Genomic DNA, 68334 nt, shown 5'->3' with positions numbered 1-68334 from the left:
AAGGGTGTTAATCCTACCTTGACCGTAACCGACTCTCGAACCCGACACGTTTCTGGTACAACGTAGATCAGGTAAGATGGTGTCCGACCCACCTAAATTCGTTTGAAAATGGTCGGTGGCGACTCTCAACCCACTTATTTCAAGTCGAAACCCAATTCGGGGTCCATCCGAAAGACGGTCGCGACAAGGTTAATCCAAAAAAATAAAATAAAAAATTAGATTATATAAACAACCATTAAAATAGGTTAAAACAAATTTTTAATCATTTATAATTATAAAAATTATAAGATAATTAATTAAACTATTATAAAATAATAATTGAATAGTGTAAAATAATAAAAAATTCTAATAAGTCAAAGATAGTTTTATATCAATTTAATAAGTTAAATCAACATCTTAAAATAATTTGATAAAGTTCGGTGATTCTTCTGTAATAGTTTGAAAAGTTTGATTATTATGTTATAAATTTTAAAATTTTAGTAATTAAAGGTATTATTTTAATATAATTTAATGATTATTTGTGTATTTTATCTAAAATAAAAAACCATTTTAATATTGATTAAAAAAATGATTAAAAATTATAAACAAATATTAATTTATGATCATACGTACACATAAAAAATAAAAATATTCAAATATATTTATAAATGAAATGAATGAAACCTTGATTACTTGTTGGTAGGTTTAGGTGACTTTCCATGTTGTAATAAAGATGTGGTACCCCGTCGGATGTACATAACGTGGCCAATTAATTGCCACACAGATTAGAGAAAATCTGGGAATTCTTTCTACACGTGTCATCATGTAAATTGATCTTCTATATTATATTTAGGTTGGCATTCAATGTCTAATTTGATAGTGAATTGTTATTTAATATTTAAAAAAATTATAGTATATGTTCTGAATATTTTTAATCAATTAATAATGAATATTTAATATTTTTACAATTATTGGTGTTCAAATTCTAAATTTTTAAAAATAATAATGATTATTTTAACTACTGAAATAAGGTGGTTCGTACAAAATAATTATTATGTTGATTGATACAAGTTTATTTAAACATGATTTACAATATCAAATAATTTTAAAGTATTTTTATTGAGTTTTTCTTACAAAAATATAATATTCTGCTTTCTAATATTTATAAATATTTTTTACTTTTTTTTTATTTTTTTAATATAGTTTGAAAATAAAATTAGCTAATTAGAATGTTTCATGTACACTTTGTCGAAAGAAACGTTACCGAATTAAAAAATGTTAAATTACATTTTTTATTTTTAAATAGAGAGAAAAAATTATCTTTAATTTAATAGTTTTATTAAAATATAAAATATTCAAAATTATAATGAAGAGTTATAAATAAGAGAAAATACCTCAGTGACCGAAAATTCCTTATAATATACGATTTTGACCAACTTTTTTTCGATTTGCCAAAATGACCAACAAAATCGCAATGCGATCTCTAAATCGCAACGCGATCTCCAGTATCGCAAATCAGTTTCCAGATTCGCAACGCGATTTTGACTATCTCAATGCGATTTTGAGTATCGTAACGCGATTCTGACTATCGCAACGCGATTCTGACTGTCGCAACACTGAATTCCAAATTTGCAACATGTTTTAGTTTCGCAACACAAATATTTTGGGTATATAACTACGCAGCAACAACAACTCATAACCTAAATCCCTAAATCGCAACTCATTTCATCTCCATCTATCACTCTCTCCGGCGACATCCGTTCCTATATCCAACGAAATCCTTCCCCATCCGTTAACATGTTTTAGTTTCGCAACCCGTTTGTTTAGTAAATTAATTACAATAATGAAATCATCTAATGTGATCATGTTTGGATAGATTGTGTTTTGGAGGGTCATGGGAGAATGTTAATGGTGTTTTACAATATATGCCTTTACCCATGAATCTTCAACTAAAACTGTCATTAAAAAAGTTAACTTATGAAACTCTAATGTTACGTGTTGCAAATAAATTGAATTTAGAGTTCTTAAGTGGATTTAGGTTATCTTATCAGAGAAAAGGTAAAGTTTATTTGTTAACCGATAATGAAGATATTGAACGATTCATTGCTTACATTAGTGTTTCGCAAGATGATGTTACATTGTATGTTGTTGAACATAAAAGTAGTGAAGTTGGGTCAGTAGCGGGTAATAATCAACTAAGTTTTTCAATCCCAGTTTATGGTGCTCAAAATTTAATGGTTTCACCACAATTTCATCACCAAGCAAATTTTGTTTCACCACATTTCCAATACCAAACATAATCTCAAAACCCACAACCTTTCCCTAATCCAAATCCCAATCAACTTTCAGCACCAAATTTCGGTTTTCGTATTGACCAGTTAGACGATGATGAGCTAACAGAAAAAATTGTGAGTACTAGTCAGTATTCGAAATTTGATCTTGGTCAATACCCGGACTTTGATCTTGGTCAATACTCGAATTTTGATGATGTTTCAGAAGAAGAAACAGACCTTGCGTGTAATGATTTTGATATTGGTCAATACCCAAATTTTGATGATGAACAACCACTGCGAGGAAAATATTGTTGATGATAATGAGGAGGAAGTTATGACTGTGAATGAACATGTTGAACACCATTCTGTAATTCATATAACCCTGAAGAAGAAAAAGAATAAGAAGAAATCCCCGAAGAAAAGTCCCCGAAGAAAATGCCACGGGATTATAACTAGAAGATAGCTTTGTATACGAAATGTGTGAAAGATGGCTATCAACTAAAGGTTAACAAATCAAGTAAAGATCGTTTCGAAACAAGGTGTATGATTGAAAAAAACTGTACGTGGCTTATGATTGCAAAGAGGATAAAAGATTGTGACATGTTTCAAGTTAGGACTTTTATTGATAAACATACATGTTCAAGAACCCAAGTTTTTCCTCACCATAGACAGGCAAACAAAAAGGTTGGGTGGTTTTCTGGTGAGTTAATGTTTTTGAATGGCAGGGTATATCGGGGACATGAAATTATGATTGACATGAATGCTCGGTTCAGATTAGTATCTCATATTCTCAAGCTTGGAGAGCCAAATGTTATGCCTTGGAATTGTTGGGGTCGCCAGAAGCATTGTTTGCCCAACTGTCGGCTTATTGTCACAATTTAAAGCTGAAAAATCCTAGGTCGGTAACTCATATCAAAACAGATAGAGATGGACGCTTTGAGTTGTTGTTTATCGCCATTGGTGCTGCGGTTAGTAAATCAATATAATTTTGTTGACTCATTTTTGTTAGTTACATGCATTTCACATTTAATGATTATTTCTTGTGTATATGATTTTGTAGATTCGTTCGTTTATTACTTGCATGCGCCCAGTTATTATAGTTGACAGAGCACATTTAAAAGGTCGATACCTTGGAGTAAACTTATTAGCAGTAGTCATGGATGCTAACAATGGGATACTGCACACAGCTTACGGGGTTGGCAAATCTGAAACCTCTGATTCATGGACATGGTTTATGGGGCATCTTAGGGATTGCATAGGTCCTATTAGCAATCTGACAATCATATCCGATAGGGCAAAATCAACTGACAACGCTGTTAGAAGGTGTTTCCCAGATGTTTTTCGTGGACTTTGTGGTGTTCATTTGTATAGAAATCTAAAATCAAGGTCTGCTGGTATAAAAAATCACAAATGAACATACTGGATACTGTAAAGCTTATCGGGAAGTAGATTTTAATAAGCATATAAATTATTTAAGACGTGTTTTGCCTCAGTGTGCTCAAACACTAGAAGATGTCGGGTTTGAAAGATGGTCAAGAGTACATCAACTTAGAGCAAGATATGGTTTCATGATGTCTAATAGTGCAAAATCAATCAACGCTCTAAGTCATCATTCCCGAAAATTACCCATTACTATGTTAATGGAGTTTTTTCGAGCCTCTATTTAACAGTGGTACTACAAGAAAAGAAACCTCGTTACGATTTTCACGTTGCAATTTTTATTTCGCATTGCGATTATCCCGTTGCGATAGTCAAATTCGTGTTGCGATAGTCATTTCCGCGTTGCGATAGTCATTTTCGCGTTGCGATTTTTAAGTTTCGTGTTGCAACTATTCTTCTTCTGCAAATTGAAACTTGAATGGATTGCATTACTTCAACCAAAAGACAAAACAAAGACAAATACTAACTTCAGAGGGTTATTTTAGAACTGTTTAGCAGTATTGGCAGCAACCGAATGAATTTACTAAGCAATCTAAGTGAAATGGTTAATCTAAGTGAAATTACGAGTAAATCAAGTTAATATATATGAAAAATCTTAAACTTACCTCGTTGCGTAGAGTATGAATCTCATTCTGCAATGATGCTACCATCTCACGTAGAGCCGCTACCTCACCACGTAAAGTATATACCTCGTCACGCCATGCACCATTATCATCGCGTAAAGTACCGACCTCCTCACGCAAGGCATTGACCTCATCACGTAGCTCCCCTAACTCATCCTGTGGAGGTGGAGAACAGGAGATAAATGTCGTTGCATCTTTGTCGGTCGCCTATCATGAGGTGATGGTGAAGAAGAGGCTCGATGATGTGATGGAATAGGTGATGGCTCTCGTTGTAGAGGTATATAGTGGTCGATCAGGTGATATGGCTCTCGTTGTAGAGGTATAGTGTGGTCGATCAGGTGATGGCTCTGGGTGAGGTGATGGCTCTCGAAGTGGAGGTTGCTCATCATCCGTGCCATCAAAAAAACGCTTACTAGCTTGCCACCAATCAGTGGCAAGCTCAGCCTCCGTAGGTGTCAGCATCTGTAATGGAGTGTTGGTCTCCTAACAATATAAAAGCTCAAACAAAGTTACACGTGTACTAGTAATAACTTGTTTATATATGGTAGTATTTGTGTTAACTTACATCATTTATTGTCGTATACCGTAGTAACTCTTCCCAAATCAACAACTGTCGTTTCCTCTTGCAGGAAATAGCTCTAGGAATATCATTTGAAGTTTTTAATGCATATGTCTGCATGTCGGGAAAAGCCTCAAATATCAAAATCTACAAAAATAATATAATACACAAACATTAGTAATTGTTAAATAATTAATTATAATTTTGGAAACATTATATAGAAATTCTTACCTTAAAGGCCCAAATAAAGCCTGACAAAGTGTATTATCGCAACGCGATAGTCAGAATCGCGTTGCAATAGTCAGAATCGCGTTGCGATAGTCAGAATCGTGTTGCGATTATGTATTATCGCGTTGCGAATTTGGAAAATCGCAATGCGAATATGTAAATCGCAACGCGAATCTGGAAACTGATTTGCGATACTAGAGATCGCGTTGCGATTTAGAGATCGCATTGCGATTTAGAGATCGCATTGCGATTTTGTTGGTCATTTTGGCAAATCGAAAAAAAGTTGGTCAAAATCGTATATTATAAGGAATTTTCAGTCACTGAGGTTATTTTCTCTAAATATAATTCAAACGTAAATAAAATTGTAATTAGTATATTTTTCTATAAACATTAACACAAAAAATAATCACCTACATCACACAAGAACAAGGAAAAGATTAAAAAACCTAACAAAAAAGCTCGAACAAAATAAAAATACAAACAAATCCGAATGCATCGGCAAACGAATCACAAAAGGGAATGAAGCTACTGAAGGCCACCAACAAATCGCAAATCAGAGTCAAGTTACGTGAAAAAACTATCCACGAACGCATAACGTATTTCCAAATTAATCTGAGGGTCTAAAGCATGGAAGATCATCATGATAATAAATAAACATCATCTTGATCAGTCACGACGATGCTAAATCTAACCCTGAGAAAAAATATAAACGAAAATAATGGTAAAAAATCGTAACCTACCAAAAGACAGAAAAACGTGCTTTAACGACAGAGAATATGTCATAAAGACATAATTATTTTTATTAAAAAACCAAAAAAAAAAATATATATATAACCGGCGGTAATAATCAGCATCAAAACCGATATTGCAGCCAGTTAAACAAAATTAAAATAAAAAAAATAGATTGATCAATAAAATTAATATAAATTATAAATAAAAAAGAAAAAAAGGGAAGAGGAGGAAGAAAGCAGTTAGATAGTTATATAAGTTAAATAATAATTTAATAAAAAATAAATTATTGTCCAAACTTGATAATTAATCATTTGATTTTTTAAAACATATCATAGGTTTAGATCTTAAATCCAACAAAAAAAATTATTTATTTTGTGATAGTAATCTAATAATATCGATGATGAAAAAGAATATTATTATTTATAAAAATTTTAAAATCAAATAATTATATTTGTGTGTTGTTATAATTAAGAAAAAATTTAAACAATACTTATTTTTATTTTTCTTAACAGTTAATACTAAAGAAGTAGTTGAGCTAGAAAATAAACTTCTTATGAAAACATCACATCCTTTAAGGGACTGTTTGGTTCGGGGAATATGTGATTCCTATTGGAATGAAATCCATATTTTCTCGTTTGGTTGGTCGGGAATCTCATTCTCGGTAATATTTTATTATTAATAGTGGATTTTTTGGGTATATTACCGGGAATGTCATTACCCATTCCCTTAGGTATTGTTGTATTACCAGCGTTTTGGACTAAAATACCCTTAATTATTTTTCAAAAATATCCTTCTTCTGTAATTGAATAATAAAAATTATACGAAGGTTAAATTACAAATTTATCCTTAAACTATTTTAGATTTACAAAAAATGTCTATAATTAAAATTTTATATGAAGCTCAGGGGTTAAAATAAAATTTTACACTTTCATTAAACCTTTTTATATTTTCAATTTTGTAAAAAAAATTATATAAATTTTATGAATATAATTTTTTTTTCAAAGAAAATATATAAATATTTTCTAACTTGTTAAAAAAACAAATATATAATAAGGACAATTTGGTTAAATATACATTCTAATAATTTTTTATTCCTTTAACCAAACACGGTAATCTTACATTCCTGCTAAACCAACCAAATACAAAATACAATATTCCTGTAATCCCATTTCCTGGTAATCTTTTATTCCCACTGGTAATTACATTCCGTGAACCAAACGCACCATAAATGAGTAGTTTAGCTAGTAAATAAACTTCTTACGAAAACATCACATCCTTAAATTTACACTTTCAAAACCCAAAGCTTAAAAGGTAAATTACACAAATAGTCCCTAAACCCAATTCTACTGCTAATTTCATCAACTCTACTCATATCTCAAATATCTGAAGCACCATTTTTTCCCCAGCTCTTTAAGACCCCATTTATTTGTATACTTCAATTAGCTGTAAGCAAAATTTTAATATCGACAATTATTTTTTTAGTTTTTTAATACTTTTTATTAATTATCAAAATTTTATTTAATTTTTTTGAACAATGGCAATTGGATTTGTATTATTAGAATCAAAATTACAACGCATCAAAATATAAAGATAAATTTGGAGATAATAGTCACCACAATACTTGTACAAAAGTAAAATATTAAATCTAAAGATACAAAAAAAAACATTTTATTGAGAATGACAACCAACATCAAAACCTAATAACCTTAACAAAAACTCATTATCTCTGTCGAATGAGACATTTTACGAAGTGATAAAGGAGTGAATAGCAAACCAAATAATCTGCAAGGCTGCTTCACTACACAATTTTTATTATATCGGCAAATAATCTTTTACCAAAAGAGGGGATATGTGTAGATACTCGATTTGTCCGGGGTCTTATTCGAAGTTAACTCGAATTTATTATTATTAATATTGTTATAAGTAATTATTACTATATATATATGTGTGTATTAAGTAATTAAATAAATAAATAATTAAAATGCACTAATATTATCATTAATGGTACAGGCCTACATCAACTTAAAACAAGCTGGACCAGACATGCCCAATTGCAAACTAAACCCATTAGGGTTTCTACTGAAGAAGCTCACAACGGTTCCCAGTCCTCCTTGAGCCTCAAACCAGCCTGCACAGGAACCCAAGACAGTGCGCGAACCAACCTGACCCGAGCTCCACCACGTGGAGCGCCCAACAGTAGCTTGTGAACCACGTCCTGCCAGCACTACAACCGAGCAGACAAGGCTCAGCTCCCAGCTGTGACCGAGCAACATCCCACGTGAAGCCTGCTTGCATAGACATCACCCTGTCAGCACTCTGACCGAGCAGCTCGGTTCCCCATCACCCGTGCCCTGCTGCTCCTACTCCACTGCCCAGTCCATCTCATGCTCATACCATGCACAAATGAAGAAAGACAACAAAAATAATTAGCAGAAGAGATCACGGGGAACAATTAACAACAAAAGGGCTTTAATCAACGAGGGGGAGATATCCATCGACCATTCAACCATCAAGAACAGAACCAAAAATTCACCAACAAAGGAGGGGAGAGACCAGAGAGGAAGGGGATTCGGAACAGGGGTAACCATTTCGAGCAGAAGGGGTCAGTGATCAATTGGAGAACAAGCAAAGAACATGAGAGCATGGAAAGAAGGATACCAATAGAGAGCTCACGAACAGCAGAGCACGGAACCAAAAAAACCAACAGAGGAGGGATTTTTCGGTAACAACAAGGGGGTTCTTGAACGGAAAGCAGTGTAACTGGAGAAGGATTCCCCCGTATTCGAAAGCAATGTGAACAGGGGATCCTTCCATGATTTTACAGAGGAATGAAAGGCTAGAAATCATTTTTACAGTTTATTTTCCCGATTTCTTCATAAGTCTTTTTTTTGTTTTTTTACAATCATTATAAAAAATGAAGAGCTCTAAAAACTAGTGAAATGCCATCCAAACGAAGATCAGAAAGCAACTCTCAGCAAAAATAGAAATAGTTTCGAACAAAAATTAGCAACTAGAAGACCCAAAAGTCAGAGAACCCTTACCTTTCCGGAACCGAGAGTATCATCGCCATTCATCGGAGTCAAATCATCCTCAGATAGAAGGTAACTCCTTAGTTCCTTAGCCTTTAGCTTCCGTTTTCAGGGTAAGGTTGGCCGTTGGGGGTTTGGGTATAGGTTTAACTCCTCATCAGAGTTTGTTGGCTATGGTGGTTAGCAGTGGGTTTCGTGGTTGAGGTATTTAGGTCTTGGGTTTTCTAAGAGTGAAGAGTTAAGGCTTGGGAGTTCCTCGTCGGAGCCATTAGGCGGCGGAGGCTGCTACGGCGAGGAGCGGTGGCCTTTGTCTCGTTTAGAAGAGGAGAGTTTGAGAGAAGCGACGAGGGGCTGTCTGGGTTAGGCTGAGATAAAATGAAATTAGGGTAAAAAGCTTACCCTGATATCCCATATATTATCACGCCAAAACGGCGTAGTTTCACGGAGGCGTGAAACGGCAGCGTCTTGAGGCTGGTAGAGGTGAACCGGGTTTTAGGAAAATGGGCTAACAGCAGTTTAGGTCCTTCCTTTTTCTTTTCATTCCAGTGTGGTCCTTAAGTCGAGCTTTATGGGAATTTTAGTTTTGTCTCCTAATTTTCGGATGTTGCATCTTGGTCCATAAATCATTGTTTGCATGTTTATAATTTTGTCTCTTTATTTACCCGCATTTAACTTTAGTCCTAAGTAGTGTTGTAGTTGAATCTTTACTGTTTTAAACATTTGACCCTCGTGTTCTGCATGTTGCATTTTAGTCCTGAGTGGTAATATACTTAGTTTCTGTTTTCTTAGACTTTTGACTTTGAATGTTTTGCATGTTTTTTTTAGTCCTATGTATGTTAGGGTTTATTATAATTTTAGTCCATTATGGTGATGATTTGTTTTATTCTGGTTTCATTGTTTACTATGTGTACTACTCGTATGTTCATTTCAATGATTATTTTGTTTATATTTTGGATATTAAAATTCGGTTTAATGTGATTTGGTTTTTAGTGTAACATGTATAGTTTGGTATGTTATGTTTTTATTTTTCGTATTTAAGTCCCATTAGTATGTTACATATTAATACGTTAAGTAATGTTAGTGCATGTTAGTTTTTCATATATTATTTATTAATTAGATAATTTTTAATATCGTGTGTTAACCTCGTGTGCATAACTCGATGTATTTACATAATTTAATTAAGGGTAATATCTTTTTAATTTAAAATTGTTTTAAGTGGTTGTCTTAACTGATTAGATATCCGCTTTGACGGTTTTAAATTAAAAGTATATCCCGTCAGTAACGCCTAATTAAATTCGGATATATCACTTTAAAATTTGGGAGTGAAAGAAAAAGAAATGTTCGGTTTTTTAAATCTGTTGAGAAAAGGTCGTTAGAACTGACCTAAAGATATGGTCTCGATATTTTTAAATAATCGAATATTCTTTATCTTTCTAATGACTTGGTAATTTTAAATTAAATCTATTTTGTTGCTTTGAATGTTGCAAATTTGCATGTTTGTCGTTTAAAGGGATCATTAATCAAATTAAATTTGAACTTGTGAAATTCGTCGCAAAGAAATTAATTAATCGACTAGGTACCGATTTAGGGCGTTGTGGGGGTGCTAATCCTTCCCCACACGTAACCGACTCCCGAACTTGGATTTTGGTAACATAGACCGTAAATTTGTCGTTTTAATTAAAATTAATTTTTATTTAAAATGACAACGTTTTTGGGTGCCCAATCACACCCTAATCAAAGATTGGTGGCGACTCCTCGAACCTACATTTTTATTTATTTAAAAGGAATCCCAAATTTTTCGAAACGAGAGGTTTTCTAAAATTGCATTGTTTTTAATTAAAATTCAATCGTAAAGAGAACAATTAAAGATGACGCGGTTTTCGAAATCTCGCCCCCGCTCCCGGTTAAAAAATCATTTCGACAGCTTGGCGACTCCGCTGGGGACTTTTTAGAGAGTCAGGCCTATGTCGATTAATTAATTGTCTTTGCAAACGAGAGTTATAAGTTCGATTTGATTTGGTTCTTGATCCCTTATTTGTTTGAATTGTTTTGTGTGCATCTTAATTTGTAATTTGGGTTAATGAGTAAATAGTTGTACTAATGTGTGATCTACATATTTTTCAGTTTTCTGACTTTCACTTTAGTCTATTGTTTCTCTTGGATCGAGGCAAAGGATTATGAGTTTCCCCACTGTTGCTGTAAACCTTTAATATTTAGAGCATTCTAACTGTGCTCTGTCCCGTTAGGTAGGGGTGAAAGCTACGCTTACGTGAGAAAAATTACTTTTATCCGCATGGGCTTTAGCTAGTAACCTCTGGGGTACATGCCTTATGTTTACGAGTGAAACATTGAGTTTCCTCGCATGGACATAGGGAAATGTATCCTCTCGAAATTGAACTTGATTCGTTTTAAGCCTATAATGGGTGAGAATCGAGGGTCTGGCAAGCCCAAGGGGGCACCAGCAAAGGACAATTCGAGGACCCTTTTTAGTGATACCGAAACTCTGCCCGTTTTATACTGAATCTCTGTCCGTGGTTCTTCAAAAGTCACAGAGGGGAAACTCATTCTATCATTTTTCCTCAAATTTATTTATTTTTGCAAGAAGTATGAGAACTAGAAAAGCATGCGGTTAGGTTTTTTATTTTCGCACAAAACATGTGAATTAGATACCATGCGGTTAGGATCTTTTATGAATGACAAAACATGTGGGTAGATATCATGTCGGGTAGGATCTACTAAAGCATGATTGGGTAGCCAGCATGTGAGGGTAGGTTTTATGTGGTGTTTACGGTATCCACTATCTTGTTGTTTATCTTATGTGTACTAACCCGTTTTTGTTCTATGTCTATTTTATTGTGATTTTATTGCATTTGCATCTTCATGTCATCAAGGGGTGTTAATTCACAAGTGATTGACAAAGAAGAAGGCTGAACATATTGAGGTAAGAAATTTTCCACTATGTAGTCAAAACCGGGAGATCCAGAGATGTTCAAACGATCCATGAAGGAGGACATCCAATGAACGAAGAGATTTGAAGCTGATTGAAGAATTCCTTTAAAGCTGCAAAGGCCAAGATGTTGACTCAAGGGATAGATACAGTCATACCAAGGACGAGAAGACCCTTCATAACGACATGAAGACCACTTCACATTGGAGGTGAGAATGGAGATTTCAAGATTTAATTTAAAGACATTCGACGTCATCAAAGGTGATGAAATACGCCAACAACTTTGGAGGTGCGATACCAGATCCCATGAAGAGTACGACTCAAGGAAATGAAGAGATGAAAAATCGCAGTTGTATTTTGACTACATGGTGTACTTACGAAATTCTTGTTGTCTAAGTGAACGGTTGTTCTTAAGTGGTCACTTTTGGGATTAACACCTCGTGCATTTGCATTTGCATTTTGCATTTTCGCATTGCATGTATTAATTTAAGCATTTTTACATGCATCAATCATGAAAATATGAGAGTAACTCGTGAATGATGATGTGGCAGAAGCTCTGAAAACAAATTGAAGTTACCCCGAGACGTGTTTCTGGAAAGATAGAGAGCAATGAATGAGATATTAGCACGAGTTAGTAGGATCGAGAGAATTCAAGAACGGCTCGTAAAGACCCAACAAGAAATGATTGATGAAGTAAAGAAGTTCCAAGTTGAATCTAGGGAACAAATGTCCAAGTTGATGAGCATGATGATTACAGTGATATATGGGGAGAAATCATCAATGATCCTGTTACACAAGAAAAGATGAAGACTTCGGGTGAGAATCTGAAGGTTAGCGCTGCAGCCAATGTGATGATAGCAAATGATCAAGAACCTGTTAGGGGATGTGGTAATTCAAGTCAACTCCAAAAATCAAGTAAGATTCCAGAAGATGCTACGGAGATCATACTGGGAAAAGCAGAAGTTAAGGGTGAAACTTCTAATGCGAAAGTGGAGTCGGACTCAAAGAAGAGAGGCATAGAGGATGTTCAAATGCCAGTGAAGAAGGCCAAAAAGAATAGAAAGAAGAAGAAGGGGATGTCTCTGATTTCGATTCTGATCTCATATTCAGACTTGTTACCCTTTCTTTTTGAAAGTGGGCTCCTAAAGCCTTTTCCTCCGAGGTATAATACTTATTTGCGTCCAGACTGGCAAGGTGTCAAAAGATCATGCGGTTATCATTCTCAAGAGTTTAGTCACTCTACAGAAGATTGTACGATCCTGAGATATAAAGTTCAAAACTTCATCACGGAAGGGTTGTTATGCTTTGAAAATGGAAAACCTAAGCTCCCCGGAAGCTCAAAACTTGTCGATGAAGATATATATGCAAATCAATGTCTCTCCCAAGATGTTGGTCAAACGTTAAACCTTCAAAGTGAACGTTCCAGTGGTCAGTCACAGGGTCTTCAATATGATCATAATAACGGCAAGGAGAAAGTAGGGTCAAAAGAGCTTTCATATAGCCGGATATATCCCAAGTTGCTCCAAGCCCAGCTGATTGCTCCACGTCTGGCCAAGCCTTTGTTGCCCCCTTATCCGAGTTGGTATAATGAGAAAGTTTCCTGTGAATATCATGCGGGAGCCCGAGGACACTCCATCGATAATTATAGCAACTTCAAACGACAAGTCCGAGATCTTTTGGCTCAAGGAGTTATAGAGGTGGATGCTAAACAGCTGAAAGTCAATCCCCAGAATAGAGTTGACGGGGTCAAGACAAGTGAAGTACATACGGAAGAGAGTGTTGAAAAAGAGAAGAGCAAAGTCAAGGAAATCGAGGTATGTGAAGCAGAGATAAATTACCCAACTCTTGAGACCTCTCTGACACTAAAAAAGAAGATAAAAGTGGGAAGTGACAAGATAAAAGTCAAAGGAGAGGTAGTCCGAGACTGGCCGCAGAAGATGTCTTGGGAAAATACGACCCTCAAGGTTTTTCAAGTGCCCATTTCTGACTTGCTATCCCCTTTAATCAAGAATCAATACCTCACTCCAAGGCCATTAAGAATGAAGACTAGCCCATCCGCTTATGGCTATGACCCGAATAGTGCTTGCGATTTTCATCTAGGGGCATTGGGCCATCACACTGATAAGTGTATACCATTGATGGAAGAGATAGAAAGGCTCGTTGAAAAAGGAGTCCTGACAAGAGAAGTGATCGAGAAATGGGGAGTAAGTGAGGGTAAAAACCCTAATCCAACGGGCACCCGCTATTCTAGGGAAAGTAGGGCCTTTTGGTTGAACAAGTGAAGGTTGTGCTCCACCACAATCGCATTTTTCATTTGCGGCATCTTGTTTGAACATGTTTTTTGTACTTTCTCATCTTTCTGTTTGTAAGGATATTTTAAATGAATTCATGTTACTTTAAGGATGGTGAGCATTGAATCGAATTTTCAACTTGAAATTCTTTGAATATCAATTGAATTAAAAGCTCTTTAATGATTAGAGTTATAAATCTTTGACAAAATGACAAGATTGAAACTCGATAAAACAAGGACCTTGACCTTACCCCCAGAAGATACAATCGGACACCATACCCTTTTCTTGCAGGAACCGATATAGCCTTCTCCTATCATAAGGGAATGAACCATAGGCTTGGTATTCAGGTATGCATAGGAGCGGACAACATGGGGCATCTTTTGCGTATGACATTACAAAATTGACTAGACCATTTTTGTTGACGACGTTCGATGATGATTATGATCTTTACGGATGAAATAGTCGAGTAGGTGAATCTAGTTTAGGTCAGTTGCTTGGAAATTGAACTCTAACGATGAGATTTTCTGACATTCAACAACACCTAGACTATGACAGGTTCTTCTTGACAAGCTTAAGAAATTGAATCCACATACTCATCAAAATATAATATACATGTATACAATAAAGCTGAGCTATTCCACTAAGGCAATTGGTTATAGAGGAAACTCGAAAACCCTGGCTTTATGAATAGATTATACTCAAACCATGACCTTGATCGGGTACCTGGCAATTCGGTGTATGCTCCACTGTGATTGTCAAGTCAAAGACTTTGTGATGAGATGAACCCTTCAGCTAGCCTGATAAAGGCAAATTACAATAAGGCTGATTTCAGCTAGCCCGATAATGGCAAATTAAATCAAGTTTATCTAAATAAGGAGTTGCGATAAAAATGGACTAAGGGAGTTAAGGAACACCTGTCATAGTCAATTTCACACGAGCACTCAGAAATTTCATTTTTAGATCGATATTTCTGCACTACCTTGGTTAGAGGAGTCTACGAAGCTTGAACAAATGGAAGATTTCAGAGAACTGAAATGGAAGTGTTCTGGAAAGTCTAGTAATGGAGTATACTATTTGCGTCATTTTGTCCGCATCCGATTAAAATACCAAGCCATAAAGAAGGGCATGTTGCAATGTTCACAATGATTGAGAAAGAAATGAAATTTTGTTGGCCGAAACCTTAGAAAATAGGAAACCAACCCCTCAATTTTGATATGTGTCAAAGAGCTATAACCCAGAAAACATTAAAGAGCTATTGATTCTTTTGATATTCTGTGAACTCATGTTTATGATTTGATTCAATTGTGAGCTTGAATTAAGGGGCAATGTTTTATAAAATTATTTCATTCTTTGATCCCTAAAATAAGATAAATGAAAAAAACATTTTCAAACAGGACAGTTCAAATGTGGAAGGTCCTTGAAGTTGATGAGGCTCATTGTGCCTCTTTTTGAGAAGAAGAATAAGCAATGTCGGAGCATGAAGCAATCCGCAATCTTGAAGCAGATGGTCCAAGATATCAAAGTGGATGGATAGATCTTGTAATGTTTCCTTGTGACGTTGTCAGCAGCCCATCAAGAAGAAGATGATCTCATCATTCAGGAGATGCACGTATCCCAGCTCGTAACAAAATGCAAGGCATTATGTTAGAAAGGTTGATCATTCCTTAAGCATCGATGGAGGCGTGAAGAGAAGCCCTCAAGACATTTGGTCGCACTGTTGTGTGGCGGCACTAGAATTTGAGCATTCGAAGTTAAGAGATTTTGGTGCGAAGGGAGCCATGAATACCCACATTGGGGCACGATTGAACCCCCATCATTTTGAAATGACAAGATTCAGACAAAGAAGGCATCAAGAATGAGCCTTACAATTTGAGGTGATGGGGCATTTTGAAGGCCCGTACCAATATGAGATAATGTTGGGGCGCGACTGAACCCACATCATGATGAAATGACAAGATTCAGACCAAGAAGGCATTGAGAATGAGCCTTATAATTTGAGATATTGAGGCATTTTGAAGGCCCGTACCAGAATAAAATAATGTTGCGACATTAGTGAAGGCCTGTTTTAGTCAGAGGTATTGATGTGGGACATTTTTGAAAGCCAATGAAGGCCTGTGGAGAAATCATTGAAATGAACAAATATTTCCAATGGGATAGAAATGTATGAATGCTGAAACAGTGACACTGGGGTTTACAGTATATGATCATTTTGTCCATCATCAGTTGCATCATTCTGGTGATTTCACATGCATTAATGTTGGCAAGCCAAAACATCTCACCTTAATTCCTATTGAGTTTTGGTATCCTTGTAATACCATACAAAAACACTGAACGCTATGCAAAGAGCTTCTCTGGTGGAAAGATATGAGCAGAAACCGCATGAAAAGATGAATATGTTTTCAAATGATTTACGAACCGGTAAAAATGATGTTGAATCAATGTTGTGATCATGTGTTGTTTCCATTACCCAAGATGAAGGTTGTCTTACGCATCTCCAAGGTTAAAATGAGAAATGACGTGGTGACATGAAGAATTGGGGTAGATCCTCCTTGGGATGTGCTGCAAGAGTCAAATCAGAATAGGTGCTACTATCCCATTGATCTTTGTGGAGTCCGGCATAGTCATGCATAGTCTCAAAGAAATAGGGCAACACAATCATGCTTCTGGCCATAGCAAGAAGTTGAGAGAGAAAACACTTTCTTTAAAATGAAGAAAGAAGAAAAAGTTGACAAGAATATAGAATAAGATTAAATTGATCTTCAATGATGCAAGTTGGGAACTATGAGTTGCTACACGGGTATATGAATCAGACCTTTTAAAGAGTGATCGAGTAGAAGAAGAATGAGTTCACTACTCTGGAGACGAGTGAAGATTGATTCAATATTTTTGCATTCATGAAAACATCATTCGCATAAAAGAAAATGCATTACACTGCTATATTTAGTTGCATTTGCATTTAAACACATGGCTTTGACAGATTTCAAGAGAAAAGAGAAGATTCATGATGTCAGAAGACCAACAACTTGAAATGAAGATTTCAAACCTCAAACGCAAGGAGTCGCGTTTAGAGAGACATACCCTGAAGAATTGAGAGGTCTAATCCACAGAGGAGACATTAATCTGGAGTGATGACCATCAGATGTAGAAAAAAAAACAAAGATACTTGTGTATGAAGAAGTGAATCGATCGATTGGAAGGACTTGCACACATGAGATTGGAGCAAGTCAATCTTAAGCCTTCACCGAAGAGAAGTGAAGCAAACCATCCTAAGCCTTCACCGGAGAATAGTGAAGCAAACCATCTGAAGCCTTCACCGGAGAATAGTGAAGCAATCAATCTGAAGCCTTCACCGGAGAATAGTGAAGCAAACCATCATAAGTCTTCACCAGAGAGTAGTGAAGCAAACCATCTTAAGTCTTCACCAAAAAGTAGTGAAGCAGATCCATTTTAAGCCTTCTCAGAAGAGTGTTGGAACAAACCATCCGACCATCAGATGTAGGAGAAAAAGAAAAAGTTTTCGAGTACAAAGAAGCTGATCAAGTGATTAAAAAGAAACACGCGCGAGGAGTCATTAACCGATTCAAGGTCTCAGAAAGGGAGAGGTTCAAATGGCAGTCAAGTCAAGGAAGACTCTCGTATTCAATTGCAGCGAGACAAGCTCTCACAAGAGAAAAGATTTCGAAAAGATTCTCTTAAATTCTAAATTTTTGAGTATAATGTTTTTCGAATCTTCAAGCATACATTAATGATTGATAATGTTTGATTTTCAGGTTCGACCTTTGAAGCAAATCAAACTCAAGCCTTCACAATAAAGTGGTGAAGCAAATGAAGATTATTTGAGTTCCATACTCCCTAGAGAAAGAAGGAGCGAACCCGTTTGAAGATTTTCGAGTTCTATACTCCCTGAAGAAAGAGGGAGAGAACCCGTTTTCAGAAGATCATTCAAGTTCTATACTTCCTTAAAGAAAGAAGGAGCGAACCCGTTTAAAGATGTTCGAGTTCCATACTCTTTAAAGAAAGAAGGAGCGAACCCGTTTGAAGAGATGTCTGAGTTCCATACTCCCTAGAGAAAGCGGGAGCGAACCCGTGTGAAGATATGCGAGTTCTATACTCCTTAAAGAAAGAAGGAGCGAACCCGTTTGAAGAGATGTCTGAGTTCCATACTCCCTAGAGAAAGAGGGAGCGAACCCGTGTGAAGATATCCGAGTTCCATACTCCTTAATGAAAGAAGGAGCGAACCCGTTTGAAGATGTTCGAGTTCTATACTCTTTAAAGAGAGAAGGAGCGAACCCGTAAGAAGAAGATTTTTGAGTTCTATACTCCCTGAAGAAAGAGGGAGCGAACCCAGTTGAAGATGTTCGAGTTCCATACTCCCTAGAGAAAGAGGGAGCGAACCCGTGAAGAGATGTTCGAGTTCTATACTCCCTAAAGAAAGAGGGAGCGAACCCATTTGTTGAAGATTGTTCGAGTCTTATACTCTCTGAAGAAATAGGGGGTAGACGCGATTGATGAAGATTGTGGGTCTTATACTCTCTGAAGAAATAGGGGGCAGACACAATCGTTGAAGATTGTTCGAGTCTTATACTCTCTGAAGAAATAGGGGGCATACGCAATTGATGAAGATTGTGGGTCTTATACTCTCTGAAGAAATAGGGGGCAGACACAATCGTTGAGGATTGTTCGAGTCTTATACTCTCTGAAGAAATAGGGGGCAGACGCAATCGTTGAAGATTGTTCGAGTCTTATACTCTCTGAAGAGATAGGGAGCGAACCCGATTTTGAAGAATTTTTCAAGTCTCACTTATCCTGAAGTTGTAGTGAAGCAGTTTTATCTTTTGAATATTTCATGACCGGACAAAAATTGACCATCTATTTGATCTTTCCTCTATTCTCGTTACACAACAATGAGCAAAGAGGGGCAGCTGTAGATACTCGATTTGTCCGGGGTCTTATTCGAAGTTAACTCGAATTTATTATTATTAATATTGTTATAAGTAATTATTACTATATATATATATGTGTATTAAGTAATTAAATAAATAAATAATTAAAATGCACTAATATTATCATTAATGGTACAGGCCTACATCAACTTAAAACAAGCTGGACCAGACATGCCCAATTGCAAAACTAAACCCATTAGGGTTTCTACTGAAGAAGCTCACAACGGTTCCCAGTCCTCCTTGAGCCTCAAACCAACCTGCACAGGAACCCAAGACAGTGCGCGAACCAACCTGACCCGAGCTCCACCACGTGGAGCGCCCAACAGTAGCTTGTGAACCACGTCCTGCCAGCACTACAACCGAGCAGACAAGGCTCAGCTCCCAGCTGTGACCGAGCAACATCCCACGTGAAGCCTGCTTGCATAGACATCACCCTGCCAGCACTCTGACCGAGCAGCTCGGTTCCCCATCACCCGTGCCCTGCTGCTCCTACTCCACTGCCCAGTCCATCTCATGCCCATACCATGCACAAATGAAGAAAGACAACAAAAATAATTAGCAGAAGAGATCACGGGGAACAATTAACAACAAAGGGCTTTAATCAACGAGGGGGAGATATCCATCGACCATTTAGCCATCAAGAACAGAACCAAAAAATTCACCAACAAAGGAGGGGAGAGACCAGAGAGGAAGGGGATTCGGAACAGGGGTAACCATTTCGAGCAGAAGGGGTCAGTGATCAATTGGAGAACAAGCAAAGAACATGAGAGCAGGGAAAGAAGGATACCAATAGAGAGCTCACGAACAGCAGAGCACGGAACCAAAAAAACCAACAGAGGAGGGGATTTTTCGGTAACAACAAGGGGGTTCTTGAACGGAAAGCAGTGTAACTGGAGAAGGATTCCCCCGTATTCGAAAGCAATGTGAACAGGGGATCCTTCCATGATTTTACAGAGGAATGAAAGGCTAGAAATCATTTTTACAGTTATTTTCCCGATTTCTTCATAAGTCTTTTTTTGTTTTTTACAATCATTATAAAAAATGAAGAGCTCTAAAAACTAGTGAAATGCCATCCAAACGAAGATCAGAAAGCAACCCTCAGCAAAAATAGAAATAGTTTCGAACAAAAATTAGCAACTAGAAGACCCAAAAGTCAGAGAACCCTTACCTTTCCGGAACCGAGAGTATCATTGCCATTCATCGGAGTCAAATCATCCTCAGATAGAAGGTAACTCCTTAGTTCCTTAGCCTTTAGCTTCCGTTTTCAGGGTAAGGTTGGCCGTCGGGGGTTTGGGTATAGGTTTAACTCCTCATCAGAGTTTGTTGGCTATGGTGGTTAGCAGTGGGTTTCGTGGTTGAGGTATTTAGGTCTTGGGTTTTCTAAGAGTGAAGAGTTAAGGCTTGGGAGTTCCTCGTCGGAGCCATTAGGCGGCGGAGGCTGCTACGGCGAGGAGCGGTGGCCTTTGTCTCGTTTAGAAGAGGGAGAGTTTGAGAGAAGCGACGAGGGGCTGTCTGGGTTAGGCTGAGATAAAATGAAATTAGGGTAAAAAGCTTACCCTGATATCCCATATATTATCACGCCAAAACGGCGTAGTTTCACGGAGGCGTGAAACGGCAGCGTCTTGATGCTGGTAGAGGTGAACCGGGTTTTAGGAAAATGGGCTAACAGCAGTTTAGGTCCTTCCTTTTTCTTTTCATTCCAGTGTGGTCCTTAAGTCGAGCTTTATGGGAATTTTAGTTTTGTCTCCTAATTTTCGGATGTTGCATCTTGGTCCATAAATCATTGTTTGCATGTTTATAATTTTGTCTCTTTATTTTACCCGCATTTAACTTTAGTCCTAAGTAGTGTTGTAGTTGAATCTTTACTGTTTTAAACATTTGACCCTCGTGTTCTGCATGTTGCATTTTAGTCCTGAGTGGTAATATACTTAGTTTCTGTTTTCTTAGACTTTTGACTTTGAATGTTTTGCATGTTTCTTTTTAGTCCTATGTATGTTTAGGGTTTATTATAATTTTAGTCCATTATGGTGATGATTTGTTTTATTCTGGTTTCATTGTTTACTATGTGTACTACTCGTATGTTCATTTCAATGATTATTTTGTTTATATTTTGGATATTAAAATTCGGTTTAATGTGATTTGGTTTTTAGTGTAACATGTATAGTTTGGTATGTTATGTTTTTATTTTTTCGTATTTAAGTCCCATTAGTATGTTACATATTAATACGTTAAGTAATGTTAGTGCATGTTAGTTTTTCATATATTATTTATTAATTAGATAATTTTTAATATCGTGTGTTAACCTCGTGTGCATAACTCGATGTATTTACATAATTTAATTAAGGGTAATATCTTTTTAATTTAAAATTGTTTTAAGTGGTTGTCTTAACTGATTAGATATCCGCTTTGACGGTTTTAAATTAAAAGTATATCCCGTCAGTAACGCCTAATTAAATTCGGATATATCACTTTAAAATTTGGGAGTGAAAGAAAAAGAAATGTTCGGTTTTTTAAATCTGTTGAGAAAAGGTCGTTAGAACTGACCTAAAGATCTGGTCTCGATATTTTTAAATAATCGAATATTCTTTATCTTTCTAATGACTTGGTAATTTTAAATTAAATCTATTTTGTTTCTTTGAATGTTGCAAATTTGCATGTTTGTCGTTTAAAGGGATCATTAATCAAATTAAATTTGAACTTGTGAAATTCGTCGCAAAGAAATTAATTAATCGACTAGGTACCGATTTAGGGCGTTGTGGGGGTGCTAATCCTTCCCCACACGTAACCGACTCCCGAACTTGGATTTTGGTAACGTAGACCGTAAATTTGTCGTTTTAATTAAAATTAATTTTTATTTAAAATGACAACGTTTTTGGGTGCCCAATCACACCCTAATCAAAGATTGGTGGCGACTCCTCGAACCTACATTTTTATTTATTTAAAAGGAATCCCAAATTTTTCGAAACGAGAGGTTTTCTAAAATTGCATTGTTTTTAATTAAAATTCAATCGTAAAGAGAACAATTAAAGATGACGCGGTTTTCGAAATCTCGCCCCCGCTCCCGGTTAAAAAATCGTTTCGACAATATGACTGTACGTGACCACCGATAAATCAACCAGAAATTAAATATCGTGATTATTTTTGTGCAAGAATCAAAACGACCGCAAAGGTATGTGAAAAACATACCAACAATCATAAGGATCGTGCCATAAGAACAGAAAAAAACGTGTCACAATGAGAGAGATTCTTATTCAAAAATTAAAATAGCTCGTGAAAAAAGAAAATAAAAGACATAATAGAAAAATAAGAGAAAAACGAAGACAAAAAAAAGAAAAAAGAAAAATAGGTTGAAAAAAGGGAGAGGTTGTTAAACATTTTATTTAATTTATCAACTTATTAATTTCGTTTTAATATTATAAAAAGTTATTATGAAAAGATCCTCTCATTCCAGTTTATTCTATTCATAATATCTATATTCAAACATTCTATTTAATTTACGAACATATTAGTTTCGTTTCAATATTATAAAAATTTATTATGAAAATATCATCTCATTCCAGTTTACTCTATTCATAATATCTAATCGAAAAATTTAGTACTTCTTCATACTAATCCATCTAATTATTGATAATTTATTTATGCATTTTTATATAATATTACATTTTTTATATAATATTTTAATATTTTAATAAAATAGTGCACATCTAGTTTATAATTACAAAAGAGATTTTACTAATTGTTTTGGTGATATATTAAAGTGAGTTAAAATTTTAACTCAAGTTAACAATAAATATAAGAGAAAATAACCTCAGTGACAAAAAATATCTTATAATATACGATTTTAACCAATTTTTTTGGATTTGCCAAAATGACCAACTAAATCGCAATGCAATCGATAATTCGCAACGCGATCTCCGGTATCGCAAATCAGTTTCCAGATTCGCAACGCGAACATTGACTATCGCAACGCAAACTTCGACTATCGCAATGCTATTTTCCAAATTCGTTGCGATAGTCCAAGTTCGCGTTGCGATTTATTCCAAATTCGCGTTGCGATAGTCCAAGTTCGTTGCGATAGTCGAAGTTCGCGTTGCGATTTATTCCAAATTCGTTGCGATAGTCGAAGTTCGCTTTGCGATTTATTCCAAGTTCGTTGCGATAGTCGAAGTTCGCGTTGTGATTTATTCCAAGTTCGTTGCGATATTCCAAGTTCGCGTTGCGATTTATTCCAAATTCGTTGCGATAGTCGAAGTTCGCGTTGCGATTTATTTCAAGTTCGTTGCGATAGTCGAAGTTCGCGTTGCGATTTATTCCAAGTTCGTTGCGATAGTCGAAGTTCGCGTTGCGATTTATTCCATGTTCGTTGCGATAGTCCAAAATCGCAACGACTGGTGGTATTGCATTTGTTTCTTAAGAATTTTCTCTAAAAATATAGTATTCGCGCGGAAGTGTCGAAGACACGTATTACCACGACCAAGACCCGAGACGAGACGGGACGACGGCTGCGCGCGAGGATCTCTCTTGTTCTCTATCACTCAACAAGGAAGTGGGAAAGTCAAGCCTTAAATACCATTCCCAATAGTGTTTCCAATACTATGTGGGATTGAGCATTACCAACACTTGTTCCTAATACTATGCGGGATTGAGCCTTAAATAGTGATATTATTTGTGAATTATAGTTAATGACTTTAGTATTTGTATGAAAAGTATTTGTGGTTCGTTTAGTTTTCATGCAATTCTAATTTATTTTCAATTGATTGTAATTGCACGATAACAATTTTTTTTTATTCTCGCGAGTGAAGCATTATTTTTTGAATGTTTTGCTTAAAATTGCAATAATCGCGATTGATTGTAGATTGACTTTTAATTATGACATATTTAATCGTATAATACTAATGCAATTGGTTGCTGATTCAGTTGTTTTAAGGTGCATGATTGTTAATTGTTTCCTGAATAATCACATAGTATTGGAAACAAGTGTTGGTAATGCTCAATCCCACATAGTATTGGAAACACTATTTGGAATAGTATTTAAGGCTTGACTTTCCCACTTCCTTGTTGAGTGATAGAGAACAAGGGACTCTCGCGCGCCGCCGCCATCCGTCTCGTCTCGTGGTCGTGGTCGTGGTAATATGTGTCTTCGACACGTCCGCGCGAATACTATCTTTTTAGAGAAAATTCTTAAGAAACAAATGTAATACCACCAGTCGTTGCAATTTTGGACTATCGCAATGAATTTGGAATAAATCGCAACGCGAACTTGGACTATCGCAACGAATTTGTAATAAATCACAACGCGAACTTCGACTATCGCAAATCAGTTTCCAGATTCGCAACGCAAACTTGGACTATCGCAATATGAATATGTAAATCACAATGCGATAGTCGAAGTTCGTGTTGCGAATATGGAAACTGATTTGCGATACCGGAGTCGCGTTGCGAATTATCGATCGCATTGCGAATTATCGATCGCATTGCGATTTAGTTGGTCATTTTGGCAAATCCAAAAAAAATTGATTAAAATCGTATATTATAAGGCATTTTTGGTCACTGAGGTTATTTTCTCTAAATATAATGCTTGGCCAATGTCTTTTAATGGTAGGAATTTTTCTCCTCTTTTAGTAATATTTTATTAAGGATTGAATTTGATGTTATATTTAGAGATGTTTAAAATTGGATATCTGATTCTTCGGGTATTATATTTATCTGCCCGTGACCTGACTTGTTAATTATGGATACCCATAAAATTTGGGTATCCAGATTTTCGGATCACGACTACCCGATTCACATATATATGTTTTATTTTTTTTAAAATTTACATAGAAAATACATAAAAATTTAAAAGTTCATTATATACAATCCGTACACAAAAATTAATGATTTGAAGTTAGTTTTAAGGATAAATTTTAGATATATATATTTAAATTTTATATTGACAAATTAATAATTTTTTTGAAAATTTTAAAACTTAAAAGTATATAATACAAACCTAAGAAAAAAATTAGGGATTTAAATTTAATTTTAAGATAAAAATATTAAGGAACATAAAATAAAAATATAATTTAATATATATATATATTAAAACTATCGATTGAGTACATGGTTATAAAAATATTTCGACCCAGACCCGATCCAACTATCCAGGAAAAATCACGGGCCAAGTACCCGGCCTGGTCGAGTATTTTTTTAGATAATTATTTGATTTTTTTAGGTTTGGATCGACAGACCGAGTCAATCGAGTTGAATATTTTTGAACACCCTAGTCATATCTCAAATTGGTGTTAAATTAATTATTATTATTTATTTAACTATGATTTAGATCATAAGTCAGTTCTCTTATACTGGTAAGTGTTTGTAATTATTTTAAATATGTCACATTTGAGTTGTGATAAAATAAATCGTAAATGTATCATTTTTTTTATTATTTGTATGTTTGTATTGATGGTGTATAGTTTTTATGGTTGACAATAATATTTGATCGTATTTTTATTTTTTAAATTGTTTAATTATATTCTTTAATGGTTTTTATATTCTGTATATTTTCATTATCGAAAGGAAACACACAACTCATGTAGGATCAATGACATTTATTAACTGATTTACAAATTTTATCATTTGAAGTTTGTTGAGCTTGAGAAAATACAATTGATGATGTTATTTTGATTATGCACTACAACTTCTTAAATTAGAAAAAAAAGAAATATAACTATTTAATATTAGTGTTATTCAGTGACGGATTTAAAAATTTAAGAATAAAATTGAAAAATTAAAAAATTTAATATTATTTTCTTAAAAATAATAATTATGGTAAAAATTTATTTTTTATTTTTACTTATTATATTAAACTAAAATTTACCTTTTTTTTAAATAATGTGATGCACTTTACCCTATAGGGCTAAGTGCATTTGCCCATCGTGTTATTATGAATAACAATAAGAAAACTCATTTAACCTACTGGATTGCTTTTTATCAGAGATCTAAACTCAAGATTTAAGGGTGTAAAAAATATTTTTTTATTTTTTATACAATTAATTTTTATAAAAGATAAAATTCTTATAGAATTAAATTTTAGTCGTTTTAATTTCCTTCTTAATATTTTTTATATTTTTAAAAATATAATTATTATATAATTAATTTTGAGTTATTTTTCATTATTATTTTAACTCATTGTAGGGTACCCCAGCTTTATAAAATTCCCCTTTGCCTTGGGGCCCTAAGCCTAAACGGTTAAACCTACAGCCGAAAGGAAATTTTCGTTTTGAAATTTTAGCCGTTTGAAAAATTTAAATCTCTGTCATAATTGCAAAGAAGATCCTTATACTTTCCCTTTCTGGCCGAAGGACCCTTGAAATTCAAATCCAAGACCCGCCGCCAACTTTCATTTTTCAAAATCTAAAACCCAATATCCACCGTCCATCGCCGCCTTTAATTTCGAATCCCATTTCCCCCATCCAAACGGACCATCATTTTCTCTAAAATTCCAGAAAGCAAGCAGTAGAGCGAGCTCATTACCAAGATCTTCCAAAGATCTGACATGAAACCATAATTTATTTACCCTTTTTTTCTTAACTCAGAAACAGAATTGCAGGAAATAGATTTCGTATTCTGTTTTTCAATTCCACTTTCAGGTACTCATTTAAAGCTTCGGTTTCATTTTGTTTGAAGTCTTGTAGTTTGTTTTGGCTTTTCATTTCATGTTTTTTTTCCATGCTTACATTGATTTACTAGAATGTTGAGAGATTTCAAATTCTTGAGGCGAAACGCGAGCAACAATGAGGAGGTCGAGAATGTTCCGGTGAACCCTAAAGACTCGCAAGCTTATCAACCGAGCAGTGATGGATTGAGTAGGCCTCCTTTCAACACGATTCAAGATCCGAAAACAAAGGCTAAACCAGAGCCGGAAGGGAGCATTCGGAGCAGAATCGATAGGACTCCAACTAAGCCCAAATGTAAACTGCCAGATTCGACATTGCCTCTCAAAACCCCGGATAAGCATGGGTTTTCGACTAAAATCAGGTATGGTTGGACGAAGAATGAAGCGGCCGAATCGGATTTGCTTAATGGCGGGTCAACAAATATGACCCCGAGGGTGAGTAGGGGAACAGGGAGAGCAACTTCGAGTTGTTATTCTGAGAGTAATTCGACACAGAGTACGCCGACTAAGAGCGTTGTTAGTAAGCCTCAGGTTTCCGGTTATAGGAACAAATTTGATGGGAATGGAGGGATGCGTGGAGGGAACTTTTCTGCATTGTACAGAGGAATTCCTAGCTCTTCTTCTTGTGGTCCGGTTACTGTTGTGAATACTGTCGAAGTTCCTCACTTTGACCTTAAAGAAGATCCCTCTTTTTGGATGGATCACAATGTACAGGTAAATCCCTCTAATAGGAACTGACTACTGTCTTAATTGCACAAATTTATATTTCATTGTGATAATTGATGATGATTCTGGAAACTTAGGTTCTTATTCGTGTCCGTCCTCTCAATGACATAGAGAGGAACACAAATGGCTACAACAGATGCTTAAAGCAAGAAAGTTCTCATAGTATTGCTTGGATTGGGCAACCAGAAACTAAGTTCACGTTTGATCATGTGGCATGTGAAACTGTAGACCAGGTATGCTTAAACACAAATCAACATTTGTGTGCAGAAAAAAATATCCTTTTCTGTAATCAATTTTCTTTCTCACATATAGTCTTTTGCAGGAAGTTCTTTTTAGGATGGCCGGTCTGCCGATGGTAGAAAATTGTTTATCCGGCTATAACAGCTGTATGTTTGCCTACGGTCAGGTACTCTTTTCGAAGCCTAGGATGCAACAAACATTTTTATTCACTTCTCTACTACATTGGTTATCTTGACATTACTGCATTTGGACATGCAGACAGGAAGTGGCAAGACTTATACAATGCTTGGAGAGATTGAAGATTTGGAAGTCAAGCCGAGTCCCCACAGGGGCATGACACCGAGGATATTTGAGTTTTTGTTTGCAAGAATTCAAGCTGTAATTGTCTGAAATTCATGCTAGCATTTCCCGGTTTATTCTTGGATACCGTTTTTGTTTATTGATTCTCTCCATCTCTTTCATTACAGGAAGAGGAAATCCGAAGAGATGAGAAATTAAAATACAATTGCAAGTGCTCTTTCCTTGAGATTTATAATGAGCAAATAACTGATCTTCTTGATCCCTCTGCTACCAACTTGCTTGTAAGTTTACTACTTTCTTATGTTTGCCTTGCTCCAGCTAGTTTTCATTATGCAATTTTTAACTTTTAGCTGAGGGAAGATGTTAAGGAAGGAGTGTACGTGGAAAATCTCACTGAGTTTGAAGTTCAGAATGTGAGCGATATTTTGAAGCTTTTATCTCAGGTGACAATCTTTATCAGTACTTTGGTTAGCAGGGAACTGCTGCTCACTCCTCTCAGCGCATTTTATTTAAATTGTATATGTTCTTGTTTTAAATCACTGTATATTTTTTTGCATAGGGTTCTTTGAATAGGAAAGTTGCTGCAACAAACATGAACAGGGAGAGCAGTCGTTCGCATAGTGTTTTTACCTGCGTTATTGAGAGCAGGTGGGAAAAAGATTTCGCAACTAATTTGCGGTTTGCAAGATTAAACCTGGTTGATCTTGCCGGTTCAGAAAGGTGCGGTGCAAACCATTTTGTTGAACCATATATATGTGTGTGTTTTAGCTTATATTTGTGTGATGAAATTCCTGTCTTTTTGATACTACTATAGGCAGAAAACTTCTGGGGCTGAGGGTGAGCGTTTAAAGGAAGCAGCTAGCATAAATAAATCTCTATCAACACTAGGGTACTTAAAACTATTTCCCTTTTCTTCAACAGATTTTTATGTTTTTTATTATATTTCCTTTGCTTAACTTTTGTTCCTTGCTAGTCAAACTTATGATTTCATATTATCAAATGCAGTCATGTAATTATGATTCTTGTGGATGTGGCTAATGGAAAGCCTCGGCACATTCCATATAGAGACTCGAAGCTCACCTTTCTTCTTCAGGTCAGTTTCTATTTCTGTTTTATTCTGTCTTCACTACATTGCAGTTATTGGTTGTGACAGAACATTTCATCTTAAATGTGATTCAGGATTCACTTGGTGGAAATTCTAAAACAATGATAATTGCTAATGTCAGCCCTTCTATCTGGTTGGTTTCTATTTGTGACAATTCAAGCTTTTAACTTGAACATAAATATGCATGATCCTGACTGACTTCCAATACCTTATATATATATTTTCATTTTTTTTCAGCTGTGCAATTGAAACACATAACACACTAAAGTTTGCTCAGCGAGCAAAATTAATTCAAAACAATGTGAGTTTACTCTTATTGCATGTTGTTATATATTTTATAAAAACAATTCAGTTTTTTCATAATTAAAATTTTCACTTGTCGGCATAGGCTGTGGTGAATGAAGATTCCACTGGAGATGCCATTGCACTACAAAACCAGATACGACTTCTAAAGGTGTGGCACATTGATCGTTGTTTCTTTATTTTTTTCTTTTTTCAGGTCATGTGAATTAAAGAAATTGTAACTGATTTGATTTGAACAGGAAGAGCTTTTGGCTCTTAAACGTCAGAATGTATCCCGGTCCTTGTCTTTTGGTTCAGCAATCACTGCCGCATTGCAATTAGAAGAAAGTCCTGATGATAACACATCTGAAATGTGTCAGGAACAAGTTGATGATTTACTTGGATATGAATCCAAAGGCACCGTGAGAATGTCCGCTAAGCAGGTAGCTCTTGGATGCGGCAATGATGGTTATTTTTTCTTTAATAGAAAGGAATGTTTTACTAATGAACATTATGCCTTTTCAAACTCTGAAATTTTTGCAGTTTAACTCTTTGGAGGCAACACTCGCTGGTGCCTTGAGAAGGGAGAAAATGGGAGAAACTTGTATCAAAAAGCTTGAAGCTGAGATTGAGCAATTGAATCGTTTGGTATTCTTTTGTGCCCCACTTCCAATTCTGTTATTTCTTAAACTGCTTTCTTAATGTTTCGACGCCAAGTTTTTATAGGTTCGTCATAGAGAAGAAGACACCAGAAGCAGTAAAATGATGCTTAGGTTTCGTGAAGACAAGATTCAAAGAATGGAATCACTTGTTCGTGGGTCGTTGTCAGCAGATTCTTTTTTGCTTGAAGAGAATAAAGCACTCTCTGAAGAGATTCAGTTACTACAGGCTAAAGTTGATAAAAATCCTGAAGTAACTCGTTTTGCATTGGAGAATATAAGACTTTTAGACCAACTTAGAAGGTAAATTTCAAAAACAGATTATAGTACCAATATTCTACAAATTGTTTTCTATTTATTTTCACTGTGGCTCTTATAGATTTCAAGAATTCTACGAGGAAGGAGAAAAAGAGATACTATTGGATGAAATATACAAACTGCGGGATCAGGTATTTCTGATCTTAAAATCTTTATATTCTATCATTTGATTTCTCTTATTTGGATAATGCATAATTCTGGTCTTCTACATGCAGCTTCTTCAATTTCTTGATGGGAAGTCTAATCATCATAGCTATGCAAGTTCAAATGATCGTTTGCAGGTTAACTTTTCGACCTGTTACATTTTGTCACCCATGTTTGTTTTCAGAAACTATTATGGGAAGGATAAGTTCGTTTTTCTTTAATGATTTTATTTTTCTTCTAATGCAGGAAGCTGTCCGCATCAGCAAAGAAAATAACTCCCTACAGTCTGAGGTCAGTTTATTCATTGTTTGCCAGAAATATAATTTTAAGTTAGTCTTTGGTCTTCGGGTCTTGAATGTCATTCTCTTTTTCATTGTTTCAGTTGAAGAACACTCTCACTGAGTTAGAAGAATGCAGGCACAACCTTAGTTCCTGCTTAGATGAGAATGCAAAACTTAGGAGGTCTGATCTTCTTTTCAACTAAACTGTCTTTCATTATGTTAATGTTGAAAGCTGCCATTTTCATGCGTTCTGATGTAACATTTTCTTGCATCTTCTGCAGAGAAATTAACGATCTACATACTATGTTAGATAGCCTCAAGTCTTCAGCTTATCATCAAAATAGCAATTCCAGAACCATGAAGGTAATATTTGTTTTTCTATTACCGTTGCTTAAGCTTATAGCATCTTGAACTAGGATAGAAGAACACACACTTAGGTGCTGAGTTTTTTTTTATTTGACCAGCCATTTGTTGCTTTTATTAATTTTTGAAACCCACCTGCTAACGATAGGTAACATCAATTCCAGGGTTCAGATTGGAATGCTGATACAATGGAGATGAATTCAGTTCAGACAATGACAAGTCTGGAACAAATTATGGATCTGCAGTTGGAACTGGATATACTAAAGATTATTCTTCAAGAAGAGAAAACATCTCATGCTGCAATTGAAGAAAGAGAAATCAGTTTGACTAGAGATCTTGAGATGGCAAATGACAAACTTATGATGCTGAACAAACAAATTGAAGATACAAATGGTGAACTAGAGGAGGCAAAGTCTGTAATTGCCGCACTCGAGTCCCAACAAATTTTTTCAATCAATGAGATGGAGGACTTGAGGAAAAGCAAAAGTGATCTTGTAAAGCTTTTGAGTGAACAAAAAGATGAAATTGTTGCCATGAAAAAGAAACTTTCCAGTAGAGCTTTTAAAGATGCTACACGACCTAAAAAGATAGAGGGTGAAGAATCCACCCTTGAGCTGAAATTGAAGAGGATGCACGAGTCTCTCGAGAATGCCAAAAGGATGACTATCTGGTACCAAACTGATCGTGCTTTCAAGGTTTCTAACAAAGAAGAAGTGGATGAAATCTGTCGGCAGGCTGAAGCTGAAACTGCTGAGGTTATTGTCTGTTTGCAGGAAGAACTTGCTCTTCTTCAACAGCAAGTTCAAGATTGTCAGTTGAAGGAGGTGGAGGCTCAAAATGGTGCTGTCTTTTTAGAGACTAAATTGAAGGAATTGCAAGAAAAGGTATGTATGTTGACTGTAGATAATAATCAGTTACTTGTAAAACTTGAAATGAAAGATGCAGAACTAAGAACATTAACGGAGGACTGGGAACTGCTAAATTCTGAGATTGAAAACATACTTGCTGATGGTCATGAAGAGCTTGTTGATGCTGGTAATCAACTGGAACTCCTTTCTGGTTCTTTTCCTCAGAGAAGGATTTGGATTTCTGAGAAAGTTGGTAGGATGGTCAGAGTACTGTCAGAAAAGAAATTGCTGATTGAAGAGCTGAAGGAATTGCAAGAAAAGGTATGTTTGTTGACTGAGGACAATAAGGATTTGGATTTCTGAGAAAGTTGGTAGGGTGGTAAGAGTACTGTCAGAAAAGGAATTGCTGATTGAAGAGCTCGGAAGATGCCTGGAGGATGCAACAGATAAAAGAAGTGAGCTGGAGTCCATGCTGATGTCTTTGAGAGGTGCTGCACTGGTTATCAATGAAGCACAGCAGCAAGAATACAATGAAAAGGAGAAAGAAATTGTTCTACTGAAGAAAGAATTGAATGAAAAAACAGCAATCATTACAAAGCTTGAGCATAGAATGAAGATTGCTGAAGGTGACTTAAGAAATGCATCTGCTTGTGCAACTGTGGCTTTTGTAGTTGTGAATAGACTATCAGAGGCAAACCGTAATCATCTCGATGCATTGAAAGGTAAGGACATCCAGCTGGCAGAAGAAAATGTGAAAGAAATTGTTCAATTGAAGAAAGAACTGAATGAAAAAACATCAATCATTACAAAGCTCGAGGATAGAATGAAGATTGCTGAAGGTGACTTAAGAAATGCATCTGCTTGTTCAACTGCTGCTTTTGTAGTTGTGAATAGACTATCAGAGGCAAACCGTAATCGTCTTGATGCGATGAAGTGTAAAGACATTCAGCTTGCAGAATCAGCACATGCACTAGCTCTGGAAGAAACTGTGAATGACTTTGAAAAGCTGTTGGAAGTCAAGATTGGAGCTGTCCATCACAAGATAAATACAGTTGAGCAAACCATGCAAGAAATCAGTACTCATTGGCGCCAGACAAAGGAGGTGAACTGTTTAAAATTTTTAAATGTATAACCTTAGAACGACAGAAAAAAATATTCCGATGTTGTATACTTGCTTTTAGTTAGTTTGGGCATTTCATTCTACGTGCTTTTACCCGAATAAACTAGGAGTAACCCATATTTTAGTTTTATTGAGATATACACAATGTTAGGAATTCTCTTTATTGTAATAATCCTTTCCTAATTTTGTACATACTTATTAGTACAAAATTATGCTTAGGCTTGAGAATTAATCAAGATAAATTTTCACAACCAATTTTTTACTTTCTTTTTCATCAAAACTTCAAATCTTGCTTGATTTACAAGTTCAAATAATATGTAAACCTTATATTTTTTCCTTTTTCAATGTTCTTGGGCAGTTTCTGGAACTTGAAGTTGGTGATGCAAAGATAATTGCAACTCATGAAGCTTCAAATGCTTCCTGTATTCTTGCTAAATTTGAGGAGGCACAAGATACCATAACAGAAGCAGATGTTATGATCAATGGGCTCATGACTGCTAATGAAACAATGAAACTCGATATTAAGAGGCGGAAACAAGTGGAAACCACACTACTAAATGAGAGGGATGAACTAATTAATGAGGTGAAAGGTTTGCAATCCAGTAATACTGTGAAGGATAAGCAACTTGAAGTCCTCGAAGAGCAGTTTGGCTCAAGTTTGAAAGAGACAAGGTTCATGGTTGCCGAACTGGAGGGCCTCGTCACTGAATTGCAAACTGCTTTTTCTCAAAGTGTCATGACTGTAGCTTCTGATTGTCACTGCCTTAAGTCTCTTATGTTTGATTCAATGACGCTAGCAAGATCATGGCTTGAAGACATCTGGTCGGAGATAATTGTGAAAGGCTGTGCAGTGTCAGTGCTTCACTTATGTCATATGGGAATTCTGTTGGAAACCTTGACAGGGCTAAATGCGGAGAATGGTTTGCTTCAGCATGGCTTGTCCGAGTCGAATGCTGTTATAGCTGATCTGAGGGAGCACAATTCCAGGTCAAGAAGAGAGCTTGAATTGTGTAGAGTTATCAAGGGGAAACTTCTAGCTGATATCAAGAACAGTTTTGACCGAATTTTAAAGAAGGAAGAGGAAACTGGTGAGCTCAGTGTCAAATTAGTCACTTTCGAGAAAAAGATAAATGATTTACAGTTTCAAGAGGAAGTTATGTTGCAAAGGTCTAACCATATGGGATCTCAACTTGCGGTTCTAATGAAGGAGTTAGATTTGAGTAACACAAATTTTGTAACATGCCTTCTTGATCAAGAGCAACTGCTCAAAGATAAAGAAGGGCATCTGGAATCTCAGGCTGAGATTTCAATGATAGACTTGTGTACAAAAGACTTTGAGTCTCTTATTTTGGCTTCAGAGATGGAACAAATGATTGTCTACTTGGCTGGCTCCAAAAAAATGCTTGCCAATGCTTATTCTGTCCTTGATGGTTTAAAGCAAGACATAATTTTCGCACAAGTAGATGCATGTTTGAAAGAGCAGCTAATGGTGGAGCAGGAAGGTGAGTTTTCTTTTCTACAAGAAAAGGTTGAAGAAGCACATTTTGAGTTGAGAAAGTTCAAGAAAGAAAACTGTCTACTTCTACGGGACTTGGACAAGAAGAAATATGATCTTCAATCCTCTATAAATTGCCTCGACGCTTCCAATCTTGAACTTCAGCAGTTGAAAGAAAAAACCTTTTCCATGGAGACTTGCATTACCAGTCTACAAACTGATCTAGAGCTGAAAGCCAATGAATTGAAGAAACTCAGACATTCTCAATCTATTTTCATTGAGAATTTAGGTTCGAAAACTCAAGATTTGCGCATTTTTATTGAGAAAGTTAACATGTTGAGGGAAGAGAATGCTGCAAAATGTGTTGATTCTATGGAAACTATAAATATGACAGGTAGCAGGTTATTCGGTACACTGAATAAAGAAGGTGTTACAATTGCTGATAAAATGGTTCACGAGTTGCGTGATAATGCAGAGAGGATATTAAAGTTCATAGAAGATTTAGAGTTCTTAGAGAATAGAGTTGAAGAGATGGCATCTGAAAATATTTCTCCCCATGAAGAGTTATCGAGGAAAGATGAGGTTTTGACAGGTCTATTATTTGATCTCAGCCTGTTACAAGAGTCTACTTCTAATACCAAGGATCATAAAGATGAAATTGAGGAATTAGTTTCTTCTTTGGAGGCTTTAGAAGATGAGCTTTCTGGTAAATCAAGTGAACTTGATGAGGCAGTTAGTCATGGCCATACGCTCGAAGTTCAACTGCAGGAGAAGCTCAAGATTATCACTAGTCTTCAGTCGGATATTACAAGAGAACGTGAGTCTTCGGAACATCTCTACTCTGAAAATGAGGAGTTGAAATCTCGTATTGAGGATGCCTTGGCAGTAAAAAGTTCTCTTAAAGATGAATTAAGAGAGAGAAAGAAGATCACTGAGAGCTTAGAGGTGGAATTCTCAGAAATGAGTAATACCCTTTCTCAAATGAATGATACCATAGAATTCTTGAGTGGTAATCTGGATGAACTTTCTGGTGAAAGAGATGACCTTCAGATGGAGGTTCTTAGCTTGGAAGAAAAGCTTAGAAAGGCACAGGCTGAGGCGAAACGAAGTGAAGCCATTGCTATGGAAGCTCAACAGGTATGATCTAGTTTAACGTGTAAAATAGTATTTCAGTTTCCTTTTAATATATAATCTCATCTTATATTTGTATGGATTGAATTTGATGATAGATGGCTGAATTGAAGAATACCTATGCTGAAGAGAAGGAAGCTGAGGTAAAGCTATTAGAGAGATCTGTTGAAGAGCTAGAATGCACCCTAAATGTTTTGGAGAACAAAGTAAGACGTTGCAATATGATAAAGCTGCACGAAAGTACTATTGTCATGACCATGTTAATAAATCCCAAATTTGTTAGGTTGACATTATCAAAGGGGAAGCTGAACGTCTACAATTACAAAGAGAGGAGCTAGAATTGGAGCTGGATGCTGTAAAAGTTCAGATGCAGAATGTTAAAAATGCTGATGCAGACATGAAAAGGTCTGTCAATGTTATCTTATTTGTAATGCCCATACCCTTACTATATAAATGATGATAAATCGTTCCGACTGAAAATATATCATTTCTTTCTATCTGCAGGTGTTTGGATGAGAAGAGGAAGGATCTTCAAGAAGCCCTGGATCAAATACAAATTCTTGAAACTGAAATATCTGACAAGGATAGAGAGGTGAAACCTTTAGCTATCGGTGACTTTATTTTCTTCTATGAGAATGCAATTTTCTAAAACAATTTTCTACGAGAGGTCTTTGGTTTTCGCTTTTCAAGATAGGTACGGTGTTTTTGATAAGTTTCCATTATTGTTCAACAGATTGCCCAGTGCAAAACACATATTTCTGAACTAAATTTGCATGCAGAAGCCCAGGCAAAGGAGTATACGCAGAAGGTATGCTAACAGTTCTTGATTGGATTAGGCTGTTCTGCTGCATTTTCTCTGGCCTATTTAAGATTAAATCATATGCTCTTTTTCCTTGATATTCTAACCATTTGGAGAAATATAAAAATTGGAAACAGTTCAAAGCATTGGAAGCCATGGCTGAACAAGTTAAACCTGAAGGTTACCCCACCAATACCCAAAGTCATTCATCGAACAAGTTAGAGAAAAATGTGGCAAAGCCTCGAGGCTCTGGTTCCCCATTCAAATGCATTGGCTTGGGTTTGACACAACAAATAAAATTGGAGAAAGATGAGGATCTTACTGCTGCAAGGCTGCGAATCGAAGAATTAGAATCCTTAGCAGCAAATAGGCAGAAAGAGGTAGGTTTTATCGCATGGATGTTGATTCCACAACCATCTTACAAACTTTGGGAGTTTGCACTTGCTAATTATTTTCTGTAAACATGTCATTTTCCACAGATATTTTCCCTCAATGCAAGATTAGCAGCTGCAGAGAGCATGACCCATGATGTTATTCGAGATCTATTGGGAGTCAAATTGGATATGACCAATTACGTGGTAACCCAATTTACTTATAGCTAGTATTTTAATATTGGCTCTTTGGCACTTTAAAATATATGTTGCTTAAGGACCAATGCTCTTTAATGCAGTCACTGTTGGATAACCAGCAGGTGCAGAAAATAGCAGAGAAGGCTAGACTCGATCATTTAGAATCTCAAGTGAAGGTGTGGTTTACTCGAGTACTTTGAAGTTTTGCGAGCTCTATTATGTGTCCTGATTTATCTGAATTACGTCATATCATACTTACAGGATCATGAGGTTGAGAAGCTCAAGCAGCAGCTCAATGAATTTGTTGACGAGAGGCGAGGGTAAGCAAACATAACTTCATTAAGAACAATATTGCTTACTTGGCTAAAGCTCAGGCAAACAACCTATAAGCTAAAGTTTTTAATTTTTATTTTCATTCTATTTCATATCTTCAGTATATTTCATCTTGTTTTAACAGGTGGCTGGAGGAAATTGATAGAAAACAGGCCGAGCTAGTAACTGCGCAAGTAGAGTTGGAGAAGCTTCGCCAGCGAGATCAGTTACTTAAAACAGAAAATGAAATGCTTAAGGTTAAATCCTTGAACTTCTCTATTCCCATTGGTGGTGAATGATTTATTTTCCATCTTTCGTGAACATAACTCATGCTATCTGCAGATGGAGAATGTAAATTACAAGAAAAAGGCGATCGAACTTGAAGGAGAAGTAAAGAAGCTGTCTGGCCAACAAAACCTCCAACAACGAATTCATCACCATGCCAAAATTAAGGCAAGATTTCCACCTTTTCTTCCTCTAGTGGACTTTCTCCTCAAATCATACCAACTCTGATCTGTTTTATTATTATTATTATTATTATTATTATTATTATGTTTTGAATGATGCAATAGGAGGAAAATAACATGCTAAAGATTCAAAACGAAGAGCTTTGTTCCAAGCTGCGGTGGACAGAGGTTGTACTTTCACGTGTAAGGGACGAGCTTGCTCAATATCGTGGTTCTACTGGGAAAAGCCCTTACGTTAACTTTGACGAGGAGCAACGTTTGAATAGCAAACTGAGGGTTAGTCCCTAGAGATGTCCTTCTATATAAGGCTTCAGCAAAAGTTTTATGGTTCAATTAATCATCTTTAAATCGGTTGCAGGAATCTCATGAAGACCGGGTGCAACTAGCACATAAGTTGCTGGGACTGTGTGCAAGTGTTTTAAAGGCTGCTGGTATAACGATGCCTATTTCTGATGTATGCCCTGCGGCTGCTGAAGAGGCACTTGGGCAACTCCGGAATAAAGTCATCTCACTTGAAAGAGAATTGCAAAGTTTGACACTTAAGGTAATTAACTGACACTAGCAAGTGTGTAATTTACCTTGCATACTATATGCCTGAACTTGGGACGAGTGTCAAATACGAATGTATTTTCGTGTCCAAATATCATAGGAGATAGAAGTATTGTCCAATACGAATATAATCATAGGAACAAGTGCTTTAGAGAAGGTAACGAATCCGGACGTTGTGAAAAAGACTGATGAATCAACAAATTTGTTTTGCAGAACAAGATTTATAGTGAAAGAAACAGATTGTCGGAACTAATGCCCCAGACATCATCAACAGCAAGTGCAAGAACAGATGAAAACTGTCATACTCCAAAAAGGGTACCCCAAGCTCCATTTCTTTCTACGTTAGATCGATAGCCTAAGTCTCGAAAATCGACCTCTAATTACTTACTACTTGTATACTTATTATCATCATTTTTTTTGTTTCTTGAGACAAACCTCGACGGCATGATTGTATATCTAATGAAATAAGCAATGATTTTGTCAAAAACCTCAAGTTTGATGAAGCTCTAATTCACGTTTATGCTTACATTAAACGCTATATAGTATTAGTAGATTTTACCTATAGTTTAGAAAATAAGGTAAAAATTTTGGTGAGCTTAACGAGCAACTAGCATCGAGCTTACCGAGCAACAAATTTTTTTTAACAAGCACTCTTAAGCTCGTGATCGACTCGTTCGATAAACTCCCCTAGGCATGTAACACGTTCATTTTTTGAAATGTATAAAGTTATACAACAAATTTTCTAGAAGTGGAGACAAATGAGTTACAGAGACTAAACAACATTACATAACGGCACTTCAAAGAGGCAAAGACAATAAGTGAAAAACAGAACATCAGTACTTCACTTCCAAAGGGCGATACCGATGAAATGCTGGATTCCAGGTTGACATGGAGAAAACCGTACCTATATTTTTCGTCCTGTACTTGCAGTAAAACGATAGCCTCTTCCGTATATTCTCCGGAAGGTTCAAACGGTGAAACTCCGATGAATGTTGAATGATCACCCTCTCCGCGCACGATTATAATCACATCGCATATATTATCTGTCCGCTACTATTGATGTCGAGTTCAGGATCACTGTCTAGGTCCTCCTCCATATCGTCGTCAATGTCCAGACTACCGGTCAGGATTTAGACTATTTGTATTGCCTGCAGGGATAGTGGCTTCGGAAATGATCTGCATGATCTCGTCGACACTTTGTACCGGTTGATCGGGTTCTTCGAACTGGTTGTTCATCGTGTTCTCATCCATGAGATCTGCTGGTAGGTTCTTTAGAAACCACTCGTGGTTACGTATTTCAGGGTTTCAACAGTTAGAATGTAGGAACCAGAAACAAAGAAGAAACGAGGTTAAAACTCGAAAAATAAAATGCAAGAATATCGACTCGGGTTTCAACAAAGAAAGAACTAACTTTCGCAGGGTCGGCCACGAAATCCTCGAGATCAGATGATGACACTAGGGCGATATATGAACATAGTCAGGGATTGAGTACTGCACATTTAAACTACTTTCACTCATTCTTAGCAGCAAAATAGAAAATTTTCAATTTTCTAACATTTTTTATGATTGATTTCTGTTGTGTTGTAGAAATTCAATCTTGCTGGTAACCCAGAAGAGGAACAGAGAAGACTAAGGAGATTTGCACAACAGCAGCTTCAGGGAAGCAGAAGTGAACGCGAGGAGGAGGAAGAAGAAGAGGAAGAGAAAGACTACAACGGCAGCCGCAGCCACGAGCAGCAAAGCTCATCATGCAGCAACATTCTCTGCGCCGTGAGTTCCTCGTACACAACCACTTTCTTCTTCCCCAACAAGTTTTCCAGACGGCTTTATCGTTCGTCGCCATTGCTTCCATCGCCAACGCTCGATACTCGTCTCCTCGGTTGGCAGAGAAGGCCGCCGCTTGTCAACCTTTCCACGTCGAAAAGAGTGAGTCCGGGTGTTCGAGAATATGAGTTTCCGATGAGTTTATATGCGAGTTGAAAATGGAAGATGGAGTCGAAGAGAGTTGCTCAAGTAGAGTGTGCACGACGCCTCAGTTGCAGAAACAATACGTGTTACTCGTCGGTTCGTCGCGTCACAATTAGAAACCGAAGTTAAAGGAGAAGAAGAAAAAGAAAAAGAGAGATTTTCAATATTAAAAAATATGTCGCGTGACTTTTTAATGGATTAACGGTTAAATTTAACGGTCTGTTATAGTGTGATCAATTTTGAGTTACGAAATAAAATATTAGGCATCAAACTGGAACCAAAAAAATATTAGACACTGAACTAGAAAAATGAACATACTTTGGACACATTTTGTATATTTAAGTCAAATAATTATAACAAAATAATTATAAAAAATTGAATAACTCGACTCAAATTTCTTAAAATCGACTCGACTTAAAAAAAAATTCAAGTTAAGTTCGAGTTGTAAAATACGACTCGTTAACTCGAATAACTTAAATTTTTTAATTCTACTCAACTCGATCGAATGTTCACCCTAATTAATATATTTAGATACTAAAATGTTGCCGCGGCCTGTTAAGTATGGGTCCTCATAAATTACACATATAAAGTTTGGGTACCACTTTTTCAGGTCACATGTTCACTATTCATATTTTTTTGTTTTATTTTAAAAAAAATTATATTATTTAAAAATACATAAAAATATAAGATTTTAAATTTAAAGATCAATAAGACACAATTCACTCATAAAATTTAAAAGATAAAACTTATTAAACATAAAATTAAAGAAATACAATTAAATTTAAAATATTTTAAAGTTAAAAAGAAATAATTTGAGAAACAATTTTTATTTTTAGTGTGGATTAATTTTAGTTGTTAAGAATTTAGAATTTTAGGATGAAATAATTTGAAAATTAAAAAAAATAATATAAAATAAAAATAGATTATATATAAGAATCCGGGTATCGGGTTGACGAGTACTCACCCCAAAAATTCAATTATTTTTATTATAAATACTCAATAATTAGACCGGATTGATGGGTCAACGGATCAATTTATTCAAATCGAGTATTTTTAAACACTCTTAACTGAAATCATTTAATGGGTTCGATATAACAAATCGATCGATAAAGCCCAAATCAATTGGTGGATCGGGTTCAAAGCCCAAACTTCAACTTCACAAAATTTCCACATTTGTTTTTGTGTTTTTCAAAAGCTTTACTTGCATGCGACTCCAGTTTTCGAATAAGGCAGCCCCCCTTTCCAAGTACCGGCGAAAATCCCGAACCGGGGAAAACCCAGATTCGATTTTTATACACAAAAATGGTTTCGGACTCGGACCTGGTGGCCCGACTCAGAGAAATCCTATCGCAGTCGGACCTCGACACCGCCACCGCAGGCAGTGTGAGGAAACAACTCGAGGAAGAATTCGGCGTCGACTTATCTGATAGGAAAGGTTTTATGAGGGACCAGATCGACGTTTTCCTCGAAACCCTAAATCAGGAAAACGAAAAGCACGAACATGCGCCTGGTTCTGAAAATGAAAATGACGTGCTTCAAGAAGATGATGATGATGACGATGAAGAAGAAGAAGAAAGCAAGGGAGAAGGAAGTCAAACAAGGCAGGTTTTGTTTTGCCCCATTTGATTATTGAATAATTAGTAATCTTGTATTAGAAATTAGGCGCTTTAATTGTTCAATTTTCGAGGGGGAACTTCCTCAAGTTCCATTTTTTAAAAGAATAAATTAAGCAAAAATAACATGTATTTGGGTTTTGTTTGTTTTTTATAATTGCATTGCGATAATCAGTTCAGTTATATAAGAAAAGATTTTTCATCTTAAATAAGAGTATGTATACTTGTATTTGGCATCAAGTTTCTGGTATTAGTGTTATGGATGGTTAGCGCCCTTTTCTTTTTGTGCAGGAGAGCAAGTAAAGCCGATCAAAAAGTGAAGAAAAGAGGTGGTGGCTTTCAGACAGTGTGTAGCCTTTCTCCTCAGCTTCAAAAAGTAGTAGGAGAGTCTAAATTGGCCAGAACTGAGGTATGTGTCATATATACATATTTGTTAATTGTTGTAGTTTTCCTCGGTAGTTTTGTTTTGAATTCTTATTTTCTCCCTTACTGTGCTTCTAGGTAGTGAAGAAACTTTGGGTATATATCAAGGAGAAGAATTTGCAAGACCCGAATAATAAGCGAAATATTATATGCGACGAACTACTTCGTGCTATTTTTCGCATAAATTCTATTAATATGTTCCAAATGAATAAAGCACTGACCAAGCATATCTGGCCGTTGAGTGAAGATGATGGTATTTTCTTTCGACATAGTTAATATTATCTGCTACGAGTGCACATTTTGTCCAATTATTTTGCCTATGTGAGTTATAGATTGCATATTATCATGGTGATTTTGGTTTTTTAATTTGTATTAAAGGGATCGGACCCTCTTTCTATTCATTGGCTGTTGCAATCAAAGAATTATTCTATGAAATGACATTTGGACACATGCACACATGGATCTCAAGTTTTAAATTTTCTGCATTTATTAATCATGTAAGTACTGTGAAGAAAACTATCATTCTCTATCATGACTCCTTTATTGTAGTTGATGATCTGAATGATAACCTTTGGTGAGAGAACTTTCTAGTGGTAGGTATAACTTATAGGGAACTATCTTTTCCTGTTTAGATGAAAACATGTTATTTATGCCGGCTCCTTTTATAATTTGCTAGTTTTAGCTGAAGATGATTACAATGGTGAAGTTATACTTTCCATGCAATTTGAGCCCCCTAACACATAGGCCATTAACCTATCTCCAAAAGTTGTTTAGGAGATGATAAATTGAAATGGATATAAATCTTTAATTCCATGCGAATAAGTAATGTAAATATATATAACACATGGTGCTAAAAGATGAAGGAAATTTCAATAGTGGGATTACGTATGATAACAATGTCTATGCTCATTATTACTTTTTGTTTTCGTTGGTAAATTTCATTCTATTGGATGTGATATGTAATATTTCCAAGGTGCAAACTAATCTATTTCTTTCCAGCCTTGGATTACCTTAGGATGTTTAAATTTTTCTGCAATTTCAACTTCAACTTCTTCAAACAGGCTTCCACATTGAACTTCAGTTTTATAACACTAATGGTATATTATAAGTTTCTTACGTCTTTCTTCTGAAGGCATTGCCAGGAACATGCATAATTTATGTAATCGTTTAAATATTAATGATGTGCCGTCAATTTAAATTCAGAAGATTCGAATCATGAGATGAAATGTGAAGATGGTGATGATTCTGTCTCCTTAAATGCTGAAAGTGCAAAGGAAGAGGAGAAAGAAGAGGAAAAGGAAGATGATGATCCTGTTTCTACAAATGCTGAAAGTTCAAAAGCAAAGAGAAAGAAGAGGAAAAGGAAGACGATGATGATCCTGTTTCCACAAATGCTGAAAGTTCAAAAGAAGAAGAGAAAGAAGAGGAAAAGGAAGAGGAGGAGGAAAAGGCTGAGCACGTGGGTAATGCACATAGAAGCAGGAACAAAAGGTTTATTTTCTTTTTTGACTATAACTTTTGCTGGTGTTTGCTTATACTCTCCTCTGTGTAAGTTCATTATCAAGTTTATATGTATGCTCAATGTAATCCTATATATATGTACATGTAGTAATGTTCCTTGTCAAACTAGATTATCAATTGTCAGATAGAGAGATTAGCACTTAATGCACAACTATACTGTTAGTTTCAGTTATATGTTTGTGTATTTGCTTAAGGTTTGTAACATTTTATCAAGGTATGTAGCTCGAAGGATCCCTAGATTTGTGGTTTAGTTGTCCTTGTTGGTAGTATCGGGTTTCCATTAGATAAAGAAAAATAGATGATTTCTGAAATATGTTTTATTTGAGCGTATACTGAAGGGAAATATTTATTAAGTTTCATCAAGCTAATGTGAATTTCTGACAAATTATTATAGGTCGTCTAAAGTGGATAAAGATATCAAGAGAAGGGGAGGTGGGTTTAGTAAGTTGTGTAGCCTTTCCCCACAGCTTCAGGAATTTATTGGAGAATCTGAACTGGCCAGAACTGAGGTTTAGATATTTCCATTTCAACATGTCAATCTTGTAAACTTTTTCTAATCAAAATCTTATGTTAGTGACCTGTTAATGTCTTTTCCTCCTTGCTTTTTCTTTCTTTTACTTGTAGGTTGTTAAGAGATTGTGGGCCTATATCCGAGAGAAGAATTTGCAAGATCCGAAGGACAAAAGAAATGTATTATGTGATGAATCATTGCGTGCTCTTTTCGGTGTAAATTCTATCAACATGTTTCAGATGAACAAGGCTCTTTCCAAACACATATGGCCATTAAATGAGGAAGATGGTATCATCTTAAGCATGACTTCCCCTAATGCTTGACTGGGTTGTGATATAAATGTTATCAGATCTTTATTTTCACCTCACATGCCAGCTTGTTTTGCAAAGCTTAACATGACTTTTCTTGCGTTGAAATCTTTGTTAGCACGGGATTGCTTTAAATTATTTTGTATAATTGCAATTAGCAAGTTTTTCCCCTTCAAATTATTTTCTCTAAATGCAAAGTTGGTAAAGTTTTCTTTCAGAATGGGTCCCTCGACTCTTCTGTTTATATTATACCTGTGTTTAAAGGGGGAGTATTACATCTTGAAGGGCTTATATTTGTTGTCCAAGAAACATTACCCAAATACTTTTTCTTTATTGAACTTTCAGAACCGTGATATATGCTGTGCGGACTTGTTCTTATGCATTTCCATTTGAATTGCACTGCCCTTGGTTTTTCTTCTGTTGATTATTCACAAAGTTGGTCTTCACTGCTTGAATAAATTGTTTTTCCCCTGATGTGGCAGCTCAATCTGACTCTACAAAATTGGAAACAAAATCTAAACAAGCAATGGAGAAGGGTAAGTGAATTTTCAGGTCTTTTAGTTATGAGGGTCCTGCATGATTTTGGCTAATAATTTGTTATTTCCTTGACACGGCAGCTCAAGCTGAATCTGCGAAAACGGAAAGAAAACCTAAAAAAGCAAGGGAGAGGGGTGAGTAAATTTTCAAGTCTATTAGCTATGAGGATCCTGCATGCCCATGTGAAACAATGAAAGATAGAACTTGGTTTAATGATGATGGATTTGAGCTGTTTTGTCTTAACAATATATATATATTTCTCAGGTGCATCAGAGCCAAAACAGAAAGAAAAGAGGCAGAAGAAAGGAACATCTGGTTTTCTTGCTCCTCTTCCTCTTTCAGATGCTCTAGTGAAGTTTTTTGCTACCGGTGAAAATGAACTAAGTCGTGCTGATGTTGTGAAGAGAATATGGGACTACATAAAAAAGAATGATCTTCAGGTTTGTTCTGTTGTCTTCTTTTGTTGGTTATACATGGTTCTGATTTTTGGTAAAGAAGCTTGGATGATAAAATCTCCTTCTATGCAATGCTATGTTACTTGGACACCGGTATGGTTAGATTTTTCTAAGTTTTTCTATATATTTGAAGTAGTGTCGGACACAAATGTTGGACACGTGTACTTCAAGAATGAAGAAGTCCGATAAACATAGATTCAACGAGTATCTGGACCTCTTCGGAAAGTCGTATATGCTGGCAATTAGTAGCTTACTTCTGACCCTCGTATACAAACATATTATATGCTCAATCTATGTTCGTAGTTGCAGTGCATCATATTATTCACTTATATATATATATATATATTGTTTTGGAGAAATTTATCTACATTGTTCAAATCTATTGTCAAATCTCTAGCAAGAATTCTTTATGCTTATTTTTGTGTTTCGAAAGGATCCATCTGATAAGAGGAAGATCTTATGCGACGACAAGCTCAAAGAACTTTTCGAGGTGGACTCCTTCAATGGCTTTTCCATGACAAAGCTTCTGACTACTCATTTCATCAAGCTGGAACAGTGAGTAATTTCTTCTGTGTATATAACATAAACATAAGCCTGGAACTAAAAGTGGGCAATTTTGCTTGGGGAATGAAACTAGGGTTCTTGCTGTTGTCTGGTAACTGTAACTTTCAATTATGTACTACAAAACTGCAGCAGCATCTTTTGAGGAAGAAGTCTAAAACTTTCTGCTTTTTGCCCTCGTATGATCATCATCAGATATATGCATGTATGTTAAGTGCTTAACATACTTGCGCTCGTAGATTCTCGTATATTCATGTAAAATTAAAAGAGTTTTATCCGCATTAAATCAACTTGATGTTGTTATCATATTGATAGATAATACTATTTTCTCAAAATGCACCAATGGTTAGAAAGTTGTACATTGAAAAGATTCGAATTGTCAAATGTAGGTATGTGGATTAATTTTTAAATTTGAGCATAATATAGGGACTAAAACTATAATTTGATGGATTAAATTATTAAAACAATGATAATTTTTTTGAAAGTTTTATAATTTTTTATAAATAAAATATGTAAATAATTTTGATAACAAGAAATTGTAAATTAGTTCAATTCCCTAAAATTTAAACTTTAATTTCGGGCCCATAATAGAAAAAAATCCTACCTTTACCTTAGATAAGAGACTGTTAAAAATTACACGAATCAAACAATCTTAGTGATTAAAGAGATGATTATTATATCTAGAGATTTTGGGTTTGAGCAGTAGCACTAGTGACTGTAGGATATTCGAGCGTCATTATCAAATGGTTAATAGTATTTAAATAAGATATTACTACTTATATCACCTAGATTCGTAAAAAAAAGACTACATGATTTTTTTATTAAACTAAGGTGAATATAAAATAATATTTGTTCTAAATACTCTTAACCATTTGGCAATGATCAATTAATTATCATACTGTAGTCGCTGGTGTTCGAACTCGTAATATCTAGAAACAACAATGATTCTTTCAAACTACTGTGTGAAATTTAAATGTATTCAAATGTTTGATCTCTAAAAATATTGTAACAACAATAATATTAATTTATAAACTATAATTAAAATCCTTTTATCTCTTTTATTAAATGAAAAATGTTACAAATTTATTACTTTAAAAAAAAGAAACTTTTGACTTGGACGTTTCTAGAAATTAATAATTTAGACACGTGCCTAATCCAAATCCAAATCCAAATCCAAATCCAAATCCAAATCCAAATCCAAATCCGGACTCCACGAGAGTGGGAAAAGAAGAAGAGAGAAGTGAGGAGTTAGTTGAAGTGGTGGCAAACCCCAAACCTTAAAAGAAACGGTCAAACTCCAAAAGCAACGGTTCACGTGTAATAAAAATCTCATCTTTCTCTCTCCTTGGCCGCCAAATGTGGATTCAAAGCAATCAGTTACCAAACTTACAGTTAGCTAAACTTCAGGAGAGAAGGAAACAGAACAAATCTTAAAGTTCCCAAAAAACAAAAACGGATAAACAGTCACTTTCTTCATCTTCTTCTTTTTAGTTTTGTTGTTTTTTTCCCTTTTCAAAAGATCAAATTTTTAACAAATATGGCACAAGCCCAAGCTGAGGAAAAGCCTAAAGGAGAACCCCACGACAGGTTTCAAATGAAAGATCATCAACCCATTTCCATGGCTCCTGCGAAACCGACAACCAGTTGTAATTCTCCCATCTCCATGGCCGCTGCGAAACAGACGATGGGTTGTGGTAGTGGTGGTGCTACTAGTGGCAGTAACAACAACGGCAATGGTGTAACGTTCAAATTCAATGCACACGCGCCGGAGTTCGTGCCGAAATCGCTTACCCAAATGCCCATCTCGGATTATTATTACCCTTGTTTCCATTACCTCGGTGGTGCCGCCGTCTCTGATTTGTTCTTCCTCGGTGACCAAGAACGCTCTGCTTATTTGAATGCTAACCCTAGTCTCTCGATCCCTAATTGTTCTTCCAAGACTGTTCTCACTGATGATCTCCGCCAAAAGATCATCAAACAGGTCATCTTTTCTGGGTTTTGTTTGCTTTATCTTTGTGATCATTAACTGTTTGATATATCTCCTCTCAACAATGAATGGTTAGGTGATAACGCCTCCTTGGTGTGATGTGGTCCTGCCTGTGTGTATGAAACAGGTGGAATACCAGTTCAGTGACATGAGTCTGATCGCGAACGAATCGTTGTCGAAGCAAATAAGTAAAGATCCTGAAGGTTATGGTATGGAAACTTATGAATCCACCATTTGTTATTGTTAAAATTTTCAATATCAAGACAATTTCACTGATGGTCAATGAGACCTCATTAGAGTAAGCAAGGTTAAGGCTTTCGAATTAGTTTCGGACTTTCGAACGGATCGAATTAGTTGTTGAGTTGATTATGTTGTCCTGTGCTTAAACAGTTTTTTCACTGATAAGTATTGGCCTTGCTTTAGTGCCTGTATCTTTTATTGCTTCAACAAAGAAAATCAAGTCCCTCATCACCAACCACCAGTTGCTGGCCCAAGCACTTCGCTCCTCCTCAAAGCTTGTAAGTTCTTTGGTTCCATTGTTCTTGTTCGATGCGATAAGTGAAATTCGGGTTCTTTTTAAGTGATGATCTTTGTTCTTTTGATGTGATCTACTAACATTCTTGGAAAGGTTGTGAGTGATGATGGCAAGAAGATTCGTCGTAAGCACCCATTCACCGAAAAAGAACGAGAACAAGTGCAGGTACGATAGGGGGATTTTCTTAAGATTTTGTCTGGTTTTTTTTTGGTATGGTGCAAGTTGTAATCTACTTTTTCCTTTGTTTTGCAGTCTCGTACTGTTGTTGTAGAGAATTTACCTGAAGATCACTCTCATCAGAACCTTGATAAAATCTTTAATGTTGTTGGGAGGTTTGATTTTCGTCGCATCCCGTTTTTGTTTCTGGTTTGTTGTTGGATATCTGGAATGATTCTTTTGCGGCTCATACGATTAGTGTTTTCATACAGTGTGAAGAACATCAGAATATGTCATCCCCAGGAATCCAATTCTTCTCGTTCAAAGAACGAGTATTTTATGTCTAACAAGGTACGGAGGTCGGAATCGAACCTGTTTTCTTAGTTAACCTAGAGATTATGACAGTTTGCTTCATGATTTCTTCTCTGTTGTTGTTCATTAAGCTGCATGCACTTGTGGAATACGAGTCGACGAAGTTTGCTGAGAAGGCGGTATGTTGACTTAGTTTTTCTGCTTGAACTTCTTGTTGTGATCTGATTGTTTTAGTTCTTTGAATTCCTCTTTTGCAATGCCATTTAAAGCTTATGCATCCGACGCAGGTTGAGAAGCTAAACGACGAAAGGAATTGGCGAAAGGGGCTTCGAGTAAGGCTGCTGCTTAGACTCTCGGTATGTTGTGTGCGTCTTTCACGATCCACATATGATCTGTTTGAATGCTCTATGCTTAATAGAAACCATTCACACCATCTATTTTGGTACAAAACACAGCCTAAATCAGTTCTGAAAACCCGAAAATCAGAATTCGATGGCATACTAGACGACGAAGATTCACCCCATGCTGAACACTCCGAAGGTTCGCCACCAAATGCTGAATCAATTGAGAACAATGTAAGCAACAGTGTTGATTAAACATGTTCATTGTATGGCTCCTTTGCCTTACAAGCTCACTGGAAAAAATTCATCATCCGTTAGGCTGAAGATAGTGCAATGGGATTGAAGAAGGGATGGTCCAAATCACGCGGGAAACTTCGGGGGTGCTCCCAAAACCACACCGGACGTGACCTGCTTTCTGGATCTCCTCAACCTAGCAATGCAGCAGTCCAACGCGAAGCATCGATGAAACAGATGTTGAAGGGCCCGAGAATGCCGGATGGAACCAGGGGTTTCACCATGGGACGAGGCAAGCCGTTGAGTTCACCGTTGGAGGGATGACGAATTTGCACATTTTTTCCCCATGTCTGCTATCTGATATTAACCAAATACTACTGAAAATAGGCTCTGCATTTTTCCCGAAAGCAGCACGAAATGATCATGGTCATTTCCTTCTGGCACACCAATTTTTCTGGGTTTCTGTTGAGTATAATGCTTTGGATCCATCAGCTTTCTGCTTTGAATTTTGTATTGTATCCGAATAATCCGATCGAATCGTTATATCTTTTTCTTCTCTCTCATTTATCAGAATCTGTGAATCAACTCTATTCTAAACAATAAACATGCCTTGTGGGGCAAGGCAGAGAATTGAAACAGGGAAAGACTTGAAGAAACTAATAAGTAGCGTTGCCTTATGGGGCAAGGCAGCTCAGTCCAGGCTTTTTTTGGATAAATTGGGTTAGCCATTGCATTATTTATGTCCTTGAGTGAACTGTGGTGCGTGAACTTTTAAATTTCATTTTATTTTATTTAATTTTAATTTTAATTTTAATTTTTTTGTCTATATTAATTCTTAAATTTACATTTCCAGGTGGGTAGGAGTGTTGAATTGATTTGATTTGATTTAAATTTTAATTGTGTAAACTTATTATTTGATTTTTTTTTATAAAATTTACTAATTTTATTAAAAAGGAAATATCTCGAATTACAATGAAAATTTACAATCATAATTGAAAACTAAGCATATAATTAGGATATTTTCTTAAAATCATTTGACACAACTACCAACTTAAGATCGCGTAAAGACCAAACAAGAAAAGATTAAAAAATCATATCAAAACTCGAACAAGTATAGATATAACAATTTTGATCGTATCGACAAACGAACCGCAAAAGATGATAAAGTTATTGAAAGATCACCGACAAAATCGTAAATTAGAGCCGAGCGACGTGAAAAGAATCCATAAACGTAAATCAAGTATTTGAATATGTTTCGAGGGTCCAAATTATCAAAATCGCAAATTATTTTGATAATTTAATCCTATTACATATGTAGCAATTATACCTTTTATAAATGCATTATAGATCGATTTTTTTGTTTATTAGTTTGGAGTGTTTACAAGATAGTATTTATCCGAAAGACTATGAGTCATTTGAAAATGAACGTTCAAACATCTATGTAGATGTCGTGTTTGAATCAATATCTCTAAGAATAACAATCATCTCTTTAACAACTAAATAACTTAGCTCGGGCTAAATCGATATATAAATTGATCTGGGATGAAATTCTCATTATAAAATAATAAATCTAAAAGATAAAAGAGTAATATTGACGTTGATAAAATGTTAAAATAACCTACGTCAGTTTAGTAGATCTATTATTTTTCCATTACTTGATTTAAAATGAAAAAAAAATAAATTAAAGGGCCAAAAGAGACAGAAAAATCCAAGGGCTGAAAAGACTTTCTAAACAAATTCAAGGGTAAAAATGTCATTAGGTCTAAAACGAATATAAAGGTACGAAAATGAAAATGTAAGTATAATACAATGATTAAATTGGCAATTGAACCTAAAAGAAAACCAGAGAGGAGCAGACAAATGGTAACCCAAATTCCAAAGAGACAGTGAAGCCTCCATTTTTATATTTGAAAAAAAAAACTTAAACGGAAAGAAGCAGGATTAGGGTTTCGCAGAGAAGAAGTCTCTAGAGAGAGAAAAGTTATTAGATAAATTTCTGTTTTATATATATATATATATAAACTGTATCAGCAACAAAGAGAAAAGTAAAATAAACCAAAGTAGAAGGCTGAAGAGAGAGATAAATCCGGAACATGGGAAAGAGGCAACGATGTTATTTGGACATAAGTATAGGTGAAGAGCTTGAAGGAAGGATAATAGTGGAACTGTTCAATGATGTGGTGCCCAAAACTGCAGAGAATTTCAGGGCTCTTTGCACTGGTGAAAGGGCATTGGTCCTATCACCGGTGTGCCTCTTCACTACAAGGTCTCTCTCTCTTTATTCATGTATTTTTTTTTGTTTTAATTTGGGTTGTTTGGTTATCTGAGTTTATGTTGGTTTTGGTTTTCTGGGTTCGTGTTCTTGGAATGAAAGATTACTGTTTGTTTTCACTCTTCGAATTTGTTTCTCTGGAGTATCGGTAGATGGAAATCTTTTAGATCTTTGAATATATGGATTCATGTTGAGTATTGGTGTCAACTTTGATAATTTGTTAATTGATCATTTGAATTGTAATATTTGAAATAGTTGGGGTTTTGATGCTCTTGAATCAATAAGATAGTCTTGGTTTTGATTTCTTTTTTTCAGAAAAGATGTTTCGTTGCTTAATTATTAACTATCTTCCTTTGGATGGGAACTTCAGTTTTGTTCCGTTTGAATGATACATTTATTTATTTATTTGTATTATTTTAGGGAGTTCGTTTCCATCGAGTTATCAAAGGATTTATGGTACAAGGTGGGGATATATCCTCTGGTGATGGTACCGGAGGAGAGTCGATTTATGGTTTGAAATTCGAAGATGAAAATTTTGAATTGAAACATGAAAGGAAAGGAATGTTATCTATGGCAAACTCTGGTCCTAACACAAACGGATCTCAGTTCTTCATCACTACTACTCGCACTTCTCATTTAGACGGTAAACATGTTGTATTTGGTAAGGTGGTCAAAGGAATGGGAGTCGTTCGTTCGATTGAGCATGTAACCACCGGTGAAGCTGATCGCCCCACTGTGCACGTTACAATCACTGATTGTGGAGAAATCCCGGAGGGGGCAGATGATGGGATATCCAACATTTTCAACGATGGTGATTCTTATGCTGATTGGCCAGCTGACCTTGACGAGAGTCCTAACGAGCTCTCTTGGTGGATGACTGCCGTAGATTCTATTAAGGCTTTCGGAAATGAACATTATAAGGTAATTGGTTTATACATGTTTATTAGTGATTGAATTGGTTCATTGTCACACGGGATTGTGCTTTCATACAACGCTCTTGCGATATTTGATATCTTAATGGTGCTCCTAATCGCCATTTGTTTTAGTTCTCCTTTGAGGCCTCATTTTTGCTAATGAATGTGCTAACAGAAACAAGAGTATAAGATGGCTCTCAGAAAGTACAGGAAGGCTCTACGCTATTTAGATATTTGCTGGGAGAAAGAAGGGATTGATGAAGGTAACAACATTTCTTTGCTCTAGAGGGTATCATCCTTCTCTTATAAACGAAGTTGTAAGATTGTCGATTCACCATTGTTGTTTTGCATATACTGTTTCCTGGCTTTGCAGAGAAGAGTTCAAGTTTGAGAAAGACGAAATCCCAGATATTCACAAATAGTTCTGTAAGCTTCATTCGTCACTCTTCGACTGCCTATCAATTTTTTAGTAGCACTATAGAGCTCGAGTAATTATCAACCTTGGCTGAACTATTATTGTTTTGATATCCTAGAACTGATTAAACATTGATTATTATTGTTTTATGTCTTCCCGGTTGACTTTTTATATGTACTGAACCTAGTTATCTTGCAATTTTTCCCTAATACTTGATGGGCTATGTGGATTTAGGCCTGTAAACTAAAACTAGGGGATTTGAAAGGAGCGCTATTGGACACAGAATTTGCAATGCGTGAAGGAGAAAACAATGTGAAAGCTCTGTTCCGGCAAGGTCAGGTTAGTGTATCTCTTGGTGTAACAAGTTTAATCTCTTCAACGTCAACGGCGTTAGCGTTTGGTCTAAGCTAATCATCCCTCCTGAAAAAGTTGTTGACCATGAACCTTGCACAGGAGCTGATGTTACATCTTGTTCAGTTTTCTTCCTGATGTTGCACTTTCTGTCAACTCATGCACGCATTCTTGTCCTAACGGTTGTGATAATTATCTTCCAGGCACACATGGCACTTAACGATGTAGATGCGGCTGCTGAAAACTTCAAGAAAGCTTTGCAGTTGGAGCCAAATGACGGTTTGTAATGAACTTGGCTACGATGAACTTAATAGGATTATTCTTATTGACATCAAGGCTGTTTATATTGTCAACAATGTGAACTTGCTGAGACCTTTTGATAACATTTTCCTATGCATTCCATTCAGGTGGGATAAAGAAAGAGCTTGCTGCTGCTATGAAAAAGGTTCGTAGACCAAATGGAATACTTAGTTCCTCTAGGCACCAAACATATGTAAACAAATGTATTTATGGAACTAAACTTGGTGAGCACAGATCAACGGCAGACGTAATGAGGAGAGAAGGCGATACCGTAAGATGTTCCAACCAAACCCAACTGGTATGTCGAGTGTGCTCTGCTTTTGGCTTTGTTTGTATTCATTTTCTCTCGTCCCTGCTCGACATATGAATGTACTTACACATGGGAATGTTCAATGCAGTTGCAGATGAGCAATGATGTTTTGAGAGCTTCAATGATCTTTTGCAGTTGCTTATATGGTTAGGTAGTGTCATCTGGTTCGGGGTTCCTTCATTAGGATCTCTTATGTTTCGGAGCAAACGCTAGGGTTCGGTTCGGGTATATGGTGTCTGCTTTCTGGTGCAATTGTTCGATAAAACTGATGAGATCGTGTGGTTCGTTTAGGAAACAATGAAAGCCTTGAATAGAGAACTTGTCATGTTGGTTCTATCAGGTTTCAATGGGAGAGGAAACATTTCCGAGGAGAATTAAACTGTGACTAAATTATTTTTTGATTTATCAAGGTGTCTAACGTTACAAACGTTACTTATTTAGGTGTTTGGACCATCAACGATGTTAATTTCTTCGTCAAGTGACACGTGTTGTGATATGATATTTTAAAATTTTTATTTAAAATTAAAAAATTAAAATTATATATATATATATATATATATATAAAGAAAAAGAATAAGCATTTTGAAATAACTCAAAAGCTTTGAAAACCTTCATTTCAACCCTTAAACCCACGCCGATCATCATCTTTTACCGTCGACGAAGTTCTACCCGACTTCATATCTCCTTAGCAACCAAAATCCCCATGATATCGTGGTCGATCGACGACGAATCGACGTTTTATACCCCGTAAAGCCTAGGATGAAAATCGTGATCCCACGCGATCTTGACGGCAATTGCGACCGCGTATGACTACGATGATGACAGAGACTACGTTGACGGTGATGGTCGTGTCAGGAAAGGACGGTGGCGACGGGTTAATGATAAAATTTAGGGATTTTATGTATTTTGGGGTCTTTTATAATTTAAGAGAAATTAGGGTTTTTTTATAATATAACAATATTTTAAAAAAAATTAAATTTCAAATTTATCAGATTGTGACATGTGTCAATTAGTGGAGGAAAATTAACGTCGTTGATGGCCTGGACACCTAAATGAGTAACGTTTGTAATATTAAGTACCGGGATGGATAAAAAATAGTTTAGACACCTATTAGAGAATTTAGTTATAGTTTGGGCCCTTATTTGGGTATTAAACCATATATTAAAAATACCTAGACGAAGAAACGGTATTGAAACATAAGAGAAAGGCCTGGAAATTAAAATCCGAAGGCAAGAAAAGAAAACAATGAGTGTGTTTGGAGGAGATAGCTGGGGAAGAGAAGCACAAAATCGAAAGCGAAGAATCGATGAAGTTGTTTTAGAGGGGATCGACGTTGATGGCTCTTCTTGCAAGAAGCTGTCTTCCGGCAAATACGCCTGTCTTGTCTGCCCTCGCAACCCCATCTTTGATACCCCTCTCATGCTCTCTGTAAGCTGCACTTGTATTCACTCTGAATTCTATTGTCATACTTAAAAACCCAGAAATTTAGAACCCAATTTGATTATGTTTTAGTTATATTGGTGAGGTTAACTATTTGAACTGATTAGAAGGCATTTTATTGTTTACTTTCATGTTTGTAACTAATGGTTATAGTTTGACTCAAATGTTTATCCGAATTAAGGCGAATTTTGAATATGGATATGTGTCGGGTTATGTTATTTTTCCTGGTTTGTAATATTCCTAGTAAGATCATAACTGTACCATGTTTGAGTTGTGTTGGATATGGAGGCTGGACTTTGTTTGGATAAAGGGAAAGTGTAGTTGTTGTTCAGGATTGAACCCGGAACCGGATAAGTCCCTTTTGACATTTCATCTTTAGTCTATTCGAGCCATGTTCGATATGGATACTTTAGCAAACATGAAACATGAATCCATATAAGTTGGATGTACTCTTATCAGTTTTTCAATACTTTTTGTATCATTACAAGCTTATGAAATGAGGGAGGAGATGTTATAGTCAGGATGCTGATCTTGAACCTTGAAGTTCCGACACAGAGCGTTAATCGCTTGCTCTTTCAGCTTGCCGGTTCCTTTTGTATATTGTAGGATAGCCATTTGACAAGGGAGCTTTTACATATTTCTGTTTCCCTTCCTAGCTTGAATTAGTGTCTTTCTTTTGCTTGAATTTGGAATATAGACTTAAACTCTGTTTTTTTCTTCTTTTCTCTTGGATTTTGAGTGGAAGGGAGGGGAGGCTATGTTGAAGGCAGCTAACTTCGTAAATTTTAAGGTTTATTTACGTAATTCGAGCTTTAGTTGAGACTTGAGAGTTTTTAATTATTATGTTTTTTTTTTCTTGTTTACTTTCTTCTTATAAGATAGTTAACTTGTTTTCTTAAACGTTGGATCGGTTTCACAGATGCATTGCAAAGGATCGCGCCATTCAGCTGCAAGGTCCAAGGCGAAGGAAAAGGAACTCACGAGACAAGCTGAAATAAACAAGAGACTAGCTTTGCAAGGCTCACCTACTACTTGTTCTGTTAACTCTTCCAGTGCCATCAAGAAAAATGCTCAATTAGCTACCAAACCATTGATCCAAATGGCTCAGACTGCTGCTGCTGAGATATTTGGTAATAAAAGACTTGAGCATGATTTCAGAAGTGAAAACCGTGACATGGTGCTGAGGCAGAACAATATTAAAAACGTGACACCGGACATCTTTCAGAATCACTCTTATCCGGATAATGAAACGTCGGACAAGTTGATACAGCAGCATCTGAATTTCCGGGAACATAGAGAGAGAGAACTTAAGTTCACATCCGCTGGTTGGAAACGCGACTGCCATGGTAAATGGTACAAAGATGAAAATGTGAGCTTCTTTTCCCCTAAACATAGCTTCAACACTATTTCAGCATAATTGCCTTCTTTTTCATATAACTTGCTTGCAGGTTGAATTTGACTCGGATGAAGAAGATCCGAACACCTCATTTTGATTGAAGATTCACCAGGAACCCATTGGAAAATTGTTTCTTAGAGGTAAGAAAGTTTCTTCGTAAGTTCGTGTGTAATTGATTAGGTACCAGTTCTTAGTGGTTAGCTTTCACCCATCTGATCTCTGCAATGGATAACGATCTGTCCCAAGGACCACGGCTCAATGTGCTGTCTGGTTTCAGCTTTTCCAACAGCTGTTCCATTAGCCCCAATAAAAGTAGAAATTCCCATGAAATCAACCCCCATCACTACCCCCATCCCGAGTCTGGTGATGCATTGAGTCGAGAGATGTTCTTCGAGGAAGATGAAATCAACTTGGATGTTTCTGTATTCCTGCTGGATGAAAGTCGACAGAGAACCCTTAAACTTATGTTCATCTAGTAGGAAATCGAATCATCCAAGCACATTTCATCTTTGTAAAAAGGGTTTTTCAGCTAGATCCATTACCAAATATAAATAGACAAAGTCGTTAATTATCAACCCTAAACCTTTCTTTACACTCCGTTATACTGTTTTCATGTTTCCAAAGTTGAAAACTAGAAATAACAAAAAATGAACATGTTTTTGCATCTGCCTGAGATATGCTTCTTTTGTACTAACTTTTGCAAAAAGAAAAATCATGCATTTATGCATTCAATCTTAAGATGTTGTATACATCCATTAGGTTTGTGTTTCGAGCCTTCGGATTAGGTTGGTGTAAAATTTACTTTCATCTTGCATTTCTGTCAAATAAATCATACTAGGTGATGTAACATTTTTAGTAATGTGTCGGGTAATGTTATATTTCGGAAGTCATATTCTCATAGTTAATATTACATTTCGTGATCTTATCTAACTCGATAGAATTAATATTTACTTAAGACACAAAAGAAAACGAGAAGTGATGCATGATTTACATGCGCATTATGCAGGAGATGTATACCCATCATAGATGCGTAATTTGACAGGCAATGACTGGTTATGATTATGGTTTGTTTGTTTTTTTCAGTCTCTGACACTCATCCATGGCCATGGTTGGTGTTAGTTATTTTCAAGAAGGATTCAAGTGGTGAGCTTTAAAAGTAGATCCAGATTCATACGTGGTGCTTTATCATATACAAAATGTTTCGAACAAAAATAATATATTACAGGGATGGACCGAGAGAATATTAAATACTTAAAAAAATTAAATTCTGATATATTTAATGAACAAAAAGCTTGTATGATTTATTATATATATAAGAGAATTGATCAAATTATAATGTGTAAAACCATTTTAGTTTTATATCTTTTTAGGATTGTTGAATTGAGTTAAATCAAATGTTGAGATTAATAGTAGAAAATGAAAAGATAATAACTAGAAAAGAAAGTTAATCTCAAACGATACTAAAAAAGTTATAAAATTAAAAGAATTTTACATAGTATAAATAGATCCTAACCCATATATATATGTATGTGTGCGCGCGCGAGCGTGCCTGCATGCCTGCAATTCTTTTCGTTAAGTGGCACATGTCATGATCTAGTAATTTTAAAATTAAAAAAATTAAAATTATATATTTTAAAATACATAAACATTTAACTTTGAAAATCTTCATTCCAACTGTTAAATCTACGCCGTCCGTCGCTCTTTGTCGTCGACGAAGTTTCACTCGACCTCACCTCCTCCGGTGACCAAAACATCTATGAAATCGTGAGCAATTGATGGTAAATCGATGTTTTATACCCGCAACCTCTATTATGAAAATTGCGATCTCAAGCGATTTTGATGGCTAATCGACGATAATTATGGCGAGATGTGACTAAGAGGATGGCATAGATTACGTCAATGACAGTAATCGCGACCAGAAAGGGCGACGACGGGTTAAGGTTAAGATTTGAAGATTTTGGGTTTTTTATATAATTTAAGAAATATTAATTTTTTTTTATAAATATAATAATATTTTTTAAAAAATAAATTTCAAAATTATCGATTTGTGACATTGTCACTTAACAGAAGAAATTAATGTCCTTGATAGCCTAGGCAATTAAAATGATAACGTTTATAACGTTAGGCATCGGAATAAGTCAAAAAAATACTTTAGCCATCTATTCGTGAAAAGTGATATAGTTTTAAAACTTATTTTGATAGTAAGCCTTTGAAAAACTACATCGACAATTAAAGAGAAATTTGAAAGTCTTATTAACTTCTCAAATCTCACATTATTTATATATGAGATTTTTTTAATATGTGTTTATTGAGTGATTTAAAACGAAAATAATAGACATGTCTCACTTTTATCGTTATTGTCCAACTTATGCTCGTATAATTATGTGTCTTCGATAAGCATCATATTTATTTTTTTTCTTTTTAAATAAAATTTATATAATTTTTTATATTTCAAAAGTTAAAAACTTTTACCTTAGGGGCATAGACATCTTAAAAATTGTTTTCCAAAAGACGTGTCCTATAAATGAATGCTATGAGAAATAATCGAAAATTGATATTATAATAATAACTCCCAATACATTTTTAGGCATCTAAACTATATGTCGGAGGATTGATTTTTATTGTCTATTTTTTTTTGTTAAAAATAGATGTTTAATATTTTTTTCCTGTTACACTTTTAGATTATGCCGTTAAAAAAATCGTTAAATGATTCGTGTCATGTTTATATTTTTTATTTTTTAAAAATAAAATATTAATTTAAATATTTTTTAAAAGAATTTAGTCGTGACATGTGTAACTTAATATATTTTTAACAATAGACACCTAAAAAATGTATAAGAGAATATATTACATATTTTTAAAGAAAACATTTTAGACACTAAAATTAAATTTAAAATAAAGTTTAGACACTTAAAAATAGATTAAATAGTTTTTAAACGACGTTGGTGAAGACATAAAACTTGGATCTATTTACCCACATGATTAGTTCAAATAGTAAATAACTCGATATAATTTAAGTAAATTTCAAATTCGAATTCTCATATATATATATATATATATATATATATATATATATATATATATATCCATCAAAGACTCGTCCACCTTAAATATACGACTAAAAAAAATAGCTTGGATCCACTTCCTTTTTAATTTAAAAATTAGGGATATATATATATATCCATCAAAGACTCGTCCACCTTAAATATACGACTAAAAAAAATAGCTTGGTTCCACTTCCTTTTTAATTTAAAAATTAGGGAGGAAAACGTTCCATCGATTTAGGTTTAAAGAAACTCCTAATCTCACCTGGAATTTGCAATTCTCGAACAGTTTGGCTTCCTCGAGTTCAGAGTTTCGCAGCTATGACTGAGGTAATCAAATCTCCCAATTCTTTTTCTTTTGATTTCTTCACTTACAATCATTGAAGAAATCAAATCCCTCCGATTTATTATAGATGAATTCCCTTGATCTTTCTCCAAACAGTAAGATTTTTCAATGAATTAAGTTTCTGTTTTACTCGTTTTCCCTGTTATTTGATGTCATTTCTCAAGTTTAATCTCTCTCTCTCTCTCAGTATTGGGTGAGTCAGGGGAATAAATGGTGCGATGTCTGCAAAATTTTCATATCGAATAACCCGTCAAGTATTCGAAACCATGAGCTCGGCACACGGCACAAAGAAAATGTTGCTCAGAGGCTTACCACTATGCGAAAAGAGAGTGCAGCCAAAGATAAGGAACAAAAGGATGCCGTTCGTGCTCTTGAACAGATTGAAGCTGTAAGTAAACCCTCAATTAGGTTTTCCCGTTTCATTCTTTATACTTTTTTTTAATTACTATTAGTGTTTCTTAACTGTGTTTTGCTAGAAAGCTAAGCGGAGTTATCAGAAGGATGTTGCTGGTTTTCAGGCGAGGGACTCTAGCGCCCACGAATTGGATGGTCAAGAAGGTGAAGTACACAAGTCATCTTCAACTTGCATTTTATTTAAATGGTAAAAGTCATGGTAGTGATACAAGTTTTGGGTTGTTCTTGAAATTTTGAGTTGCTGTCTTCACCTGCCTGGATGGCTAATTGTATGGTTTTAAAATTCTTTTGTTTCTACTTAGGGCAATGTTTAACGCAGTATGGTATTCTGTTTAAATACGAGAATATCAAACCTAGGCTATATGCTTTGGCTTTCGACTGAGATTTACTGCATTGCTCGAGTATTTACATAACAGCGAGTCTGGCTGTTAACCACCCTTCTTGCTATTGCTATCTTTCTTAACAGTGGAGCTTTTGAGTTTGGATTATTTCAGGAAAATGAATGTTTAATCTTGTTTGGTAGTGTACCAAATAATAGTCCATATATGTGTGTTAGAATCATGACTACGAGACATGTTAAACTCATTTGATTGAAGATAAACTGAACCGAATGGATCAATAACTTCCATTGGTTGTGCTCTTCGTCAAAGTCAGTTTGCCTGCTCCTTTTCCCCTGTTGGTTTTCCCTTATCTATTATCAAAATCACTATGTCACTATTGGATTTTAGTTTTAATCTTCAGTAGCATATGATGTCATTTCATTTATTTTTCATTTTACCTAAGGGCTTATTACTATTCTAACTCTTCCAGTTTGATGGCAGACTGGGAGTATGACAGTAGTTCAGGTTATTACTACAATAAAAACAACGGTTTATGCTATGATCCAAAGTCGGGATTTTACTATTCTGAATCTATAGGTATGAATCTGCAATTGAACTTTTAAGATTTTCCCTTTCTTTCTTATCTAAGAAAGAAACATACTAGATTAAATGTTGTTTTTGGTATATTTACTTAAGAGGGAATGCCACAGGCAGGTGGGTGACTCAGGAAGAGGCATATGCCAAGGTTCAAGGTTCTTCAAATACCAAATCAGGCGGTCCTATTTTTAAAAATCCATTTTCTACTCCAGGGGCAGGAGCAGCTGCAGGTAGCAAAAATGTTGCTAAAAGTCGAAATAATATTGCACCCGGGCCTGTCCTTTCAGCTACTTTAAACCCCATGAGATCTGTCAAAGGTGCTCAATCCTCACTTTCTGTTAAGAGAAAAAGACAAGATGAGAAGAAACCGAAGGCCGTATCTAAAGAAGAGGCAGCTGCACTCAAAGCAAGGGAAGCTGCGAAGAAGAGAGTTGAAGAGAGAGAGAAACCGTTGCTCGGGTTGTATAAAGGATCTCGTTGACACGGAATAACTCGAGCAAGCACTCTGGCTGTTCTTTATTCAAGGGGGTATGCTTCAGCATGCTACTAAACTTTCTTTTATCTTCTCTTGGTTCAGGGAGCGGGGCATCTTAAATTGACCTTATTTCATATACTGTATGACTATAATCGAAGTCATTACTCTAATCCCTTGTTTGTTTTTGCATTTATACTTATTTGCATCGACTGCAGAAGCAAAATGTCTTTTAAGGAGTGGATGACAGAACTTTGGCTGTATACTATATAGTCAAGTAACTGGTTTAGTTGTCTAAGCTGTTTGTTTCATTGATTTATGATATATTAAGCTGGAATACCAAATGTGTGTTCTGGTTAAAATCTCTGTTACAATTAGAAATTCCGAACTGATTTATGGCATAAGATTGATTTACTTGAATTGCATTTCGTTGCAGATACCGAGAACATGTTAAAGCAGGTTAGGATATTTTACATGACTTGAATGTTGCATTGCCGTTAGAGAATGAACCGAAATGGTAGTCCTCAATACATTCCTGTTGTAAAATACTGAACTTGTGTTGTGTGCTAACTAAAAGTCTTAGTATTTGGGATCCTTTGTGTTGAGAGTTTTATAAAAATTTTCTGTTAATTACCGATAAGGGTTGATTCAAGTGGTAAACAGTTTGATATCGCTTAAGGAATGTATTGAGTTTGAGTCTTTGGTGGCGTTTATTTTTGCAGAGGAAAAAGGTCTGTAGTCTGCGGATCATATCTGCAGGCATCTGCAGCAGAAGAAGTGGATCAAAAATCTGCAGTCTGTAAGAAGAAGACCGTTTGTTTTTTAACGTCTGCAGACTGCTAATGAACTGAAATATAAATAAACTGATTTTTTAAACTTAAAAGAGTTTTGCAATACTGATATTTAAATAATTTTAGTTTTACAATACTGAAATTTAAATAATCCATACAACTACAATAATAAATTATTTAAAATAAATTAATCCATATTTTAAAATAAATCAATCCATACTAATAAATTTTTTAAAATAAATCAATCCATGTTTTAAAATAAATTAATCTATACTAATAAATTTTTTAAAATAAATCAATTTATACAACTACAATAATAAATCAATCTATATTTTAAAATAAATCAATCCATACGAATAAATTATTTAAAATAAATCAATCTATATTTTAAAATAAATCAATCCATACTAATAAATTATTTAAAATAAATTAATCCATATTTTAAAATAAATCAATCTATACTAATAAATTATTTAAAATAAATCAATCCATATTTTATAATAATTTATTTTAAAATAATTTATTTTAAAATAAATAACCTTATTCAATTATTTAAAATTATTTTAATAAATAACTATATTTTATAATTGTTCTTGAAGAAGTTTGAAGACCTTTGAAGACATAAAACCATGTCTGCACCAAGAAGAGCTCGCGCAGACGTTTGAAGAGCTTCTGTCTTCTAAAAAAGAAATAGTCTGCGAAGGCTAATGTCTGCGCGACGCAAACATAAGTAGTTTGAAGAGCTTGCACTTTGAAAACAAACACCACTTTTGTGTATGCATAAAATCCCTATTTAGAAACTTATCTACTAAAGTCAGGTACGCAACGTGAGTTGATCTGGATTAGTCAATGCTAAGCCTTGAAATCAGGAGGGTAACAAAAAAAAAAATCAATCATGTTAAAGACAAGACCCCCTTATAAATCCATGCATTCGAGCAGCGGCATTGAACCCTAGGCATTCCTCGAGTCTCTCTATTTGTAAGGTAAATAAGCCTTCCTTTCCTCCGAGACAGCCCGGTTCGATTTACAACTCGTGAGAGGAAACCACCTCAAAACCGAGCTGGTACACAATGGACCAGAAGCCATCATCCACCTCTTTCATCGAAAAATACCACGATTACTTCTAGTGGAATCTTCATTCATTGTTTCTCTGCTTTCTGATGCACCCCTGAACAGCAAAAGGTATTTCTCAACAAATACAATCTTTTATTATCATCCAAACTATTCGTAAGAGTTGGTTGTTTATTTAACTTTTTTACGTGTGTAATAATTATTGCACGAGAATTTATTGGGATTAAAAGTAGAGAGATCAAAATTTTAAGAGTACAGGGACCGGAACGACAATAAACCTTTTTAATGTACTCATATTCGTGGGAGTTGCTTTCTCCAATGATAAAACATGGTACAATTCCATCTGGTATTGCGTTATTTCAGTTCTACGTCATCAGTTTGAGGGATTTTTTTTTTTACATGAATCTCTCTTTGTCTTTTCATCTTCCTTTTGCTGCTGTCGTTTAATCCTCCTGAGCTTGACAAGCGACCTTGCTTCACCAGACATAATAGCAGCGGCAGCCATAGCTGGGTACTAAGAATGCTTTGAAATTTCTTACTCCATTGGTTCTTTAATCCATCTTAACTTACTAAACCTTCATATTAAAAAACAAAAAAAAAAAAAACAAAAAAAAAGTACTCATACTCTGTTCAGGAAATTACACAATTTTCTCAATTCATCGTTCAAATCCGACCTTAGTTCAGTTAGTAGAGCAGAGGACTATAGTTTGAGTTAGGGTCCGTTTGATAATGTTTATGGAAGCGTTTTTGGCCCGAAATTCCAACACATAAAAGCATTCCAACTCATTTTTCAGCCAAAAAATTATATTTTAAACGTGATTATTAGTTAAACCAAGAAGCTGGAAAAACAATACTTTTACGTTGGAAAAAGTTGTCTGGAGAAGTATTCCCAAACGAACAAGTTTATTTTATAATTCAAATTTTATTTTAATTTTTTTCAAGTTGAATTTATGAAATTCGAGTCGAGTTGTTTGAGTTTATGTTTAAATTTAATTATAAATATTTATATTGTTACAATATTGATTTTGATTTAAATGACTTTCTCATATATATATATATAGGTTGAAGGACTCAACTATAACATGAAAATTTAATCCACTAGTTACTAAATTTTTTTGAGTTATTCAAGTTTTATTTTATAGTTCAATTTTTTGGAAAAATAAATGGTTAACTACACGGATGATCACTTATGTTTGTGTTTTGTTCACTTTTGGTCACTGATTTCAAAAAATATGAGATATGATCACTTTCGTTTTTATTTAATTAAGATGTGATCATCACGGGTTAACTATTGTTAACAAATAACCTAATGTGTGACGTGATAGGCGGTATAATCACACATTTGGTTCATATTATTTATATATTCTCTCAATTTAGTTATATTTTTAAATAACTTTTAACGTAACGTATATATTTTTAAAAGAAAATCAAAATAAAATACTTTTATATTAAGTTAATAATAAAATATACTCCCTCTGTCCCATTAAATATGTCCATTGTTGACTTTTTTTGTCAATTTTTTTAAACTTTGAATCATTATTTAAAATTTATTATTGATAAAAATATGAACAAATATATTTTAAAAACCTTAAATCAAATAGTTTTAAAATATATATTTTGTCAAATTTAACTGTTTAAAATATTTAAAATAATCATATTCAAAATTCACATTTTTTAACTTTTTGAAAGTCAATAATGGACACATTTAGTGAGACGGAATGAGTATTTAATAAGTTAATAATTTTTTTTAAATTAATAAATATAAATTATTATGAATTTAAATAATACACAATGTTGCTTACTTTAAACCAAGCAATGGTCTTGGCTTAATGGTTGGATGTTTGTTTAGTTTCCTAAGTGACCAAAGTTTGAATCTTTTTTTTTGCCTCAATTTGTTTTCTTTCAACCAGATGGCGACACATGTCACTATTTGATTGATGAAAATAAATATATTAAATTAAAATAAAGTTAGTCCTCTAACCTAATGGTGACACTTGGCATGATATATGACATCATTCGATTAGATGATTAAATTTATTTTAATTTATTAAAAGTATGATTAAATTGAGGGAATGTGTAAATAACAATGACCAAATGTGTGATTATATCAAAATATTTAAATGTTGTTACGACAGTTAACTCAGGGTGACCATGTCTTAATTAAATAAAAACGAAAGTGATCATATCTTATGTTTTCTGAAATTAGTCACTAAAAGTGGACAAAACAAAAATATAAGTGATTCGTGTAGTTAATCTAAAAATAAATTCGAATCGAGTTTTTTAATGCGAAATCAAAGAAAAAAAATTAAACTGTGTTTTTAACAAGCATCGTTAATGAATCGATTAAATACAAATTCACACCCGAATTACGATTATCACAAACATGTCTATAATTTTACGTTATTAGAGTTGTTTGTAGTAAGCTTAATGAAGAACAGCCCAGATATCTTCGCCGAACAGTTTAATCTTCCTTTTCACTTCAATCTTCACCGTCGAACCGTCTCCGCCGTCCATGGATTTGCGATGAAGAAACACCATATCACCGGCTCTCACGTCTTTGCCGCCGAGAAACCGAAGCCAACCGACGGAAACAATGTCCTCTCTTTGCCGGAAAAAGCAAGGGAAATCCCAAGCTTTCCCGGTCTCATCGATGGCGGTGATGTTAAAAAACCGACCGCCTTCGAACCGGACCGGGAAGACGCCGAACGAATCGGAGGGGATCAGTAAGCTCTTTTCGACGTCGGTTCTCGTTAACAGCTTCGAAATGATCGACATTGTCGAATCACGGGATCGAAATCAAAGTTTCTTAGGTGTTTGGTTTGTTCTATGTTTTGCTGAATTGATTCTTTAAGTTGTCGTTCTCAGTTTCAGCTGTTGAGTGGATCGAGTGTTGTGTGTATATATATAGATAGATGAAGAAGCGCGTTCGTTTGACTGTTTCTTGGATTGATTTTCTTGTGGGGCTGAATCAAATGAAGTTGGTCAAAGACTCAAATGGATGTTTGTATTTTCCCATACTCTACGTCTTCGTGCGATTTTATTTTCTTGAGAACCAAACAGAAGATTACACCCTTTCTTTCTTTTTGCATATAATCAAATTTTGTGACCATTTGGATTAGATATATATATATTACATCATCATTCAAATGTTCATAAATTTTTCACGTGGACGTGGACCAAGCCTTGCATGTAAGCTCGATTGGGATGAAATGAGAAGATGGTTGAGAGTAATCATCACTGAAAATTAAATTATTGTATACTTCAAATGTTTTATCGATAATTTATTTTTGTCTCTAAAAAATTATAAATTTAATCATTCTTAAAATTTTAAGAATTTTAAACATAAAATAACGTGTTTATCTCTGAACCAACATTATACTGTATGCACTTCCCATGCACGAGAAAAATCACCTTCTACCCCCACACGGAAGGTCCGGACCTTACTTTTCCTTCACCTGAAAATCCAACGGTTGGGTTCCTCTCTCGAGTCCGAAATATTCGTAGCTGTCGGGATAAAAGACGAACCCCGATATTTATCTTAACATAAATTTTCTTAAATTCACACCCTTTAACATAAATTTTTACGTCCGTCCTTGTATATATAGCAACCCCACATCACACACTAGAGTACAATTTCCTTGTTAGAGACGTATAATACGAAGATAATTTTCATTATCAATAATGAATCGCTGTGTTTAAAGAAAGACGCTATTGTTTATACGATTAAAACATTGAGTTAATGATAATGACATGTGTTAATTAAACTAGGAAAATACAGTAACCAAAAATTTATAGAGTTTACGATGTTCGATTTTATAAAAAAATTTGTAAAATTATAAATTTATGCCGTCTTAAAATTATATTAATCCAAAACTCAAATAAAGATGAAATTAAATACATACTATATATTTTAAAAAAAGCATACAATCATATAATTACCCACTAATTTTCATGTTAATGGTTGTTCATGTATAAATTATAGCACTTTTAGTAATTAGAATAAATAAATAAAT

At 35.2% G+C, this 68334-nt stretch overlaps 5 protein-coding genes and 1 pseudogene across 9 annotated transcripts; all 6 read left to right on the top strand.

Annotated features, from left to right (window-relative positions):
- Window positions 1-26531: 26531 nt before the first annotated feature.
- LOC120177910 (kinesin-like protein KIN-12D) lies at window positions 26532-38881 on the top strand. The gene is made up of 37 exons (XM_039183898.1): window positions 26532-26672; window positions 26773-27412; window positions 27502-27657; window positions 27747-27830; window positions 27923-28042; window positions 28132-28245; window positions 28315-28407; window positions 28524-28684; window positions 28779-28853; window positions 28970-29057; window positions 29144-29202; window positions 29307-29370; window positions 29458-29523; window positions 29612-29794; window positions 29895-29999; window positions 30078-30313; window positions 30390-30459; window positions 30544-30609; window positions 30719-30763; window positions 30855-30934; window positions 31035-31116; window positions 31281-32213; window positions 32329-33066; window positions 33443-35716; window positions 35809-35916; window positions 35994-36115; window positions 36215-36302; window positions 36444-36518; window positions 36647-36889; window positions 36989-37087; window positions 37180-37254; window positions 37340-37398; window positions 37536-37647; window positions 37733-37843; window positions 37963-38133; window positions 38216-38401; window positions 38620-38881. The coding sequence occupies exons 2-37, from the start codon at window positions 26774-26776 to the stop codon at window positions 38758-38760; spliced, it is 8121 nt and encodes a 2706-aa protein (XP_039039829.1). The 5' UTR covers window positions 26532-26672; window position 26773; the 3' UTR covers window positions 38761-38881.
- A 2726-nt stretch (window positions 38882-41607) lies between these two features.
- On the top strand, window positions 41608-46457 carry LOC120177911 (neurofilament medium polypeptide-like). The gene is made up of 11 exons (XM_039183899.1): window positions 41608-41975; window positions 42282-42396; window positions 42489-42663; window positions 43614-43723; window positions 43768-43901; window positions 44326-44440; window positions 44556-44730; window positions 45233-45286; window positions 45368-45421; window positions 45552-45727; window positions 46176-46457. Exons 1-11 carry the CDS (start codon window positions 41677-41679, stop codon window positions 46299-46301), a joined length of 1533 nt encoding a protein of 510 aa, XP_039039830.1. The 5' UTR covers window positions 41608-41676; the 3' UTR covers window positions 46302-46457.
- Window positions 46458-47795: 1338 nt separating this feature from the next.
- On the top strand, window positions 47796-50506 carry LOC120177908 (la-related protein 6C-like). The gene is made up of 10 exons (XM_039183891.1): window positions 47796-48284; window positions 48418-48499; window positions 48714-48808; window positions 48919-48990; window positions 49078-49157; window positions 49254-49332; window positions 49425-49472; window positions 49581-49649; window positions 49749-49868; window positions 49953-50506. Exons 1-10 carry the CDS (start codon window positions 47841-47843, stop codon window positions 50190-50192), a joined length of 1329 nt encoding a protein of 442 aa, XP_039039822.1. The 5' UTR covers window positions 47796-47840; the 3' UTR covers window positions 50193-50506.
- Window positions 50507-51793: 1287 nt separating this feature from the next.
- LOC120177906 lies at window positions 51794-54799 on the top strand (annotated as a pseudogene).
- Window positions 54800-55599: 800 nt separating this feature from the next.
- Window positions 55600-58500, top strand: LOC120177909 (sodium channel modifier 1-like). 5 transcript variants are annotated; one of them, XM_039183893.1, is made up of 5 exons: window positions 55600-55858; window positions 56610-56648; window positions 56790-57239; window positions 57319-57406; window positions 58350-58500. In XM_039183893.1, the coding sequence occupies exons 1-4, from the start codon at window positions 55676-55678 to the stop codon at window positions 57361-57363; spliced, it is 717 nt and encodes a 238-aa protein (XP_039039824.1). In that variant the 5' UTR covers window positions 55600-55675; the 3' UTR covers window positions 57364-57406; window positions 58350-58500. The 5 variants fall into 5 exon arrangements, with proteins under 5 accessions (XP_039039824.1, XP_039039828.1, XP_039039826.1 ...); XM_039183897.1 differs by lacking the exon at window positions 56610-56648; XM_039183895.1 differs by lacking the exon at window positions 58350-58500 and having other exon boundaries at window positions 56616-56648; window positions 56790-57405.
- A 1996-nt stretch (window positions 58501-60496) lies between these two features.
- Window positions 60497-63091, top strand: LOC120177945 (zinc finger protein ZOP1-like). Its single transcript, XM_039183922.1, has 6 exons — window positions 60497-60640; window positions 60844-61044; window positions 61133-61214; window positions 61892-61987; window positions 62101-62575; window positions 62873-63091. Exons 1-5 carry the CDS (start codon window positions 60632-60634, stop codon window positions 62466-62468), a joined length of 756 nt encoding a protein of 251 aa, XP_039039853.1. The 5' UTR covers window positions 60497-60631; the 3' UTR covers window positions 62469-62575; window positions 62873-63091.
- The last annotated feature ends 5243 nt before the right edge of the window (window positions 63092-68334 follow it).

Source organism: Hibiscus syriacus, unplaced genomic scaffold (assembly GCF_006381635.1).
Source record: "Hibiscus syriacus cultivar Baekdansim isolate YM2019G1 unplaced genomic scaffold, ASM638163v2 tig00112343_pilon, whole genome shotgun sequence".
NCBI classification, from domain to species: Eukaryota; Viridiplantae; Streptophyta; class Magnoliopsida; order Malvales; family Malvaceae; genus Hibiscus; species Hibiscus syriacus.
The sequence above is the reverse complement of the archived record's forward strand: the minus strand, read 5'-3'. Positions and strand labels throughout refer to the sequence as shown.

Coding starts and splice junctions, on each gene's coding strand:
- LOC120177910 (XM_039183898.1), top strand. CDS start 26,774: ATGTTGAGAGATTTCAAATTCTTGAGGCGAAACGCGAGCAACAATGAG. Junction 28,854..28,969: donor AAATCTCTATCAACACTAGG/GTACTTAAAACT, acceptor TATCAAATGCAG/TCATGTAATTATGATTCTTG. Junction 37,255..37,339: donor ATTTAGAATCTCAAGTGAAG/GTGTGGTTTACT, acceptor TCATACTTACAG/GATCATGAGGTTGAGAAGCT.
- LOC120177911 (XM_039183899.1), top strand. CDS start 41,677: ATGGTTTCGGACTCGGACCTGGTGGCCCGACTCAGAGAAATCCTATCG. Junction 42,664..43,613: donor GCCGTTGAGTGAAGATGATG/GTATTTTCTTTC, acceptor ATTTAAATTCAG/AAGATTCGAATCATGAGATG. Junction 43,902..44,325: donor CATAGAAGCAGGAACAAAAG/GTTTATTTTCTT, acceptor AAATTATTATAG/GTCGTCTAAAGTGGATAAAG.
- LOC120177908 (XM_039183891.1), top strand. CDS start 47,841: ATGGCACAAGCCCAAGCTGAGGAAAAGCCTAAAGGAGAACCCCACGAC. Junction 48,285..48,417: donor GCCAAAAGATCATCAAACAG/GTCATCTTTTCT, acceptor TGTATGAAACAG/GTGGAATACCAGTTCAGTGA. Junction 49,158..49,253: donor ATCTTTAATGTTGTTGGGAG/GTTTGATTTTCG, acceptor GTTTTCATACAG/TGTGAAGAACATCAGAATAT.
- LOC120177909 (XM_039183892.1), top strand. CDS start 55,676: ATGAGTGTGTTTGGAGGAGATAGCTGGGGAAGAGAAGCACAAAATCGA. Junction 55,859..56,609: donor ATACCCCTCTCATGCTCTCT/GTAAGCTGCACT, acceptor TTGGATTTTGAG/TGGAAGGGAGGGGAGGCTAT. Junction 56,649..56,789: donor TGTTGAAGGCAGCTAACTTC/GTAAATTTTAAG, acceptor TCGGTTTCACAG/ATGCATTGCAAAGGATCGCG.
- LOC120177945 (XM_039183922.1), top strand. Junction 61,215..61,891: donor CGAATTGGATGGTCAAGAAG/GTGAAGTACACA, acceptor GTTTGATGGCAG/ACTGGGAGTATGACAGTAGT. Junction 61,988..62,100: donor TTACTATTCTGAATCTATAG/GTATGAATCTGC, acceptor GGAATGCCACAG/GCAGGTGGGTGACTCAGGAA.